The sequence below is a fragment of the Salvelinus alpinus genome, chromosome 2 (assembly GCF_045679555.1).
Source record: "Salvelinus alpinus chromosome 2, SLU_Salpinus.1, whole genome shotgun sequence".
NCBI lineage: Eukaryota > Metazoa > Chordata > Actinopteri > Salmoniformes > Salmonidae > Salvelinus > Salvelinus alpinus.
This window is the reverse complement of record NC_092087.1, coordinates 58,039,128-58,111,216: the sequence shown is the minus strand read 5'-3', so window position 1 is coordinate 58,111,216 and position 72,089 is coordinate 58,039,128. Positions and strand designations below refer to the sequence as shown.

The window sequence follows — 72,089 nt, the reverse complement described above, 5'->3', positions numbered from 1 at the left end:
TTAACTAGATTAAAGCAGGGTCTTAGGAAAATGGGTGTTTTTGGCGGTCAGTCTGCTAGTAGTGAGGGTGCAAGTTTTCAGTCTAGCCCTTCATTAACTTTTGAGCAGCAGAGAGCTGTTGCAAATGCAGTTAGAGATAGAGCGATTGAGAAATGCTAATAGACCAGAAGGACTACCACAGTTTGATGTTTCACAGAATCTTCGTTTGTTGCCTAAATTTGATGAGTCAGATCCAGACACATACTTCGCTTTATTTGAGCGTATTGCGGAAGCTAGAGCTTGGTCAGATTTGGACATGACTATGTTGTTGCAATGTGTACTTACAGGTAAAGCACGTGAGGCTTTTGCAGCACTGAGTGTAGCTGATAGTAAAGTTTTTGCTAAAGTTAAATCAGCAGTTCTGAAGGTCTACGAGCTTGTGCCAGAGGCATATCGTCAACGTTTTCGTTACAGGAAAAAGTTAGATTCACAAACCTATTCTGAGTTTGTTCGTGATTTGACTTCTGCATTTAATTGTTGGTGTACAGCTTCTGAAGTTAGTACTTTTGAGGGTCTGTCTAATTTGATTGTGTTAGAACAGTTCAAAAATTCTGTGTCTGACCAGGTTGCTACATACATGAATGAACGTAAAGTTAAGTCTCCAAGTGATGCAGCAATCCTTGCAGATGAGTACAGGCTAACACATAAAAGCCATTTTGAGTCAAACAGTGACATGTACCATAAAAATTACTTTACTCCTAGGAATAGTAGGTCACCTTTTTTTGGAGCTTCTTTCCAAAGGCCTCAGCAGAAGTTTGGGTCTGGAGGACTTAAAGCACCAGTTAATGCTAATACCTGTCGCTACTGTTTAGTTGAAGGACATTGGAAGAAAGATTGTCCTCTGCTTAAATCAAAACAGTCAGGTCAAGTTAATAACCTGTTTGGGACAACCCCCCCCCCTTTTCTCAATTTCCGCCTGAAAACATACCCTAATCTAACTGCTTGTAGCTCAGGCCTAGAAGGAAGGATATGCATATTCTTGGTATCATTTGAAAGGAAACATTCTGAAGTTTGTGTAAATGTGAATTGAATGTAGGAGAATATAACACAATAGATCTGGTAGAAGAAAATACAAGGAAATCAACAGATGTTTTTTGTTCTTTTACTGTTGCATCTTTAAAAATCAACAAGAAAGGCCAAACATTCAGTTATGATACTGGGGATCATTTCAAATCAGAACATAAGTAGGCAACAGTATTTAACCAAAGTTTCAGATGGATACCTTCAGGAATGAGTGAGGTACATGCCATTGAGCATGAAGTCAACGAGGTGTCCCTCACAAGTTTCCCAAATGTACCCAAGTGGCCGAATTGGTACAATGATACAAATAACTATATACAAAACAATTATTCTAACATACCCCAAAAAATATGTATTTGAAAAATTCAATAAAAAATAAAAAAATAAAGACACACAGACACATATTATATACACAATTAGTGCCTATGGTGAGGTTGTCCATTCCATTTTAGATATAAAATACATGTAAACAATTAGGTAATAATTATAAAGACACACAGACACAGACACATATTATAGACACACAGACATACACCCACAATGTAGAGCAATATGTACTTTCTACATTTCAATATACTTGAGTACTTTATATTTCATGTCCTAGTCCTATTTTTATATAAGGCAAATAAAATACAAATATCTCAAACAACTCAAATGAATAATATTTGATATTATTAATTTCAAACAACGTTACTTACCGATCCAAAACTGCGTCTTCCCCGTAGAGGAACAGCTCCTCAAATTCAGAATCAAAAGATTGATTAGACTCACTAGATTCATTTTGGTGTTCACTTCCACTATCTCTATCTATTTCGTCAATTATATCGTGTAGGTCCGTGTACTTGGTCTTCGTCTTCGATTTGACTGATTTATTTGCCATTATTATGTCTTGAAAATGCTCTAAAATAAACTGTTGCGGTGCGTAAACGGCATGGCTGCTGCTTGTAGAATTTTCAATGGCGAATGGCTGTGTGTACGCATGAGTTTAGGACAAAGGATATTCTTCCCGGGTCGAACCATTACATGTTCCCATTTACCTCAGTTCATTGGCTATCTATCCAGCTAGATTTCAAGAAGATCAGTGGTCATTGGTCCGAAATACAGTCAATCAACGAAGGACAGGTCATTTGATTGGCGCGTAATGAGGGCGTTGTTTGGTGTGTTCAAATCAGTTCCTTTCGGTCAATATGTCCCGGGAAAAGAACCATGATGTTTGGTTGTTTTACTCACAGAGGATTGTAATGAAACCGAACATGACTGGATAAACGTCCGTTTAGAGTGAGTAATTACAATGAATGTTACGTCCAAAGTTGAAGGACGCTGAATTTTCCACACAAGCCGTTAAGAAAATGTTTCGTGTTAGGCTATAAAAATGGATTATATCGAACAAAACGCCACTTGATTGTTTCGTCATGACCTTTAGGATTGCCAAAAGAAGAGAATTTCCTAAGGTAATTGATGAATATTATTGCAGTTTCTGACTTTCGTGACTAATCTACTTTGCTGTAACTGTACCTAATGTGTTTACTGATCGATAATCGCTTTTGCAGTGAAGCTTTTCGAAATCGGACATGGTGGCTAGATTAACAAGAGGTATAGCTTTGATTTGGTGTATAACACTTCTGATTTAATTGAAGTTAAATATTTATAATGTCATTTCGCCAATTTTTATGAAACGTTCCGCTAGCGGAACCCCGGAGCCAGACAGGTTAAACCTGCTGTAATGGCAGCTCCTGTTACAGCCTCTGACCACCAGGGTGAGCTGTGTCAGCCACTAGTTGAGTTTGATTCTCAGTCTTCCCACTGATTTTTCAGCCTTTATTTCAGATGGTGTAGTGTCCCTGGTAGATGGCAACAAATGTTTCAATCAAAATCTTAAGAGACACTGGAGCTTTAGATTCTTTTATTCTGGAATCTGTTTTGCCGTTCTCTAAAGAGTCTGATACTGGCCGTTGTGTAATGGTATGTGGTATGGGTTTAGTTCCATTCTCTTGTCCTTTACATGAAGTTACCCTAAAATGTGGTCTAGTGGAGGGTGATGTAGATGTTGGGGTTAGACCCCAGTTGCCAGTAGAGGGAGTCCACATGATTTTGGGGAATGACTTGGCAGGTAGTAAGGTGTGGGCAGATGGCAAACTAAACATCTGTAAGAAGCAACCTTCAGTGTCCCCTGCAAGGGAATCTCCGGATCAAAACTGGGTGTCTCCTGAGGTATTTCCAGTTTGTGCGGTTACCCGCGCAGCCTCTCGTAAGGAGATTGAGAGTAAGCCAGAAAGTCTTGAGTTGCCAGTCAAACTCCAGACAGAACAGTTGACTAGTTCTAGAGATTCATTGATGGCTGAGCAAAAGGCCGATACTACTTTGGCTGATCTGTTTGATAAAGTTGTTCCTGATCCAGTGGTGAGGAATAGTGCTCAGTGTTATTTTCTTCTTGATGGGCTGTTGGTCAGGAAATGGATTCCACACTATGATCAGGGTCTAGGAGAACCAGTCTTTCAAATAGTTGTACCTACTACCTTGCGAAATAAAGTGTTGCAAACTTCACATGGTGATGTGGCAGGTCATATGGGTGTTCGTAAAACGTATGATCGCATACTTCGTTATTTTTTCTGGCCACATTTAAAGTGGGATGTATCTCAGTTTATTAACTTGTCATACGTGTCAGCGCACAAGCCAAACCAGGTCTTACAAGGTCGGTTGAAAAACTCCCAGACTTGGCAAAACTTTGGGGTTTTGGTAGATCATTTAGACTCTGAGAAACGTGATGAATTGGTAGTTCTTATTAGAAACTACCCTGTTTGGTTTTCTGACACTCCATCGCAAACCCACTTAATTGAGCATGATATAGACATCGGAGATGCTAAGCCTATCAAACAGAGATTTTATCCTGTATCTGAGGAGAAGAGACAGACTGCATCTCTGTTTGAAGTTTCAATGTTGGACAATAGTATTGCGGAGCCATGTTCAAATTGGGCTTCACCCTGTCTTTTGGTCAAAAAGTCTGATTCCACTTTCAGACGTTGCATTGATTATAGAAAAGTTAACAATGAAAACTCAATGTGAGTTTGCCAAGGCTACAGTCACATACCTAGGCAAGGTTGTTGGTCAGGGATTTGTCTGTCCCGTGGAAGCCAAGGTTGAGGCTGTGAAGCAGTTCCCACAGCCCTCCACAAAGAAAGAACTGATGCGCTTCCTGGGAATGGCGGGGTACTACCGTGCTTTCTGTAAACTTTTCGGTAGTAGTGTCCCCCCTGACCAATCTGTTGAAGGCTGAATTTATCGGGTCCACCCAGTGTCGAGAGGCATTTGATGCTCTTTTGTGTTTGGCACCTGTGTTGGCATCACCAAATCTTGGGAAACTTTTCAAATTGCAGGTAGACGCCAGTCAAATCGGTGCTGGGGCTGTACTTCTCCAGGAGAATGATGACAATGTTGAGTGTCCAGTCAGTTTCTTCTCCCGGAAATGTAATGAGTATCAGAAACTGTTCTGTAATTGAAAAGGAGGCTTTAGGTCTCATTTGGGCTTTACAGCACTTCGAGGTCTATGTTGTTTCTGGTTTGACCCCTTTAACTGTGTTCACTGACCACAACCCACTTGTTTTTCTGAGGTCCCTGCAAAATCCCAACCAGCGCCTGATGGTTTGTGCTTTGTACTTGCAACCATTCAACCTTGATATTAGACACATTAGTGGTAAGGATAATATCATTGCTGATGCTCTGTCCCGTGCTCCTTTAACCTAGCTTGTATCTTTTCTCTGCTGACCCCTACGGGCTGTCTGCGCCTCTTTCCTCTTAAATTGCTCCCCAGGTACCAGGGCTGCTGAGTTTGAGGGGCGGACAGTCAGCTGGGGGACACGGGGCTACTGCTAGGAGCCGGGATTGGTATCCTTTTTTTTTTTTTTTTGGGGGGTGGAAATTTGGATTGTTTTGAATATGTTGGAGGAAGTTGGGTTGAGGGTGGGACCCTCATTTTAAGGAGGGGGGTGTCACGGCTCCTCCTCTGCAGTGCAGGGGGCGGTTCCTCCTGCAGGCAGAGGAGGAAGTTTTAGTTTAAAGTTAATAGTTTGGTTTATAATAAAGAACATTTTTAATTGGCCTATACCTGTTGTTCGTCCCCTCATTTTTGTCACAGGCTATGAGCCGGACTGTGACAATGATAATCGAGAATTTCAATAAGCATTTTTCTACAGCCAGCCATGCTTTCCACCTGGCTAACGTGAACCCGGCCAACAGCGCTGCACCCCCCGCAGCAACTTGCCCAAGCCCACCCCCCGCTTCTCTTTCACCGAAATCCAGATAGCTGATGTTCTGAAAGAGCTGCAAAACCTGGATGCCTACAAATCAGCTGGGCTAGACAATCTGGACCCCCTCTTTCTAAAATGATCCGTCGAAATTGTTGCAACCCCTATTACTAGCCTGTTCAACCTCTCTTTTGTATCGTCCTGCCTTTCTAAAGTCTTCGAAAGCCAAGTTAACAAACAGATCACCGACCATTTCGAATCCCACCGTACCTTCTCCACTATGCAATCTGGTTTCTGACCTGGTCATAACCGCCATCGATAAAAGATAGTACTGTGCAGCCGTCTTCATCAACCTGGCCAAGGCTTTCGACTCTGTCAATCACCACATTCTTATCGGCAGACTCAATAGCCTTGGTTTCTCAAATGACTGCCTCGCCTGGTTCACCAACTACTTGTCAGAGAGTTCACTGTGTCAAATCGGGGGGTCTGTTGTCCGGACCTCTGACAGTCTCTATGGGGGTGCCATAGGGTTCAATTCTCGGGTCAACTCTTTTCTCTGTATATATCAAATGATGTTGCTCTTGCTGCTGGTGATTTTCTGATCCACCTCTACGCAGATGACACCATTCTGTATACATCTGGCCCTTCTTTTGACACTGTGTTAACAAACCTCCAAACGAGCTTCAATGCCATACAACACTCGTTCCGTGGCCTCCAACTGCTCTTAGGTGCTAGTAAAACTAAAGGAATGCTCTTCAACCAATTGCTACCCGCCCGACGGATTAGCATCACTACTCTGGACGTTCTGACTTCGAATAAGTGGACAACTACAAATACCTAGGTGTCTGGTTAGACTGTAAACTCCTTCCAGACTCACATTAAGCATCTCCAATCCAAAATTAAATCTAGAATCGGCTTCCTACTTCGCAACAAAGTCTCCTTCACTCATGCTGCCAAACATACCCTCGTAAAACTGACTATCCTACCGATCCTTGACTTCGGCGATGTCATTTACAAAATAGCCTCCAACACTCTACTCAGAATACTTCCAATTTGCTATCACAGTGCCATCCGTTTTGTCACAAGCCCAATATACTACCCACCACTGCGACCTGTATGCTCTCATTGGCTGGCCCTCGCTACATATTCGTCGCCAATCCCACTGGCTCCAGGTTATCTATAAGTCTTTGCTAGGTAAAGCCCCGTCTTATCTCAGCTCACTGGTCACCATAGCAACGCCCACCCGTAGCACGCGATCCAGCAGGTATATTTCACTGGTCATCCCCAAAGCCAACACCTCTTTGGCCTTCTTTCCTTCCAGTTCCCTGCTGCCAATGACTGGAACGAATTGCAAAAATCACTGAAGATGGAGACATATCTCCCCCTCTAACTTTTAGCATCAGCTGTCAGAGCAGCTTATCGATCACTGTACCCGTACATAGCCCATCTGTAAATAGCACACCCAACTACCTCATCCCCATATTGTTATTATTATTATTTTCTTCTCTTTTGCACCCCAGTATCTCTACTTGCACATCATCATCTGCACATCTATCACTCCAGTGTTAATGCCAAATTGTAATTATTTCGCCACTATGGCCTATTTATTGCCTTACCTCCCTAATCTTACTACATTTGCACACACTGTACATAGATTTTTCTATTGTGTTATTGACTATGTTTGTTTATTTGTAACTCTGTTTGTCGCACTGCTTTTCTTTATCTTGACCAGGTCGCAGTTGTAAATGAGAACTTGTTCTCAACTGGCCTACCTGGTTAAATAAAGGTAAAATCTATTATTTTAAATGTCAGGGAAAGGCAACCCTGTTCCTGGAGTGCCGCAGGTATGGGGGGCATAGCGGGGAATATAAATATGATTCAAATTTATTTAGCCTGTTGTGCATGTTTTTTGGGCTTTCATACGTATCACATATCACATACGTATCACATATCAGTTTGTGATACATAGTGCTTTGTGTGCTGGTGGGGCAGCCAGCGGAAAATACAGAGCATAGAGGTTGGTAATGTTCTCTAATTGCGCCATGATTGGCTCAGTGTTCTGTCACTCATGGGGACATTACATCACTGCAAAATCTACAGGGAGAGCTCGAAAATTCAAGCTCCTTGGGTGCTGCCATAGACTTACATTAGAAGTGCCCATCCAAGAAGGTTCAAGGTCATTGAGCACAGATAAAATAACATCAAATCATGTTACCTACCGTAGTTTTGATTGGACTGATCATGTCAACATCATACTTTCAAAATCTTAGCTAACAAGCTAGCAGTCATCATGAATCAAGTCGATAATCTACAGGCAAATCCTTCTCAATTCTTGTCATATGAAGAGAAATTATGAAGAGAAATTATAGATAAAATGTGTCGGTGCTCATCGGCAATTGGACATAAACAAGTTAAACAATGAGTTGTTTGGAAGGAATCAATGGCTAACTGCAAGCATTGCAAAGCAATTACTAGCCTGCTATTTAGTGGAGTGGTGTGTGTGGTCCAAGTCTGGGTTTAAGGGTCTCTTTTCCAAGTGTCGTGTCTTGACTATCATTAATGTTAAGATGCCTCCTAGGAATCAGGAGCAGGAGAGCAAGGAAATCCCAGTGGCAAAAGTTTAACTTCTCTGCGCTAAGGATCCCTTTAGCGGAGTCATTTTCCTAAACAACCGCTGAATTGCAGGGCGCAAAATATTACTTAAAATATTTATAATCATGCAATCACAAGTGAAATATACCAAAACACAGCTTAGCTTGTTGTTAATCCACCTATCGTGTCAGATTTTGAAAATATGCTTTACAGCGAAAGAAATCCAAGCTTTTGTGAGTGTATCAATCAATGCTAAAATAGTTAGCCCAAAATTAGCATGGTCACAAAAGTCAGAAAAGCAATAATGAATCGCTTACCTTTGATAATCTTCGGATGTTTGCACTCACGAGACTCCCAGTTACACAAATGTTATTTTTGTTCGATAAATATTACTTTTATAACAAAAAAAAGCCATTTGGGTTGCGCGTTAGTTCAGAAAACCAAAGCCTCGTTCCGTTCGACGAAAATTCTAAAGTATCCGTAATGTTCGTAGAAACATGTCAAATGTTTTTTATAATCAATCCTCAGGTTGTTTTTAACAAACATAATTGATAATATTTCGACCGTAACCTATTCAATTAAAGAGAAAGAAAATGGAGAGCTACCCCTCTCGGGCGCAGGAACTAATCAAAGGAGATCTCACTAGTTTTGAAAAATCTCGCTAATTTTTCAAAATAAAAGCCTGAAACTGTCTAAAGCCTGGTCACAGCCTGAGGAAGCCATTGGAAAAGGAATCTGGTTGATACCCCTTTAAATGGAAGAAAGACGGGCAAGGAAACACAGATTAAAAAATATATATATCACTTCCGGGTTAGATTTCCTCAGGTTTTCGCCTGCAGAATCAGTTTTTATACTCACAGACAATATTTTGACAGTTTTGGAAACTTTGGAGTGTTTTCTATCATATCATCTGTAAAATTCTATGCATATTCTACGATCTGGACCTGAGAAATGGTCCGTTTACCTTGAACGTTATTTAAAAAAAATAAAAATAATAATCTGACCCCTAGCGTCAATGAGCAGTCCCAACACAACTACAACATGGGACTAAAACACGCCCAAAACGAGATTGCCACACACACACAGGGAATAAAGTGTAACACACACGGAGGAGAAACCTCTACTACTAAACTCAATACCAAAACGGCAAAACTGCCGAGAGAAAGAAACCCTGTGGTGCAGACACGCACCCCTAAATAACATCGTCTTATCAATACCCGGATGACCAGAGGAGGGTAACGTGTGCGCCCACCGAATCAACCTATCACGGACACCAAGTGCGACGTACTTCCGTCCAGCTGGGCACTGAGGTGGGGTAGGCTCTGACCGAGATGCCCGCTCAATGTCCGCGTCCACCTCCCACACCACCGGCGCCACCAGACAAGAGGCCGGAAGTATGGCGGTAGGATTGATGGACCGCTCCTCTGTATACAGACGGGACAGTGCGTCTGCCTTAGCGTTCTGGGAACCCGGTCTATACGATATCGTGAATCTGGTGAAAAACATGGCCCACTTTGCCTGGCGAGGGTTCAGTCTCCTTGTCGCCCGGATGTACTCCAGATTACGGTGGTCAGTCCAGATGAGGAGAGGGTGTTGAGCCCCCTCAAGCCAATGTCTCCACACCTTCAGGGCTTTTACGACAGCCAGCAACTCCGGATAAACCTCCGGTAGTAATTGGCAAACCCTAAAAACCGCTGCACCTCCTTTACCGTGGTGGGAGTCAGCCAATTACGCACGGCTGCAATGCGGTCACACTCCATCACCAACCCTGATGTGGAAATGCGATAACCCAGGAAGGAGACGGCCTGTTGGGAGAACACGCATTTGTCAGCCTTGACGTATAGGTCATGCTCCAACAGTCACCCAAGTACTCTGCACACCAGAGACACATGCGTGGCGCGTGTGGTGGAATATATCAAGATGTCATTGATATACGCCACACACCTTGCCCGTGCAGGTCCCTGAGAATCTAGTCTACAAAGGATTGGAAGACTGCTGGGGAATTCTTTAACCCATACGGCATTACGAGGTACTCATAATGGCCAGATGTGGTACTAAATGCTGTCTTCCACTCATCACACTCCCGGATACGTACCAAGTTATACGCGCTCCAGTTTTGTGAAGAAGCGTGCTCCGTGAAATGACTCAGTCGCCGTAGCGATGAGAAGTAGCGAGTAACTGTACCCCACCGTATTAGAATTTAGACCTCTATAGTCAATGCACGGACACAGACCTCCCTCCTTCACAAAAAAGAAACTCGAGGAGGCGGGTAACGTGGAGGACCGAATGTACCCCTGCCTCAGATTCAGAGATATGTTTCCATAGCCACCGTCTCCTCCTGTGACAGGGGATACACGTGACTCCTGGGAAGTGCGGCGTTTATCGCACAATCCCCTCGTCAATGGGGTGGTAATTGGGTCGCCCTCTTTTTACAGAAAGCGATAGCCAAATCTGCATATTCGGGGGGAATGCGCACGGTGGAGCTTTGGTCTGGACTCTCCATCGTCGTTGCACCGATGGAAACTCCCACACACCTACCTGAGCACTCTGACCACCCCTTTAGAGCCCTCTGTTGCCACGAAATAGTGGGGTTGTGAAGGGCCAACCAGGGAATCCCCAGCACCACCGGAAATGCAGGTGAATCAATGAGGAAGAGACTAATTCTCTCCTCGTGACCCTCCTGCGTAATCATGTCCAGTGGAGCCGTGGACTCCCTGACTACCCCTGACCCTAATGGTCGACTATCTAGAGCACAGGTGTCAAACTCATTCCACGGGGGGCCGAGTGTCTGCGGGTTTTCGCTCCTCCCTTGTACTTGATTGATGAATTAACATCACTAATTAGTTAGGAACTCCCCACACCTGGTTGTCTAGTGCTTTATTGAAAGGAAAAACCAAAAACCTGCAGACACTAGGCCCTCCGTGGAATGAGTTTGACACCCCTGCTCTAGAGAGTGCACATGGAATGGCTTGTCCATCTGAACCAGGGGAATCCCTAACCTATGCGTGAAACCGCAGTCCATGAAATTCCCCGCTGCGCCTGAATCTACTAGCACCTTATGCTGGGAATGGGGAAAAAAACTCAGGGAAAGAGATTAACACATACATGTGACCAACAGGGAGCTCTGGGTGAGCCTGGTGCTGACTCACCTGGGGTGCCCAAATAGTACTCGGCCTGTCGTCTCAACTCCCAGACGAGCTCCTGCAGCATCGGTCGGCAGTGTGCCCTCTCCGACCACACCCAGTGCAGGAAGAGGCTCCTCCTCCGATCGCCCTCGCTGCAGCACCCCCTAACTCCATGGGGGTTGGAGCGGAGGCGCTGGGGGGTGGAACCAACAGGACCTGATCCGGACGCCCGTGTGTAGCCAGCAAGTTGTCCAACCTGATGGACATGTCCACTAGCTGGTCCAGGGTGAGGGTAGCGTCTCTACATGCTAACTCCCTGCGGACGTCCTCACGTAGGCTGCACCTATAGTGGTCAACCAGGGCCCTGTCGTTCCACCCTGCGCCTGCGGCCACGAACACGGCCCGGAAACTGCAGGTGAACTCTGGGTAGTGGTCCCTCGCTGAGTCTGGTCCATCCCAGACCGCGTTGGCCCACTCCAGAGCTTTGCCGGACAGGCAGGAGACGAGGGTGTTCACACTCTCACCTCCCGAAGGAGTCGGGTGCACGGTTGCCAGGTAAAGCTCCAGCTGGAGCAAAAAACCCTTGCATCCGGCAGCCGTCCCATCGTACTCTCTTGGGAGCGCGAGCCGAATACCGCTGGGTCCGGATGGCGCCGGAGAAGGTGGTGGTGCTGATTGGAGTGTGGCAGGTGGAGGCAGAACCGCCTATCTCCCATCTCTCCATCGTCGCCATCACTTGATCCATAGTGGTCCCGAGACGATGGAGAACGGTGGTGTGGTGTTGAATGCGCTCCTCCATAGAAGTGGAGAGCGTCAGCTCCTGCTGATTCCATAGCTGTTGGTGCGGGATTCTGTTAAGGTGCCTCCTAACGGAGGGAGGTGCAGGAATCAGGAGCAGGAGAGCAAGGAAATCCCAGTGGCAAAAGTTTAATGAGCAGTCCCAACACAACTATAACATGGGACTAAAACGCGCACAAAACGAGTGCCACACACACAGGGAATAAAGCGTAACACACACAGAGGAGAAACCTCTACTACTAAACTCAATACCAAAACTGCAAAACTGCCGAGAGAAAAGAAACCCCCTGGTGCACACGCACCCCTAAATAACGTCACCACAGAAAACAATCCCGCACAAAGACTCGCAGGCAGCGGAGGTAAATATACCCACCGAAATCAACTAACAAGACACAGGTGTAAACAATACAGACAGACACAAACGAAAAGGAAAAATGGATCGGTGGCAGCTAGTAGGCCGGCGACGACGACCGCCTAGCACCGCCCGAACAGGGAGAGGAGCCACCTTTGGTGGAAGTCGTGACAATTAAAAGTGAAGACTGTTATATTATCAAATCAATTCTCTAGGTTTAATTATTACGTGATTAAACTAATCATGTAAACATTAACTAGGAATTCGGGGCACCACAGGAAAATGTCGTTACAGAGTTATTATTTCCCGAAAATAACTCTTCTGATATTTTTGAATCTTGTCAAAACAGTCGCTTGTTAATGAGATTTTCCTCGATCAGTTTTGTTCTTGAACGTCGTAATTCCTTCGTCTGCACGAATCCAGACTTTACTTGATGAATCATCCATATACAAATTGGCTCAATTATTTATTTACTAGCTAATTAAACAATTACAGAATATATAAAACATTCTAACATTATACAGTAAATACTGTCCCTAGAGGACTTAACAAAACATGACAGTTTGGTTATAACACAATAGATACAGAGAGAAAAGGGGGTGGAAGGAAAGGAGACAAATAATTCGGTCTTTAGGACAATGGGGAAGCTACTCTCACGGAAATGCAAATACATATGCCACTAATAAATCGCTAGTTCGAAAAGTAATGCAATGTTTTTACGTGAAGCTGGCTTCGATAGTTGGTCGATGAGGTAAGATTCTGGTTTGTCCAGTAGAGATTGCCATTGTCCTTTGTAGAATCTTCGAGGTCGTAGTGGTGTGAGGTTCATCTCACTTTATAGATGCTTCTGCGTTGTCGTCAGTGTTCTCGGACTAGACTTAAGCAAATTTTCAGATGCAGACTGATATAGGCTGTAGTCTAGAATTCTCTTTTGTGATCAATAGTTCAGAGTTCATTTCCAGCCGTGTAGCTCACGCTCCACGCCGTCTGGTCTTTTGGTTGAGTTGTAGTTTCAAACCATTTGTAACACCTGGCTTACACTGTGGTTTGCATGGTCTGGTGTGAATTGCGTCACAGGGGCTTTTATGCTTGGGTAGAAAAGGGGCCGTCTCAACCATGCCCATGTGGGCACGAACATGATATTGACTGTGCATAAGTTACCATTAAACTAACTAGCTAGCTTGCCTACTCCAACTAACTCCACAGATAAAAGGGTAAACCAAGTTTGTTTCTATTAATCCCTCCTTCAGGCTTCTAATTCTTCTTTGAACTTTATATGGCGGTTGGCAACCAACTAAGGTGCATTACCACCACCAACTGGAGTGTGGACCTCAGTTCATCTTTCAATCACCCACGTGGGTATATGCTTCTAAAAACCAATGAGGAGATGGGAGAGGCGGGATTTTCAGCGCATCAAGCGTTACAAATAGAACCAACTTCTATTTTAGCGCCTGGCTATGCAGACCCTCGTTGACGCGCGCAAGTTGTGTGGGTGCAATGATTGAATAACATGTATGTGTATATTTATTTTGCAAAGCTCGCGCACGTGATGCATGTGGTGTGGTCAGCATGTAAGTATGTTATCCTACGGTTTTGACTTGGTGTACAGGGAGAATACTGTAAAAATGGCCCATGTTCTGAATTCTGTCACTACATTTCAAAAGTTTGTGGGCACCTTTTGTCACCATAATTATGCAATTAATGTATTGTTTAGTGTTGTGTTGTGTAGTAGCTTTGCTGGCATGCATCAAAACCATTTTGGGGGAGTTTGCTCCACCAAGATTTACAATGCCTTTGGAAAGTATTCAGACCCCTTACCTTTTCCCACATTTTGTTACATAACAGCATTATCGTGCTGAGGGTTTTTTTCAGCGGCAGGGACTGGGAGACTAGTCAGGATCAAGGGAAAGATTAACAGAGCAAAGTACAGAGATCCTTGCTGAAAACCTGCTCCAGAATGTTCAGGACCACAATTTCTGGGGAAGGTTCAACTTCCAACAAGACAAAAACTCTAAGCATACAGCCAAGACAATGCAGTAGCGGCTTCCTTAAGTGGCCCAGTCAGAGCCCAAACTTGCCGATCGAACATCTCTGGAGAGGCCTGAAAATAGCTGTGCAGCGACGCTCCCCATCCAACCTGACAGATGTTGAGAGAATCTGCAGAGAAGAATGGGAGAAACTCCCCAAATACAGGTGTGCCACGCTTGTAGCGTCATACCCAAGAAGACTCGAGGCTGTAATTGGTACCAAAGGTGCTTCAACAAAGTACGGAGTAAAGGGTCTGAATACTTATGTAAATGTGATATTTCATTTTTTTATTTTTAATACATTTGCAACTCTGTATAAAAACCTGTTTTTGCTTTGTCATTATGGGATATTGTGTGTAGATTGATGAGAATTAAAACAATTTAATCAAGTTTAGAATAAGGCTGTAAAGTAAGAAAGGGGTCTGAATACTTTCCAAATGCACTGCAGATAGGACCCATTTATTTATGGACTGAATACATTTTCACCCAAATATAATTGCTTTTTAAACATAGCAATTCGGGGTTGTGTTCATTAGGCACGAAACAGAAGAAAAACTGAAACAGAGTACCTGGACTTGTCCTATAAGAAACGGTCATTTTTGTTTCTGTTGCAAAACATTTTAAAGCATTTTCCGTGAATACGGACAGATTTCAGACTCACTTTTTTTTCTAGTGAAAAATAAGTGCATTCTCTGGACTCCCGGGTGGCGCAGCGGTCTAAGGCACTGCATCGCAGTGCTGAGGAGCCACTACAGCCTCGTGTTCGATCCCAGACTGTCACAGCCAGCCGTGACTGGAAGCCCTATGGGACGGCGCACAATTGGCCCAGTGCTGTCCGGGTTTGGTTAGAGATTTCCTTGGCTAATCGTGATCTAGCGACTCTTTGTTGGCGGTCCGGGCGCCTGCAGGCTGACTTTGGTCGTCAGTTGGATGTGGTTTCCTCCGACACATTAGTGCGGCTGGCTTTCAGGTTAAGCAAGCAGTGTGTCAAGAAGCAGTGTGGCTTGGCAGGTCATGTTTCAGAGGACGCATGCCTCTCCCGAGTCCGTTGGGGGGTTGCAGCGATGTGACAAGATTGTAACTACCAATTGGATATCATTAAATATTTTGTTATTTCCGCACCGTAAAAGTGTCCATAATTTGCAGGATGCTGGATGAGTACTTTGAGGAGCAGATGAAGGAGATCATCAGGATGTGTGCCTACCAGACAGACCATGCTCTTCTCTGCCACCATGAGCGAGGAATACAGACACAACCTGTATTCCTTTATTATCACATTGGTCACCAAACCCGGTCTTGGTGAGCTACAGGGTGTGCAGGCTTTTGTTCCAGCTCAGCATTAACTCACCTGATTCGACTTGTCGCCGTCATCTTGATGATTGGCTGATGAGTTTGGTCATGTGTGGTAGTGTCTGGTGATGGTATGCCAATATGGTTTGTGCTGACAAATATGGCATATTGTTCAATTAGATTCTGATCGTTGTTGCTTTGTTTTTCCATTACTTTACCCTCCAGTGGCTGCATTGTTTATTGAAATGGTGTTATCTTTCTCTCTCTTTGTCCTCCAGGTGAAAGACTTGGCGTCGGGTCTCTCTGAAGCAGCCAGTGCGTAATCTTTGTGAAAAGCAACACAGACGTGGCGCCCTACAGGAGTTTGTCAGGATCCGACCAGCCAAGAAAGGAGACAAGGAGGCCGTTGTGGGCGGTGAGTTGTCTGGACAACTATCACAATACAGTGCTGAGTTATTGTGAAGTAAAGTACAACATGTAGCAGAAAGTTCACTGCTCACCCTTTTCACCTTCGTCATTTTCCATTGAACAGAAATGGAAAACCATGCGGTTGAAAAAGGTGAACATTGAACTTTCTGATACATGTAGCAATCTCGACTAACTGTGGGTGTGTCACCAGTCTGTGCATGTGTGTCTCTTGTGTCTCCTGCCTGTGTGTGTTTTGTGTTTATCTCCTGTGTCTATGTCTGTGTGTCTCAGCCCTGCTGACGCAGACGTTCCAGGACCACGTGATGGTGTTCACCCAGACTAAGAAGCAGGCCCAACGGATGCACATCCTCCTGGGCCTGATGGGGCTAAAGGTGGGGAAGCTGCACGGGAACCTGTCCCAGACCCAGAGACTGGAGAGCCTCAGGTACCTAGACACTTTCCAACTAACTGGCCTTACACCGCTCCGCAAAGAATTACACTGTTTTTATTTTCAACAATTGAACGTGCGGCTCACGCCCAAGAACACTTGATAAATTGCTATGCAAAAGCTATGCATCCAGTGTAGCAGCTTAAAACCTACTCTTTTTGCGATGCTACAGGGTAGCTCCCCTGTAACACTTACAGTATTATACACTATTACCTACTTACACACTATTCCCTGATTTACACTATTGGACCAAGCGAAGTCGAGCTGTACTGAGCTGGCCTGGTTACGCATCAACCATAGTTGCGGCAACCGTGCTGAAAAGGACAATGTGAAATGAAACTACGTTTTGTGTCGTTTGTTTTGTGTCAATCAGGCATTTGACATTGCTAAAATAATAAGTATGCATAATACATACCCAGGCATCTTTTCTCAGAAATTAATCGAGTAGCTGGTGCAAGATTTTTGTTCTGTTGTGCTGAGATAAGTGAGTGAGGTCAGGGTGGGAAATACATTTTTGGGTCAGCCAGCAAAAAATCTACCAGCCACTCAATATTTACCAGCCCAAATATATATTTTTACATACATTTTTTTAAATCAATGGATGAGCATGCTTTGTAATGTTTCTAAAGCAAAAATGTATTACTAGTATGTATTACATTCTCAATCAAGCACGAACATTTCAGCTGTCCCTTTAAAGGACGGGACGTTACCGTGTTAACTGGGCACACTCTTGTCTTCCTAGCAGCAAACTCAAACTAACATTGAAAAACAACCTAGTGTGTGAACAAAACTATGTAACTGGCCAAGAAACACGACGACAAAGTCACACTTTAGTAGCTTTTCTTGTCAATTGTGACCAACTTCTACGTGGGCTTTTGATTGAAAAAACGGTTCCCAAATGCTCTGTGACTACCCACCAACGTGGCAAATGAAATAGTCATTCTTACCCACCAATGACAAAATTTGCCCGCGTTTGGCCGGTGTTCATTTTCCATCCTACTTGTGGCTATAGTTTATATAAAAGCTGCCCTTCACTGTAGAAATTAACCATTTCTCCTCAGATGATCAACTTGACCATGCCGATGAAGCCATTTTCAGATTGAGATGCACCCGCTAACATCGTCGTTCTCCTCCACAGGTGATCAACTTCACCATGCCCAACACAATGAAGCACTACATTCACAGGGTGGGCCGCACAGCCAGATCCGGCAAGGTGGGTTGCTCTGTGTCCATGGTGGGCGAGACAGAGAGGTAGATGCTCAAGGACATTGTCTGGAAGGCCAATACTCCTGTGAAGGCCCGTGTCCTGGCACAAGGTAAAAGCTCAACGCCAGGACCCTTTTAAAATAGTGCAGAAATGCATCTTTCCTTCCTTGTGTACTTGAGATAATATCTATAAGTGTTTGGATAGGTATAGGCAGGGATATCACCCTGTTAATTTTAAGAATTCAAACAATTCAGATCACTGATTACTGAAAGGAAGGTAAGGATTCATTTCTAAAGTTTTAAAAATGTTGAAGTCGATTCTATTGCAACGGGACTCATCTGACTAAATAAAATAAAAGGAACCTCTGCATACCTACTCCTCATTCAAGAGGGACTCTAGTCCTCCAAATTTGTAGAATTTTATGTTATTCTTAAAGGATTATTCAATTTGATGGCCACAAGGTCAATTGATCTTTTTTCTCTGGTTGTGCTTTTGTGATGACTGAGCTGTTCTCTCTCTTCTTCAGAGGTGATTTAAAAATTCCGAGACCTGATTGAGAAGCTGGAGAAGGACGTGTACGCCGTGATGCGCCTGGAGAGAGAGGAGAGGGCCATGGCCTACTCGGAGGCTCAGGTAAAAAGCAGCATATTGTGTGTATTCAAATACATGGTAGTGTGTTCCTGTGGTCATATGTGTGTATGTGTATTTTGTGTGTGTGTGTGTGTGTGTGCGCGCACGTGTCATTCAGATCAGTGTGTCACAGAAGCAGCGAGCACAAAACGCAGACGAGGCAGACCTCCAGAGGACGTGGTTCCAAATGCACGACGAGCGCAAGACCGCAGTGAGTACCGCAGACCAATACTTACTATAGGCCTACCAACCCCCCTACCATGTTCCTCGCTGCTACAAGATGGCATCTTCATATCACAACATCCTGCCCTTTCGATGTTATATACACCGTACACGCAGTGCATTACCATGGACAGCATAGCTCATCTCACTGCAACCAATGCCCACGACCTCGACTACAGCTCAACTAAAACCGGCCCTTGACCAGACCCATAATTCATGATTTAACCTTTGTTTCTGCCAGTGACCAAAGCTCTGGCGGACTTTGACTTGACCCTAAGGGGAAAGAAGAGAGAGAAGTTCATCAAAGAGGGGAAAAAGAAAGAGTTATCGGTACGAGTGCTCATATTAGTTCCCTGTTTGACTGGTACCATGTTTTCATTTTGTATGTTTTTTTCCTAGATTTTTCGGTATTTTTTTCTGTATAATTAAAATGAATGTTAACAGAATTCCCCATCAACGGTGTTTCCACTCAGGAATCTTTTACTTAATCATTTACATACTTTATAGCATCGAAACCATTACATTTGACTAATAATTTGCTATTTATGTCCTCTGTACACTAGATATGGTTTTGAACTAGTTAAAAACTGGTAAGGGATGCAACAGTTGAAAGTTCAACTCAGGCTAGCCAGCTCAAATCTCCAAGCGGTCAGTTCTGTCATATAGCTAAATTACATTTATGTTTACTTAGCAATCTTAGAGTATCCTGTAGTTATCCGGGTATACATCAGTTCATATAGTAAGGAGCCTTGTCCGAGCCAGAACGGCCCATATGGCAGGAGCCTATCCTCTGTCTGTAGCGCGAGGCAGCTTGATGTACAAGTACACTTCCTGGATAGGACGCTACTCTATCTCAGCGTTATTACTTTGACTATGCAGTTGGAGCTAGATACCCTTTTCTTCCCTAGTCGTCTCCACTGAAATTCAATTTGCTAGAGTGACATTTATTGTATTGTGCACGTCTCTCTATAATTTCCGTATAACATACAACTACATAAAGATTGTAAAGCAAAGCAGACGTGTGTGTATATACATCATCTTTGGGTCAAGTACTTTTTCAGTTAGCTGTGTATCTTGTCCAATCACCGTTTTCTCTTTCTGCCTCTCAGTCTGAGGACAAAGCCCAGTTTGAGATCCTCAAGTCCTCAACCCAAAATGGCGTTTTTTTGTTATAAAAGTAATATTTATCGAACAAAAAGAACATTTATTGTGTAACTGGGAGTCTCGTGAGTGCAAACATCCGAAGATTATCAAAGGTAAGCGATTAATTTTATTGCTTTCCTGACTTTCGTGACCATGCTAATTTGGGGCTAGCTGTTGTAGCATTGATTGATACACTCACAAAAGCTTGGATTGCTTTCGCTGCAAAGCATATTTTCAAAATCTGACACGATAGGTGGATTAACAACAAGCTAAGCTGTGTTTTGGTATAGTTCACTTGTGATTGCATGATTATAAATATTTTTAGTAATATTTTTGAATCTGATACGTTTGGGAATTTTCTTCTGCCTTTCAGGACCGGAACGAGGCTGTAGTTTTCTGAACATAACGCGCAACCCAAATGGCGTTTTTTTGTTATAAAAGTAATATTTATTGAACAAAAAGAACATTTATTGTGTAACTGGGAGTCTCGTGAGTGCAAACATCTGAAGATTATCAAAGGTAAGTGATTAACTTTATTGCTTTTCTGACTTTCGTGACCAAGCTAATTTAGGGCTAGCTGTTGTAGCATTGATTGATACACTCACAAAAGCTTGGATTGCTTTCGCTGCAAAGCATATTTTCAAAATCTGACACGATGGGTGATTAACAACAAGCTAAGCTGTGTTTTGGTATATTTCACTTGTGATTGCATGATTATAAATATTTTTAGTAATATTTTGCGCACTGCAATTCAGCGGTTGTTTAGGAAAATGATCCCGCTAATGGGATCCGTAGCGCAGAGAAGTTAAGAACATACAGCTGGCGGGTTGTACACTCTATAGGCAGGATAGAACAGCAGCCTCTGGTAAGACACGGGGCAGGGGCCTATGCATATATGTAAACAACAGCTGGTGCACGACATCTAAGGAAGTCTCAAGGTTTTACTCGCCTGAGGTAGAGTATCTCATGATAAACTGTAGATTACACTATCTACCGAGAGAGTTTTCATCTGTATTTTTCGTAGCTGTCTACATACCACCACAGACTGAGGCTGGCGCTAAAACCCCAATCAATGAGCTGTATTCTGCCATAAAGCAAACAGGAAAACGTTCATCCAGAGGCAGCGCTCCTAGTGGCCGGGGAATTTAATGGAGGGAAACTTATTAAAACAGTTTTACTTCATTTCTATCAGCATATTAAATGTGCAACTAGAGGGAAATAAATTCTAGACCACCTTTACTCCACACACAGCGACGCGTACAAAGCTCTCCCTTGCCCTCCATTTGGCAAATCTGACCATAACGCTATCCTCCTGATTCCTGCTTACAAGCTACATTAAGCAGGAAGCACCAGCAGTTAAGCAGGAAGCACCAGTGACTTGATCTATAAAAAAGTGGTCAGATGAAGCAGATGTTAAACTACAGGACTGTTTTGCTAGCACAGACTGGAAAATGTTCTGGGATTCTTCCGGTTGCATTAAGGAGTACACCACATCAGTCACTGGCTTCATCAATAAGTGCATCGAGGATGTTGTCCCCACAGTGACTGTACGTACATACCCCAAACAGTACCCCAAACACATTTGCACTGAGCTAAAGGGTAGAGCTGCCGCTTTTAAGGAGTGGGACTCTAACCCGGAAGCTTCTAAGAAGTCCCGCTATGCCCTCTGACGACCCAAACAAACAGGCAAGTCAATACAGAACAAAGATCTAATGCACTACACCGGCTCCGATGCTCGTCGGATGCGGCATGGCTTGCAAACTGTTACAGACTACAAAGGGAAGCACAGCTGCCTAGTGACACAAGCCTACCAGACGAGCTAAATAACTTCTATACTCGCTTCGGGGCAAGCAACACTGAAACATGCATGAGAGCATCTGCTGTTCCGGACGACTGTTTGATCACGCTTGCCGCAGCCAATGTGAGTAAGACCTTTAAACAGGTCAACATTCACAAGGCCGCAGGACCAGACAGATTACCAGGACGTGTACTTGTACCTGACCGTGTGGTGCAAGGACAACAACCTCTCCCTCAATGTGATCAAGACAAAGGACATGATTGTGGACTACAGGAAAAGGAGGACCGATCGCACCCCCATTCTCATCAATGGAGCTGTTGTGGAGCAGGTTGAGAGCTTCAAGTTCCTTGGCGTCCACATCACCAACAAACTAACATGATCCAAGCACACCAAGACAGTCGTGAAGAGGGCACGACAATCCCATCCCCCTCAGGAGACTCGCATGGGTCCTCAGATCCTCAAAAAGGTTTTACAGCTGCACCATCGAGAGCATCCTGACGGGTTGCATCACTGCCTGGTATGGCAACTGCTCGGCCTCCGACCGCAAGGCACTACAGAGGGTAGTGTGTACGGCCCAGTACATTAACAGGGCCAAGCTTCCTGCAATCCAGGACCTCTATACCAGGCGGTGTCAGAGGAAGGCCCTAAAAATTGTCAAAGACTCCAGGCACCCCTCTATTATGGAGGAAATCAGGGAGTTAGCTTATAGGCAGCCTGCCACCTCTGAGAACCTCCAACCAGCCAGTAACCTTTTTTCTATTCGTGGTGAGTTTCTACAGCCTACCCCAGCTCCCCAAGAACCCCACTTACCTCCTCCGGAGTGATATTCTGGGGATCCTGGAACCTGCCTGGGTTTTCTTTCTCAGTGCTCCCTTATTTTTGAGCTACAGCCATCTTTGTTCCCTTCGGACCAATCAGAGATAGCGTATATTATTACGCTAGTGTCGGGAAGGGCGCTCTCCTGGGCTACGGCAGTTTGGGAGCAACAATCCACCATTTGTCATCATCTAGAGGATTTCTTGGCAGAGGTGAGGAAGGTGTTCGATTCTCCGGTATCCGGGAGAGAGGTGGCCCGTAAACTTCTTGAATTACGTCAAGACTCCCATAGTGTGGTAGACTACGCTGTAGACTTTTGCACGTTGGCAGCCGAGAGTGCCTGGAATCCAGAGTCCCTTTTCGGTACCTTCCTGAATGGATTATCAGAGGTAATAAAAGATGAGCTAGCTGCTCGGGAATTACCGGTTGACCTCGATTCCCTCATCGCTCACACCATTAGGATTGATGGACGTGTACGGGAACACAGGAGTGAGAGGAGGTCTGGCCTAGGTCACACTCGTTCATCTGCTGTGGCTCGCACACCTCCAAGGGAATCCGGAAGTCTGGATTTCTGAAGAGAGGATCTGAAGCCACCCGAGCTGCCTCGAGAATCATCGACGATGGGTGAGTCGGATACACCGGAACCTATGCAACTAGGAAGAGCTAGATTATCGCCTAGGGAACATTCACATAGGCTAAGCTCCAACAGTTGTCTGTATTGTGGTGCTGTGGGGCATTTCATAGCTACCTGCCCAGTGAAGAGACCTAAATCATTAGTAGGTACAAGTACACTGGAGAGCCAGACTGGGAATACTCTACTTCCTATTACCCGTACCCCTTTTGCTCTTATCCTGCTGTGGGGAGACCAGTCAAAGTCTCTTCGGGTGCTCATTGACTCGGGGGCTGATGAGAGTTTCATGGACGCTACCCTTGTATCGGAATTTGGTATTCCCACTTAACTCCTCTCCATTCCCATGGATGCCAGAGCACTGGACGGCCGTTCCATTGGTAGAGTCACGCACAGCACAGTTCCCATTAATCTGCGGATATCTGGTAATCACAGTGAGTCAATACAGCTTCTCCTCGTTGAGTCTCCTCACATCCATGATATTTTGGGATTTTCTCCAGTAGCACAATTCCGATATTGACTGGACCACGGGTTCAATCCTGGGTTGGAGACCGTTCTGCCATTCACACTGCCTAAAGGTGGCGCAGGACGTCTGCCTCCAGGGTTAAGTACATTCATTCGACGCCATCACCTCATCTTTCAGCATGATGATGCACGGCCCCATGTCGCAAGGAACTGTACACAATTCCTGGAAGCTGAAAATGTCCCAGTTCTTCCATGGCCTGCTTACTCACCTAACATGTCACCCATTTAGCATGTTTGGGTAGCTCTGGATCAACGTGTACGACAATGTGCTCCAGTTCCCGCCAATATCCGGCATTGCACAGCCATCGAGGAGTGGGACAACATTCCACAGGCCACAATCAACAGCCTGATCAACTCTATGCGAAGGAGATGTTTTGCACTGCATGAGGCAAAAGGTGGTCACACCAGATACTGACTGGTTTTCTGATCCACACCCCTACTTTTTTAAAGGTATCTGTGACCAACAGATGCCTATCTGTATTCCCAGTCATTAGGTTCTACTGAATTTGTTTGAATTTACTGATTTCCTTATATGAACGATAACTCTGTGAAATCTTTGAAATTGTTGCCTTTATATTTTTCTTCAATGTATTTTTTAAGATAATGTGGGCTATTTACTTCATTTTTCTGTTTTAATCAAATACAAAATTTGAAGAACAAACAAGTTTGTGGCAATTCATATCTTAACTGTAAATAAGACTTTAGACTCAAGAGAAGAACGGTTAAATGTTAACTTACTTAGAAAATAGTCCTGATCATATAGGCCTGGACCTAGACAATATTCGAAACAACTAATGATCCACTGAATTCATACATTTTCAATCATTTAAATGGTAAAGCCATGTCTTTCTACACAAGACCACAACACATTTTTCCAATCTGGGAAGAAAACTCATTAAAGTATTCATTAATCTTGCTGTGTATTTCGGATGGGGTCAAGTCATTAGAATGTACCAGAGGCACCAAAATAGAGCTCCTTCTGAGAAAGAAAATGTAAACCCTGCATGGCTGGCTACTGTATCTCTTTGTGGAAAACACTGAGAAGCTGCATTTTGGTATTCAGGCACATTCATATCTGATTGCAGTACTATGCTTTTCCAGTTTTACTCAGCGGCGAACACATTGCCAGTTTTCATATTGTTATTTGTTTGCTTTCTTGAGACAATTACACAAGTTTACAGGGCACCCCTCCTGACAACTCTATTAGTCCAATTCACCTCTGATCTCCAACCCCATACTACCTTGTTGGCTGCATAAATACTGGGTCCTACAACAACTCAGGAATGAAACAGAAAACCGGTAGACCAGCCAAGAAGTCTATTTGACAAGGAACTTACAAACACCAGTAAGAAAGCACTCAAGCAATACAGAGTTGGATAAGTGTCTCTTTCATAAACTTAGTTAATACCTTAACACCACTGAGACATTGACAACAAAACAGGGAACCTGGCTGTATGTACAGTTGAAATCAGAAGTTTACATACACCTTGGCCAAATACATTTAAACTCACTTTTTCACAATTCCTGACATTTATTCCTAGTAAAAATTCCCTGTTTTAGGTCAGTTAGGATCACCTAACTGACACATTTTAAGAATGTGAAATGTCAGAATAATAGTAGAGAGAATTATTTATTTCAGCTTTTATTTCTTTCATCACATTCCTAGTGGGTCAGAAGTTTACATACACTTGTCGTAGCTGAATCAGAATTAGTTAGGTAACATAGATAAATAAGATGTTTTATTTACTTTCATAATATGCTTATGTGAGATACTTGTCATTAGAATGTCTCTTTTTGGAGTATACTGTCAGCAGTTGCATTTTCCTTTCTTCTCTAGGGAAAAGTCACTTGGGGCCCAGAGAGGGGAGAGGTCAGGCTTGTCTTTTACATGTCTGGTAATATGCAGAATATCAGAATGGAACATTGTCTTCATATGTGAACAGGTTTGAACATTGTCTTCATATGTGAATGTATCTGTTAAACCATGTGAAGGGCTCCACAATGTCTTTACTCCAGTCACTCCCTCCTTTTCCCATTGGGGGAGGAGTATGGCAGTGTCTGGATGCATTGTATTACCCATCTGATGTTGAACTTATCTTGACCTAGTATATGACCTAGAGGCTCACTCCCCTCAGTGAGCTTGTACAGGAGGGCGTGTATTTGAGATGGGAGTATCTAAAGTTGACAATTGATATATGCCATTGGATGAGGTAATGTTTTGGTACTATGAAGTACCAAGAACGAGATTAGAACCTCGTCTTAGAGAGCAAACTGAACGATAATTTACAGCTAATGCTTTTTGGCTATGGGATACTCCTCTCTCAAGTAAAAGGCCCTTTGTGAAGTTCCTAAGATCTGTGGTTCGTCATGTAAGTTGAGAGGGGTGTATCTTGGCTATAAAAGATACTAGAAATCTTTTGTAAGGACTCTCAGAGAATTCATTTATAGACACTGAATTGATCTGAGAGTTTAAGGGCTATGGTGAAGCTCATTTGATTAAAGATGAAGTGTAAAATATAACTCTGACTTGTGTGTGGTTTGTAAACTCTCCTCATTTAGTAATACAGGAAATTACCACGACACACTCAATTAGTATTTGGTAGCATTGCCTTTAAATTGTTTAACTTGGGCCAAACATTTCGGGTAGCCTTCCACAAGCTTCCCACAAAAATGTGGGTGAATTTTGGCCCATTCCTCCTGACAGAGCTGGTGTAACCGAGTTAGGTTTGTAGTCATCCTTACTCGCACATGCTTTTTCAGTTCTGCCCACACATTTTCTATAGGATTGAGGTCAGGGCTTTGAAGGCCACTCCAATATTTGACTTTGTTGTCCTTAAGCCATTTTGCCACAACTTTGCAAGTATGCTTGGGGTCATTGTCCATTTGGAAGACCCATTTGCGATCAAGCTTTAACTTCCTGACTGATGTCTTGAGATGTTGCTTAAATATATCCACATAAATTTCCTACCTCATGAAGCCATCTATTTTGTGAAGTGCACCAGTCCCTCCTGCAACAAAGCACCCCCACAACATGATGCTGCCACCCTCGTGCTTCGTGATTGGGATGGTGTTCTTCGGCTTGCAAGCCTCCCCCTTTTTCCTCCAAACATAACGATGGTCATTATGGCCAAACAGTTCTATTTTTGTTTCGTCAGACCAGAGGACATTTCTCCAAAAAGTATGATCTTGTCCCCATGTGCAGTTGCAAACCGTAGTCTTGCTTTTTAATGGCGGTTTTGTAGCAATGTCTTCTTCCTTGCTGAGCGTCCTTTCAGGTTATGTCGATATAGGACTCGCTTTACTGTGGATATAGATACTTTTGTACCCGTTTCCTCCAGCATCTTCACAAGGTCCTTTGCTGTTGTTCTGTGATTGATTTGCACTTTTCGCACCAAAGTACGTTCATCTCTAGGAGACAGAATGCGTCTCTTTCCTGAGCGGTATGATGGCTGCGTGGGTCCATGGTGTTTATACTTGCGTACTATTGTTTGTACAGATTAACGTGGTACCTTCAGGGGTTTGGAAATTGCTCACAAGGATGAACCAGACTTGTGGAGGTCTACAATTTTTTTCGGAGGTCTTGGCTGATTTCTTTTGATTTACTCATGATGTCAAGCAAAGAGGCACTGAGTTTGAAGGAAGGCCTTTAAATACATCCACAGGTACACCTCCAATTGACTCAAATGATGTCAACTAGCCTATCAGAAGCTTCTAAAGCCATGACATCATTTTCTGGATTTTGTCCAAGCTGTTTAAAGGCACAGTCAATTTAGTGTATGTAAACTTCTGACCCACTGCAATTGTGATATAGTGAATTATAAGTGAAATAATCTGTCTGTGAAGAATTGTTGGAAAAATGTATTGTGTCATGCACAAAGTACATATCCTAACCGACTTGCCAAAACTATAGTTTGTTAACAAGAAATTTGTGGAGTGGTTGAAAAACTAGTTTTAATGACTCCAACCTAAGTCTATGTAAACTTCCGACTTCAACTGTAGGTGACATGTACAGGGTTGTTTTAATCCTCAGACCCTCCTTTGAGGATAAGAAGAGGCTGAGAATTGCAAGAAACAAGAAAGGAGGCCGCTTCAAGTCGAAGGCCAAGTAAGTGAATGGGTCATCTGTAGTGGATTCATCTTGACCATAGTACAATATCCATTGAAGACGGATCATGCAATGGCTCATGTTATACACATGCTTTTCTGTAGTTTTTGCAGTGACTTAATTTATACCGGTATTGAAATATAATGCCAATGGCATGCTAAGTAAAACCTTGACGTGACTAGTGATTATGAACAATGAATATTCCCAGCTTTTGGGCTGTCGAAGTGGGGGCTTGGCAGGTGCTTTGAGTCACTGTTCAAATGACCCTAACAGCTGCTCTAGTGCTATATCAATGTGTACTGTGTACATGTGCACTGTAGTAATCTTTTGATATGTTTGTTCTGTTTCAGGTTTAGGAGAAAGTAAGGGTCACATCGATGGGAAAATGACAAGAAATGCAGTTTGGATGGATCGATTCACCTTCAGTGTATTTTTTATTGACGTTAAAAGTATCTTTCTTTATAAAGCAGTGCTTTCCCACTTGTCAGCGAGGGCATGATAAAAAAGACACACACACAGGTTGTGTGGTTGCGGTGTGTAACCATACCAGGGTTTCATGTAACCTGTTGAAGCCTCACAAAATAAAGATATAAAAGTTTTCCTTTTTAGATAAAACCATACTAAATATATTCATTTCACCAAAAAATTGATTAAAACACTGTTTTGCAATGAAGGTCGACAGTAGCCTCAGCAGCACTCCGTAGGCTAGCACCATGGTCTAGCCGGAGGACAGCTCGCTTCTGTCCTCTGGGTACATTGACTTCAATAAAAATCTAGGAGGCTCAAGGTTCTCACCCCCTTCCATAGACGTGTACAGTAATTATGACAACTTCCTAAGGAAGTCCTCCAACCTATCAGAGCTCAGGCAGCATGAACTGACATGTTGTCCACCCAATCAAAGGATCAGAGAATGAATCTAGTACTGAAAGCATACAGTGCATTCGACAAGTATTCAGACCCATTGGCTTTTTCCACATTTTGTTACTTTATAGCCCTATTCTAAAATGTATTAAATAGTTGTTTTCCCCCTCATCAATCTACACAAAATACTCCATAATGACAGAGCAAAAACAGCTTTTTAGAATTTTTTACAGATGTATTAAAAATAAATAACAGATATCACATTTGCATTCAGAAAGTATTCAGACTCATTGAATTTTTCCAGATTTTGTTATGTTACAGCCTTATTCTAAAATGGATTAAATAAATAAAAACTCTTCATCAATCTACACACATTACCCGATAATGACAAAGTGAAAACAGGTTTTTATAAATTGTTGCTAATTTATTAAAAATAAAAAACATACCTTGATTACATACAATACCAGTCAAAAGTTTGGACACCTACTCATTCAAGAGTTTTCTACTTTTATACATTGTAGAATAATCGTGAAGATATCAAAACTAGGAAATAACACATATGGAATCATGTAGCAACCAAAAAAGTGTTAAACAAATCAAAATATGTTTTATATTTTAGATTCTTCAAAGTAGCCTCCCTTTGCCTTGATGACAGCTTTGCACACTCTTGGCATTCTCTCAACCAGTTTCACGAGGAATGCTTTTCCAACAGTCTTGAAGGAGTTCCCACATATGCTGAGCACTTGTTAGCTGCTTTTCCTTTACTCTGCGGTCTAACTCATCCCAAACCATCTCAATTGGGTTGAGGTCGGGTGATTGTGGAGGCCAGGTCATCTGATGCAGCACTCCATCACTCTCATTCTTGGTCAAATAGCCCTTATACAGCCTGGAGGTATGTTTTGGGTCATTGTCCTGTTGAAAAACAAATGATAGTCCCACCATGCGCAAACCAGATCGCTGCAGAATGCTGTGGTAGCCATGTTGGTTAAATGTACCTTGAATTCTAAATAAATTACAGACAGTGTCACAGCAAAGCACCATCACACCTCCTCCTCCATGTTTCACTGTGGTAACCACACATTCGGAGAAAATCCGTTCACCTACTCTGCGTCTCACTAAGACATAGCGGTTGGAACAAAAAATCTAAAATTTGGACTCCTCAGACCAAAGGACAGATTTCCACCGGTCTATTGTCCATTGCTCGTGTTTCTTGGCCCAAGCAAGTCTCTTCTTATTATTGGTGTCCTTTAATAGTAGTTTCTTTACAGCAATTTGACCATGAAGGCCTGATTCATGCAGTCTCCTCTGAACAGTTGATATTGAGATGTGTCTGTTACTTGAACTCTATTAAGTATTTATTTGGACTGCAATTTGAGGTGCAGTTAACACTAATGAACGTATCCTCTGCAGCAGAGGTAACTCTGGGTCTTCCTTTCCTGTGGCGGGTCCTCATGAGAACCAGTTTCATCATAGTATTTGATGTTTTTTTTGCAACTGCACTTGAAGAAACTTTCAAAGTTCTTGAAATGTTCCGCATTGACTGACCTTCATGTCTTAAAGTAATGATGGACTGTCATTTCTCTTTGCTTATTTGAGCTGTTCTTACCATAATATGGACTTGGTCTTTTACCAAATAGGGCTATGTTCTGTATACCACCCCTACCTTGTAACAACACAACTGATTGGCTCAATCACATTTCGAAGGAAAGAAATTCCACAAATGTACTTTTAACAAGGCACACCTGTTAATGATGCATTCCAGGTGAGTGCATCATGAAGCTGGTTGAGAGAATGCAAAGCTGCCATCAAGGCAAAGGGTGGCTACTTTGAAGAATCTCAAATATAAAATATATCTTGATTTGTTGAACACTTTTTTGTTTACTACATGATTCCATATATGTTATGTCATAGTTTGGATGATTTCACTATTCTACAATGTAGAAAATAGTAAAAATAAAAAACCCTTGAATGAGTAGGTGTCCACACTTTTGACTGGTACTATATATGCTTGTCAACAACAGCCAGTGTTAATTAATATTATATATATTTTTTTACCTGAACCCTAATTTGACTGACTGTTACCATCAATCAAATGCTTTTTAACAACTGATCACAGTGTGGTGGAGGGACTAAATAGCCTATCTAGAACTGCTAAAAAGTTGTCATGACGTGCGGGCCTCTCTCACTCACGTGATTCATCCAATAGTGGACTAAGCTGCCTGCTGCAGCCCTCTGAACACACACACACCCCTCCCCACAGCCTGATAGTCAGCAGAAGCAGGTCACAGTGAAATATATATAAGCCTATTTATTTTTAAAATTTAACTAGGCAAGTCAGTTAAGAACAAATTCTTATTTACAATGACGGCATACCAGGGAACAGTGGGTTAACTGCCTTGTTCAGGGTCTGAAGGACAGAATGACCTCGTCAGCTCAGGGATTCGATCCAGAAACCTTTCAGTTACTGGCCCAACGTCCTAACCACTAGGCTACCTGCCATGGCGGCAGCAATGCAACTTAGAAGTAGCCCAAAAACCTGCAACCAATACATTTTCATCCACAACATCGTTTTCAAAGTAGACCAATTTCGGGAAAACCTCGAACATGGCAACCCTGTGCGTACTTGAAGTATAGCAAATGTTTATAACTAAGCCAAGACAGACCACAGCCTGCCATTCCCATGGGAACAAATGAGTCATAGGGCAGAACAAGCAAGGAGGGGGGCAGAGCCAAGAACGAGCTAGCAGGACCCTGCTTGCTCCTTGTAGCATGTATTTGCATATTTCTGTTCGGGAACACCTACGCTGTGAAGTGCGGGTGTGCAAAAACTCAATTCGTCCTAAGCAACAGCATTTTATAAACATTTACAAAGGATACAGTCTACAAAACTTAATTCACTCTGTTCGTAGCAGATTCTGGGTTTGGGAATAGAAAACTGTATTGACATCAAATATTTCATCAATGAGAACATTTGCAGAATGTCCTCTAAAATCCATCTCATTCCCTCTACTGGCCTGATATTCCTCTCACCATCATATCTACTATTATTATATATATATTTTTTAATTTAACCTTTATTTAAAAAGGCAAGTCAGTTTAAGAACAAATTCTTATTTACAATGACAGCCGACACCAGCCAAACCTTGCTGACGCTGGGCCAATTGTGCGCAACCCTATAGGACTCCCAACCACAGCCTGGACTTGAACCAGCAGTGCCTTAGACCACTGCACCACCCGGGAGCCCTTTTGGTAATGAGCGGAACCGCTGAGCAGATGCTTCACATTTATACATCCAGTGAAATATCTGTCTCATTGTTCTAATTGTGGTATAGGCTTTATTGGCATTTAAAGCGCTTCCGGGTTTTTCTATCACTAGTAAATCTTATTACGAGTTTAAAGTGTGATAAAACGGATACAACGAGTTCGGCACACGCCTACTGTATATTGCTGCATTCAAAACAACTGGGAACTCCGAAAAATACGAGGTCAATTCATGACTTCAGTGATTCTCAGGTCGGAAATTCAGAACTCTAGAAAGAGGCCAGAATCCCGAGTTGGCATTCCAAGTGTGTGACCGTTCAAATCGATTTTTCCCAGCCAGGAGCAATTTTTCCCCGAGTTCCCAGTTTTTTCGAACACTCGGAAGTCGAACATTTCCAACTTCCCACTGGAACGCAGCATATAATTTGGAAAACGAAACTAACAGGAAACAGCCAGGGCCCATTTGAAAAGCGCCTCGTGGAATCAGTGTTGCCAACAATTTTGAGAATCGCTATTGGCTCCTTGATTTGAAGCTAGATTACGTTTCGTTGCCGCGACGACATCACAGCACCAATTTGGCTTGCTGCGGCACGTCCGCTGGACGAAAAAGGTATTCAAATGTATGCAATCATTACTGTAACTCGCTCTGGATAAGAGCGTCTGCTAAGTAGTACATTTTTGTCCGACGTTACGTTATCGCCCCCTCTGCCACCGCACCTATGTGAACTGGCCACAATAAGAATTATTTTTGCCACAATAGCGGAATTTGTGTGTTACCTTCAAAATAAAAGTCCCCAATTGAAAGTAATTCCAACAGATACAAATAGTGGAATCATGTCATATTTGAACTAGACAATGATAGTCAAGGTCAGAATATTGTTAAATAAATTCAACAAGAGTCAATAACTAGATAATTTGACAAAAAAAAAGATATTGAAATTGCACTGTTGATGTACTATATGAGACTTTAGAATTGCATTGGGGGCATACTTATATACACTATACAGCCGCCCTAACCTATGGATGTTGGACCCATGAAATGGGGTATCAGCCTACTTAGTGATACTCACAGAACACAACTATGTAGAGTTTACACAAATATTAGCATCTTAGTGTAACAGTCTTGCTTCCGTCCTCCCTTTGCCCCAATCTGGGCTCGAACCAGGGACCCTCGAACAAATCGACAACATTCACCCCCGAAGCATCGTTACCTGTCGCTCCACAAAAGCTGTGGTCCTTGCTGAGCAAGGGAAACAACTACTTCAAGGTCTCAGATCGAGTGACGTCGCCGACTGAAACACCACTAGCATGCACCGCTAACTAGCTAGCCATTTCACACTGGTTAGCCTCACAAATTTATGTAAACTCTAGACAGTTGTGTTCTGTGAGTGTCACTGAGTAGGGTGATCTCCCATTTAATGGGTGCAACATCCACAGGCTGTACAGGGCTATAATACAGTTCAAACGGCCCAAAACAAACTAATGACAATTTATTCTCAAGCTCAGCTCTAGGACGGCATTGGTCCTAATCATTTCAGGGAACTGAACTGGCTTCCAGTTGATCTCCGCATAGTGCAGATCAAACTGTTGATGGTCATGACCTTGCCCCCAGTTACCTGTCTGGTTATTTTAATTTCATGAGAGGTTCAAGCCATGGATTACAGGCAACATTTGCACTGAGCTAAAGGGTAGAGCTGCCGCTTTCAAGGAGCGGGACTCTAACCCGAAAGCTTATAAGAAATCCTGCTATGCCCTCCGACGAACCACCAAACAGGCAAGCGTCAATACAGGGCGAAGATTGAATAGTACTACACTGGCTCCGACACTCGTTGGATGTGGCAGGGCTTGCAAACTATTACAGACTACAAAGGGATGCCCAGCCGCAAGCTGAGTCTGTAATCCCAACATGTTTCAAGCAGACCACCATTGTCTCTGTGCCCAAGAACACTAAGGGAACCTGCCTAAATGACTACCGACCCGTAGCACTCACGTCTGTAGCCATGAAGTGCTTTGAAAGGCTAGTCATGGCTCACATCAACACCATTATCCCAGAAACCCTAGACCCACTCCAATTTGCATACTGCCCCACAGATCCACAGATGATGCAACTCCACACTGCCCTTTCCCAGCTGGACAAATGGAACACCTACGTGAGAATGCTGTTCATTGACTACAGCTCAGCATTCAGCACCATAGTGCCCTCAAAGCTCATCACTAAGCTAAGGACCCTGGGACTAAACACCTCCCTCTGCAACTGGATCCTGGACTTCCTGACGGGCCGCCCCCAGGTGGTAAGGGTAGGTAACAACACATCCGCCACACTGATCCTGAACACGGGGGCCCCTCAGGGAGGCCCTAAAAATTGCCAAAGACTCCAGTCACCCTAGTCATAGACTGTTCTCTCTGCTACCGCATGGCAAGCGGCATGCCAAGTCTAGGTCCAAGAGGCTTCTAAACAGCTTCTACCCCCAAGCCATACGACTGCTGAGCAGCTAATCAAATGACTACCCAGACTATTTGCATTGCCACCCCCCCCCCCCCCTTCCTTTTAGGCTGCTGCTATTCTCTGTTTATTATTTCTGCATAGTCACTTTAACTGTACCTACATGTACATATTACCTCAATTACCTCGATTAACCGGTGCCCCCGCACATTGACTCTGTACCGGTACCCCCTGTATATGGTTTGATACTTTTATTTTACATCTATTTTTTACTTAACACTTATTTTTATTAAAACTGCATTGTTGTTTAATGTCTTGTAAGCATTTCACTGTAAGGTCAACACCTGTTGTATTCGGCGCGTGTGACAAATAACATTTCATTTGATAGTCATCACACCAGAGCTAGTGTTGCCAGTATCAGACCGCTGCGCTATAGGAGCATGGCAGTAAAACACTTTTTCCTTAACACTGGTGCAGAGGAATGGGATGGTGTACCAAACCATATAAAATCTATCCCTACGCTAGAGAGTTTGAAGATACAGTGAACCTTAAGTAATGGTTTATGGGCAAAATGCGTAGGCTTAAAGAAAGTATAATTATTTCAATGAATGTTACTTGGTAATCTATTTTATTTCTTGTACGGTTTCCTCCCTATTGATGAAATGTATTTTGTTTTCATGTTATAATCTTGTTTAGGTTTTATTTTCATGTATTTTCATGAGGACCATAATGGAAATACGTCTTAACTTTTTTGTGTCATCCTTGATGATTTTAATGGCATTGTACTGTATCCACATGTGTGGTTTCATTGTGCCTAAAATTGTTAAAAAATATATATATAATAATAATATAAATGTCCAATACATACAATAGACTGACTGGAAATGTGATTTCCCACAGTCAAAGTCCTGCAATGAGAGCTAAGATGCTGGTATTTGTGTAAACTCTACACAGTTGTGTTGTGTGAGTGTCACTGAGTAGTCTGATACCCCATTTCATGGTTTCAACATCCATAGATTAGGCTGTACAGACAGTGCTTATAAGTATGGCCCCATAGCCATTCTAAAGTCTAATACATCGACAGTGTGATTTCAACTGCATTTTTTTTGTTGTTGTGTCAAATTAATTAAATATTGTCTCTTGTTGGATTTATTTAACATCATTATGACCTTGTTTAGCATTATTTACTTCAAATATGGCATGATTCCACTATTTGTATCCATTTGATTCACTTTCAAATGGGGGACTTTTATTTTGAAGGCGACCTGCAAATTCCACTATTGTGGTTTATCCTTATCGTGGCTAGCTTCACATAGGTGAATTCACCAACACTGCCCAGCAGAGAAGGACTAAACTGATCATTACTGTCAACCAGACAAGGACAACTGAAATCCACATATTAAAACGTTTGATGTAGTCTGAAAATTGGGACAGGAATCACAAAAACAATCACAAGTTCATAACAAGGTATGTTTTTCCTTTTACATCGCTTTGTTTTATCGAACGCTCTAGAATAGAAAATGTATCAGGCGACCACACTTTCGGCTCTAGTAAATAACGAGTAAATATATTGAATAAAAATATAAACGCAACATTCAACAATGTCCGGTTTTACTGAGTTACAGTTCATATAAGGCAATCAGTCAATTGAAATAAATGCACGAGGCCCTAATCTATGGATTTCACATGACTGGGCAGGGGCGCAGCCATGGTTGGGCCTGGTAGGGCATAGGCCCACCCACATGGGAGCCAGACCCACCCAATCAGAAGGAGTTTTCCCCCACAAAAGTACTTTATTACAGACAGAAATACTCCTCAGTTTCATCAGCTGTCCGGTAGTCTGGTCTCAGACGATCCCGCAGGTGAAGAAGCCTCATGTGGAGGTCCTGGGCTGGAGTGGTTACACGTGGTCTGCGGTTGTGAAGCCGGTTGGAAATACTGCCAAATTCTCTAAAACGACGTTGGAGACGGCGTATGGTAGAGAAATTAACATTAAATTCTCTGACGAGAGCGCCGGTGGAAATTCCTGCAGTCAAGCATGCCTATTGCACGCGCCCTCAACTCGAGACATCTGTGGCATTGTGTTTTGTAACAAAACTGCACATTTTAGAATGGCCTTTTATTGTCCACCACAAGGTGCACCTGTGTAATGATCATGCTGTTAAATCAGCTTATTTATATGCCACACCTGTCAGGTGGATGGATTATCTTGGCAAAGGATAAATGCTCACTAACAGGGATGTAAACAAATTTGTGCACAACATTTTAGGGAAATAAGCTTTTTGTAGGTATGGAACATTTCTGGCATCATTTATTTCCGCTCATGAAACATGGGGACCAACACTTTACATGTTGCGTTTATATTTTTCTTCAGTGCACAAAATTGTATGTAATATCACATACACATTTTTTTTTTCAAAATTAGCAAAGGATTCACAATTTGCATCATTGCATAACTGTCATAAAAAGACAGTCCATGCTAAAACTGACATTTTGAGGGTGAAATCGTCACCTTCGGTTTCGAAGGTATACAGATTTAGTTTGATAACAGACTGTTACATTGTATCATGTATCCAAGTGATGTAATTTCTGTAGAAATGAAACCAATGCCATTTCAATGTAATCTCTTGTTGTATCCATTAGATGGCACACGTCATCCACCACAATATAAAATAACCATGCATAAATATCAAGTTTGCCTCTGTTTTGGAATCCATTTGAAGAAATTGTAAATTCCATTGTTATAAACATTCAAATTGCTTTGGGTTTCATTACTTGTCTTAGAGGACCAATAGTAAGTCATCCTGAATGGATCCCCCAAACAGAGGGGGGCAACGGAGAGATAGAGGAGGAGCCAACCATGTCGATCACAGAAGAGGTAAGGAGATTTCTTTTTTCTTTTGGACAAGCAAAACATGATTGGCATTTCCTTCTTTAGATTGATATAGATTTCCCTGTTGTTTGCCTCAGGTGCTGAGGCTGGTCAGAGAGAAGAGGAAGGGATAGCCAACCAAGGGAGAGGGGGAAGAGGTAGGGGGGCCAGGGAAGAGAGGAGAGGGGTTAATGGGGGGAACCCGAGGGAGGATAGGAGAGAGCGAGATGACAGAGCAGGGAAGGGAAGAGGAAGAGCAGGGGAGGATGCCAGGGGTAGGGGTGGTCGAGCGGGAGGAGGAGGAGGAAGGGAGATAGTGGGAGGCAGAGAAAATAGAGGGGGAGGGAGAGGCAGAGGAGGAGTGAGGGGGCGAGGTAGAGGAAGGGGTGGTAGAGGAAGAGGGGGAGGGAGAGGAATATCTATAGACGGTGGCACCCCTCAGGTTCATCCAATGGATTACCCAACCTTGGAGGAGCTGTCAGGGAAAGACCCTTCAGATGTAGCCATCGCTCTGGCCTCTATGAACCATGAACTGCAAGCTCTCCTCGACGAGAGAGAGATGCGACAGGACCTTGTTCAGCTTCTCTGCCAAGTATTATGCAAGGCCTTCTTGTCCAAAACCATCCGCCAAACCGTACAGTACTTGACTGGCTTAATCAAGGATTCCGGATTCCTCCGAACCATCCTGCCCCATTACGTGATGGGAATGGGATCCGAGTTTGACCACACTCGCCGGGAACAATACCCCCGGCACTTGGACAACATCATGACCCTTCTCTCCAAGGTGCTCAGCGTCTTCCCAGCTAGCTCTATAAAGGGCGTGTCCATGATAGTTGCCCTCTTCAGACCAGTCATCAAGAGCCTGCAAGGCGTGGGGGTGGACGTCCTGGAGCAGACGGAGGAGAACCTGGATAGGATCCAGGGCCTGGTCGAGCACCTCCAGGAGAGAGCCAGGGAGGGCACCCTGAGGTCTGACAACTACTCCTTCATCACCCCCCAGGAAGATGCCCCACCCGGGGAGGCCGACTTCAGGACCCTGCCAATCTACCCCATCCCCAAAGAGTTCCACCAGGACCAGAGATCCTACCTCAGGCCCAACCTCATCTCCCAACGCTACGCCAGCGGACTGCTCTACCTGGACACGCACTTCCGGCTCATGCGAGAGGACTTTGTGAGGCCTCTTCGAGAGGGCATCCAGCAGCTGATTCAGAGCCAGCAGGACCTGGGCAATAAAGACATCCCTTTGAGAAAGTGCCGCTTTGATGACATCAGAGTGTACTTTGACACTCGACTGGTGGTTCCATTGTGCACCCCGTCTGGTTTGGCCTATAAGGTCCAGTTTGACTCCCATCCTCTTAAGGTCAGTGAGTTTAATTCAGAGTATTTGAATAGAAAAATGATAACTTACCAACATTGTGTAGTTATATAACTTAAAATATAGTGAGATTATACAATACTCTTTGAAATTACATTAATACATACAATGTCTATCCATATCTGAAGAGTGTATTCAAATATATGTTCATGTTCTTCTCTGTCCCGCACAGTTTGTCCGCTGGCAAAACTCCAAGCGGCTGATATACGGCTCCCTGCTCTGCATGTCCTGTGACAACTTTGACACCTTCCTGTTTGCTACTGTGTCGGACCGGGACCCCAAGGAGCTAGAGAAGGGCTTTGTCCAGCTCAGTTTCTTAGGGGAGAGCAGGCGAGCCCTGGCCGGAGTGGAGGCCCACCAATCGTTCCTCATGGTGGAGACCACAGCCTACTTTGAGGCCTACCGCTACGTCCTCGAAGGGCTGCAGGAGCTGGAGGTGGAGGATCTGCCCTTTCAGAGGTCGGTGAACTGTCTGTCTGTCGTTCTTAATTTCAGCAATTAGCTTGTGAATGCACCAGTGTTGTTGATGCTATGACATAGAGAGTCGGCTAATCAGCTTTGGGACAAGCTTAAGACAAAATGTTGGGTTTTCATCATGCTTTTCTGACAATGAGAATTGCAGATTGTATTGATACAGTTCCATGCTTCTGATCTTAAAGTGCTTAACATGGTTTGTGAGTGACTTAATTCTTCCACCAGCTGCTAGATGAATTTGGCTGAAATTATGTTCACCACATGTCAATTCTTGTAATGAAGAATGACATTCGTGATTTATGACGACATGTAAATTACAGGTATATAGTGGAATGCAGCTCAGACGTCGAACCTCCTGCCTACCTGCCCAGGGCAGATACGTATGACCTGTCTGCTATTGCAGTGCCTGAGTTTAAGAGCAGTATCAAGAGCTTCCACACCCTGGATCCTGAAGCCTGGCCCCCCATGGAGCAGCTGGGATTGGACGAGTCTCAGATGAGAGCCCTTCAGCTCGCACTCACCAAGGAGCTGGCTATCATCCAGGGACCCCCAGGCACAGGTGGAATACATTTTGAATAAGTCATACATATTGAATAGATCATGTTTACGTACATGTACAGTACCGGTCAAAAGTTTGGACACACCTACTCATTCAAGGGTTTTTATTTATTATTTTTTAAACTATTTTCTACATTGTAGAATAATAGGGAAGACATCAAAACTATGAAATAACACATATGGAAACATGTAGTAACCAACAAAGTGTTAAATCAAAATATGTTTTATATTTTAGATTCTTCAAAGTAACTACCCTTTGCCTTGACAGTTTTGCACACTCTTGGCATTCTCTCAACCAGCTTCATGTGGAATGCTTATCCAACAGTCTTCAAGGAGTTCCCACATATACTGAGCACTTATTGGCTGCTTTTCCTTCACTCTGCGGTCTAACTCATCCCAAACCATCTCAATTAGGTTGAGGTTAGGTGATTGTGGAGGCCAGGTCATCTGATGCAGCACTCCATCACTCTCCTTCTTGGTCAAATAGCCCTTACACAGCCTGGAGGTGTGTTGGGTCATTGTCACGTTGAAAAACAAGTCCCACTAAGCGCAAACCAGATGGGATGGCGTATCGCTGCAGAATGCTGTGGTAGCCATGTTGGTTAAGTGTGCCGTGAATTCTAAATAAATCACAGTGTCACCAGCAAAGCACCCCCACACCATTATGCCTTTTCCTCCATGCATCACGGTGGAAACCACATATGCAGAGATCAACCATCCACCAACTCTGCGTCGTACAAAGACATGGCGGTTGGAACCAAAAATCTCACATTTGGACTCATCAGACCAAAGCACAGATTTCCACCGGTCTAATGTCCATTGCTCATGTATCTTGGCCAAAGCAAGTCTCTTTTTATTGTTGTCCTTTAGTAGTGGTTTCTTTGCAGCAATTCGACCATGAATGCCTGACTCACGCAGTCTCCTCTGAACAGTTGATGTTGAGATGTGTCTGTTATTTGAACTCTGAAGCATTTATTTGGGCTGCAGATTCTGAGGCTGGTAACTAATGAACTTATCCTCTGCAACAGAGGTAACTCTGGGTCTTCCTTTCCTGTGGCGGTCCTCATGAGAGCCAGTTTCATCATAGTGCTTGATGGTTTTTACGACTGCACTTGAGGAAACGTTCAAAGTTCTTGAAATGTTCCGTATTGACTGACCTTCATGTCTTAAAGTAATGATGGACTCTCGCTTCTCTTTGCTTATTTGAGCTGTTTCTGTCATAATATGGACTTGGTCTTTTACCACTGTTATTATTCCACAATGTAGAAAAGATTCAAAATAAATAAAAACCCTTGAATGAGTACGTGTGGCCAAACTGTTGACTGGTACTGTATACACATAAAAATGTCCAGGCCAAAAGCTGAGAAATTGTGCCACGTTGCTTCATGTAACGTAGTCTTTAGTGCAACAGCTCTGCAGGAGTGTAACACTTTTAGACATTTGTTTTCTTTCCTTACTCATAATCCCAGGGAAGACCTACACAGGACTAAAGATCGCCCAGGCTCTGCTTACCAATCAGGAGATGGGGAGAGGTTTCACCTCGCCCATGCTGGTGGTTTGTTACACCAACCACGCTCTGGACCAGTTCCTAGAAGGTAGTCCTCCTTTTTTCTGGATGCAATGCACACACCTCACGCTACTTTTGCTTCTCAAATTAAGTTATTTTCCACCTCAAGCCATTCTTGAAGAATTTCAGATGCTACATACCATAATTTGGTGTTTGACCAAAGATAATTCTGAAGGGCACTTTTGTTGTTGTATGTATGACCACCTTTTTAATTTGTTAAACAATGCGCACCATAGGCATCCACAAGTTTTTACCAGACGGTATTGTGAGAGTGGGTGGGCAAAGCAACAGTGAGGTCCTGAAGCGTTTCACGCTGAGGGAGCTGAAAAGCTCCCATTACTTCCGCCGCAACCTACCGCAACATCTTCGCCGTGCCAACAGTGAGGTGAGGCCCAACTTGAAACCTGAAAGTTACACTGACCAATATGTGAACATTTCAGAAATAGTCTTTAAATGTAAATTGTAAATGTAGCTATTGAAGTGAATGTAGCTCAGCTTTCATTTTTTGTCAGGAATGTAACAGTCAGGTTGGCTATCTTTTGGGAAAAGTCAACCAGCGAAATAATATCACATAGTGATGTTCAGAATATTGTTTCCCCTCAGATCTATGATGCATTGCGGACAGAAGAGACTAAGATCCAAACTCAGTCTGTGCAGCTGGAGTGCAGTCTTCGGGGCGTCCTAAGGGAGCAGTACCTCCAAAAGTTCATCTCAGAGAAACACTGGGATAGCCTGACGCTACAGCCAGTGAGTCTTTGATAGCCTCTCTGTCCGACCTTTATAATTACAACTATCAGGCTGGTGACTACTTCTACGACTATAACTAATAGTTCCATCCCCACAGCTACTACTAGAACTATGTACCCGCAATCGCGCGCATGTTGATTTTGTCCACCCACACCAGACGCGATCAGGACACGCAGGTTGAAATATCAGAACGAACTTTGAACCAGCTATATTAATTTGGGGACAGGTCGAAAAGCCTTAAACATTTATGGCAATTTAGCTAGCTAGCTTGCTGTTGCTAGCTAATTTGTCCTGTGATATAAACATTGGGTTGTTATTTTACCTGAAATGCACAAGGTCCTCTACTCCAACAATTAATCCACAGATAAAATGGTAAAACGAGTTTGTTTCTAGTAATCCCTCCTTCAGGCTTCTTCTTTCGACTTCATATGGCGGTTGGCAACCAACGTTAAGGTGCATTACTACCACCAACTGGACTGGAGTGTGGGCCTCAGTTCATCTTTCAATCACCCACGTGGGTATATGCTCCTAAAAACCAATGAGGAGATGGGAGAAGCGGGACTTGCAGCGCATCAAGTGTCACAAATATAACCAACTTCGATTTTAGCACCTGGCTATGCAGACGCGTGTGAACAGTATGGGTGCAACGATTGAAAAACATGTATGTGTACTTTTATTTTGCAATGCAAAATGTGGTCAGCATGTAAATGACTACTGACCCGTAGCACTCACGTCTGTAGCCATGAAGTGCTTTGAAAGGCTGGTTATGGCTCACATTAACACCATCATCTCAGAGACCCTAGACCCACTCCAATTTGCATACCGCCCCAACAGATCCACAGATGACACAATCTCTATTGCACTCAACACTGCCCTTTCTCACCTGGACAAAAAGAACACCTAAGGGAGAATGCTGTTCATTGACTACAGCTCAGCGTTCAACACCATAGTGCCCTCAAAGCTCATCATTAAGCTAAGGACCCTGGGACTAAACACCTCCCTCTGCAACTGGATCCTGGTCTTCCTGACGGGCCGTCCTCAGGTGGTAAGGGTAGGCAACAACACATCCGCCACGCTGATCCTCAACACGGGCTTAGTCCCCTCCTGTACTTCCTGTTCACACATGACTGTGTGGCCAAGCACAACTCCAACACCATCATTAAGTTTGCCGACGACACAACAGTGGCAGGCCTGATCACCAACAACAGTAAGACAGCCTATAGGGAGGAGGTCAGAGATCTGGAAGTGTGATGCCAGGGCAACAACCTCTCCCTCAATGTGATCAAGACAAAGGAGATGATCGTGGACTACAGGAAAAGGATGGCCGAGCACTCCCCCATTCTCATCGAACGGGGCTGTAGTGGAGCAGGTTTAGAGCTTCAAGTTCCTTTGTGTACACATCACCAACAAACTATCATGGTCCAAACACACCAGTCGTGAAGAGGGCACGACAATGCTTATTCCCCCTGAGGAGAATGAAAAGATTTGTCCTGGGTCCTCAGATCCTCAAATAGTTCTACAGCTGCACCATCAAGAGCATCCTGACTGTTTGCATCACTGCCTGGTATGACGACTGCTTGGCCTCTGACCGCAAGGCGCTACAGAGGGTAGTGTGTACGGCCCTGTACATCACTGGGGCCAAGCTTCCTGCTATCCAGGACCTCTATACCAGGCAGTGTCAGAGGAAGGCCCTAAAAATTGCCAGACTCAAGCCACCGTAGTCATAGACTGTTCTCTCTGCTACTGCACGGCAAGCAGTACCGGAGTGCCAAATCTAGGTCCAAAAGGCTTCTAAACAGCTTCTAACCCCAAGCCATACGACTGCTGAACAGCTAATCAAAGGGCTACTCGGACTATTTGAATTGACCCCCCCCTTTTTTACGCTGCTGCTACTAGCTGTTTATTATCTATACATAGTCACTTTACCCCTACCTACATGTACATATTACTTCAATTACCTCAACTAACCTGTACCCCCACATTGACTCGGTACCGGTACCCCCTGTATATAGCCTCCTTATTGTTATTTTAGTGTTGCTCTTTTATTTTTTACATTTTACATTTACATTTACATTTAAGTCATTTAGCAGACGCTCTTATCCAGAGCGACTTACAAATTGGTGCATTCACCTTATGAAATCCAGTGGAACAACCACTTTACAATAGTGCATCCATTCTGGATGTGTGGACTCTCAGTCTGCCAGACAGATGGAGACTGTACCGGTAATACTCCTGCATCTTTTACTTTAGCTTATTTAGTAAATATTTGTTCTTAACTATTATTTTTTCTTAACTGCATTGTTGTTTAAGGGCTTGTAAGTAAGCATTTCACGGTAAGGTCTACACTTGTTGTGTTCTGCGCATGTGACAAATACAATTTGATTTGATGTTATCGTCGGATAGGACAACTAATATGAGTACGCTAACCCCAACTCCCTCTACAAGGCTTGAGATTCAAAAAGTAGGTCTGGCATTCCCAGAAAAGCTTTATGAAACGATGTTGAACTGTGATAATCTGTCATTGGCCAGAGAGGAGACAATACTTACTATTAATATGTAATCCTCAGGCACTGGATGGCTTTGAGGGCTGTGGTGGGAAGAAGCCGTCTCTTGTTATGGAGTGGCTGGGATTAGGTTTCACTGTCTTCCAGCAGAGGACGCCACATCCTCAAAATTGCAATGCAGGTGAGAAGCCACTGCAGTACCACAGAGAGTGGACAAGACAACATGATCAGACAGATAATAAACGGAACAGGTGCAGAGAAATGCTTCTCTTTGTGGGATTGTATGTAGCTATTAACACAAGCATTTCGCTGCTTCTGCGATAACATCTACAAAACTGTGTAGGCGACCAATAAACTTTATTGATTTTATTTGATATTATTTAGTCTCTTTGAACTCTTTTTTGTTTCATTTAAAACTCCCTTTGATCCTAACTGAAACTATATGGGGGAAAAAAGAGTTCAGTGCTCATTTTCATGTTGAGACAACTCCTAGGAAGTTAGAAACTCTGGTCCTCACTCCTCACCCATTTTCACCTCTCTATTTGATAATAGATGGGGAAATGGACGAAGCTGAAGAGGAAGAGGACGACCTGATCGAGATAGCGGAGGAGGCAGACCTGATCCAGGCGGAACGCTTTGTAGAAGCCTCAAACATGCATCATGGTCGGGATGAAGATCTTAGAAAGACGGAGGAGACAGTCAGAGATATGGCGGAACTGATGCTGGCCATGAACCTGGAGAACACTGAGATACAGGCAGAGCAGAGTGAAGAAGGCTGGGAGGTGAGAACCAATAATTAACCTTGATCCAACAATATAACCAAAAGACATTGCATCATAAATCAGGTGAATCATAAACCAACTGAGCTGCTTATTGATTTAAAATGACAACCTCCTGCTCTAAAGTATTTAGCTTAGGAGTATTGTAGAAAGACAGGTGCTGAGTTAAAGTGTTGTTAAAGTTATTTGAAAAGCCTGCGTGTCTCTCTGTATGTGCGCAGATGCAGCGGGTACAGAAGAGGAAGATGAAACATCGTATTAGGAGGGAGCTGGGCAGGAGCTCAGCCGTGAGTGAGGATGAGGAGGACACCATTCTGGATGTGTGGACTCTCAGTCTGCCAGACAGATGGAGACTGTACCGGTAATACTCCACCTCATCCCCTAGGCAACAGCATTCTGCGAGAGCGTTTATTCCCATTGAGCATAATTATGTCAACTAATTACAGAGAAAATGTATGCACTGATCCCCTCACCTCAAAGGCAAGATTTTGCTCTATAAAACGTTCTGTCACCGTGGCAATGTAACTGTGCTTAGCTTGTGAATGCATAGTCATCATGGCCACACAGGTGTGCACTTGGCTTGATCTAACTGGGGAAAAGACTAGTGCAAGGCTCAGTTGTGTGCCGGCCAAAAAGCTATCTTGGATTAAACCCAAAAATGTAATGTTAAGTCACAGCTTCAGCCTGTTTGATTGACTCTGCTCAATGCATTATTACGAATCTCAGATATTCTGATTTTGATTGTGCTGTATGAGGATGTCTGGTAAACACACGTGTTCTATGGGTTTTATATCATTCTTATGACATACTTATTTGGACTCGATAAGTGGTCTTGCAGTGAAATTCTACTCAATGACGTAATCTACTGCTGCTCTGTGTCTGCAGGTTATGGGTGAGGCGTTACCGGACTGAGCTGCGTATGCGAGCCCAGCAGGCGGAGCAGGACTATCAGGACGCAGCCGAGCGTCTGGCTGAGATTCGTTTCCTTGAGGACTTATATGTCCTGAAGGATGCCAAGGTCATCGGCATGACGACTACGGGGGCTGCTAGATGCCGCAAAGCTTTGCAGGAAGTGAGTCCCCGCCTGGTGATCGTGGAAGAGGCGGCGGAGGTACTGGAGGCCCACACCATCACCACTCTGAGCAAGGCTTGCCAGCATCTCATCCTCATTGGAGACCACCAACAGGTACAGGACACTCATTGGTCAGGCATGGTCAACTTCCTCTTAAAGATTTCACTGTTATTCCAGTAAATCCAGGAATTCAACTGGACATCGTGCTTGAACATTTTTCAAGTTCCTAATGTAAACTGGGCTTTTTTTAAAAATTGAAAGTCCATGGTCATTTTCATTTCTTAATTGGCTGGGATTGAAATGCAATCAACTTCCAACTCTGCGTGGAGTTCACCCAGCTATAAGGTCTTACATAACTTGACTTAATTCCCTTTAGCTCTGAGTGAATACAGTGTTGTCAGTAAGTATTCACACCCCTTGACTTTTTCCATATTTTGTTGTGTTACAGCCTGGATTTAAAATTGATTAAATATACATTTTGTGTCACTGGCCTACACAATATACCCCATAATGTCAAAGTGGAATTACGTATTCAACCACTTTGTTATGGCAAGCCTAACTAAGTTCAGGAGTAATAATTTGCTTAACAAGTCACATAAGTTGCATGGACTCTGTGTGCAATCATAGTGTGTAACATGATTTTTGAATGAGTACCTCATCTCTGTAACCCACACATACAATGATCTGTAAGATCCCTCAGTCGAGCAGTGAATTCCACTGCCTCGTAAAGAAAAAGTACCTATTGGTAGATGGGTAGTGCTGAACAATTTTCTTTTTTTAAACAACTAATTGATCAACATCAGTTCATTCCATTTAGTTAATATTTTTTCTGTGAGCTCAATGTGCACGTTGCACAGAGATAAATCAGATCCAGTAGGAAGTTGTAGTTTCCAACAGGCCAATATTCTACATAGTATTCACATAAAACGTGGAAATGAACTACAGTGACCATAATTCATTGTGCATCTACTTATCGGTATATAGACGGTATATAGAGAGCAGCTGTTGCTTTGCGAGGTACACTACGTGGCCAAAAGTATGTGGACATCCGCTCGTCGAACATCTCATTCCAAAATCATGGACATTAATATGGAGTTGGTCCCCTCTTTGCTACTACTGTATAACAGCCTCCATTCTTCTGGGAAGGCTTTCCACTAGATGTTGGAACATTGCTGCGGGGACTTGCTTCCATTCAGCCACAAGCGCATTAGTGAGGTCGGCACTGCAGTTGGGCAATTAGGCCTGGCTCTCAGTCGGCGTTCCAATTAATCCCAAAGGTTTTTGATGGGGTTGAGGTCAGGGCTCTGTGCAGGCCAGTCAAGTTCTTCCACACCACTCTCTACAAGCCATTTCTGTATTGACCACGCTTTGTGCACGGGGGCATTGTCATGCTGAAACAGGAAAGGGCCTACCCCAAACTGTTGCCACAAAGTTGGAAGCACAGAATTGTCTAGAATATCATTGTATGCTGTAGCGTTAAGATTTCCCTTCACTGGAACTAAGGGGCCTAGCCTGAAGCATGAAAAACAGCCCCAGACCATTATTCCTCCTCCACCAAACTTTACAGTTGGCACTATGCATTCGGGCAGGTAGCGTTCTCCTGGCATCCGCCAAACCCACATTCGTCCATCGGACTGCCAGATTCATTCCAGAGAACGCGTTTCCACTGCTCCAGAGTCCAATGGCGGCGAGCTTTACACCAATCCAGCTGATGCTTTGCATTGCGCATGGTGATTTTAGGCTTGTGTGTGGCTGCTTGGCCATGGAAACAAATTTTATGAAGTTTCCGACGAAATGTTGTCCCGGTCCTGTTCTATGTGCTTGTGTGGCCTACCATTTCTCGGCTGAGCCGTTATTGCTCCTAGACGTTTCCACTTACATTTACATTTACATTTAAGTCATTTAGCAGACGCTCTTATCCAGAGCGACTTACAAATTGGTGCATTCACCTTATGATATCCAGTGGAACAACCACTTTACAATAGTGCATCTAACTCTTTTAAGGGGGAGGGGGGGGTTAGGAGGATTACTTTATCCTATCCTAGGTATTCCTTAAAGAGGTGGGGTTTCAGGTGTCTCCGGAAGGTGGTGATTGACTCCGCTGACCTGGCGTCGTGAGGGAGTTTGTTCCACCATTGGGGTGCCAGAGCAGCGAACAGTTTTGACTGGGCTGAGCGGGAACTGTACTTCCTCAGAGGTAGGGAGGCGAGCAGGCCAGAGGTGGATGAACGCAGTGCCCTTGTTTGGGTGTAGGGCCTGATCAGAGCCTGAAGGTACGGAGGTGCCGTTCCCCTCACAGCTCCGTAGGCAAGCACCATGGTCTTGTAGCGGATGCGAGCTTCAACTGGAAGCCAGTGGAGAGAGCGGAGGAGCGGGGTGACGTGAGAGAACTTGGGAAGGTTGAACACCAGACGGGCTGCGGCGTTCTGGATGAGTTGTAGGGGTTTAATGGCACAGGCAGGGAGCCCAGCCAGCAGCGAGTTGCAGTAATCCAGACGGGAGATGACAAGTGCCTGGATTAGGACCTGCGCCGCTTCCTGTGTGAGGCAGGGTCGTACTCTGCGAATGTTGTAGAGCATGAACCTACAGGAACGGGTCACCGCCTTGATGTGAGTTGAGAACGACAGGGTGTTGTCCAGGATCACGCCAAGGTTCTTAGCGCTCTGGGAGGAGGACACAATGGAGTTGTCAACCGTGATGGCGAGATCATGGAACGGGCAGTCCTTCCCCGGGAGGAAGAGCAGCTCCGTCTTGCCGAGGTTCAGCTTGAGGTGGTGATCCGTCATCCACACTGATATGTCTGCCAGACATGCAGAGATGCGATTCGCCACCTGGTTATCAGAGGGGGGAAAGGAGAAGATTAATTGTGTGTCGTCTGCATAGCAATGATAGGAGAGGCCATGTGAGGATATGACAGAGCCAAGTGACTTGGTGTATAGCGAGAATAGGAGAGGGCCTAGAACAGAGCCCTGGGGGACACCAGTGGTGAGAGCACGTGGTGCGGAGACAGATTCTCGCCACGCCACCTGGTAGGAGCGACCTGTCAGGTAGGACGCAATCCAAGCGTGGGCCGCGCCGGAGATGCCCAGCTCGGAGAGGGTGGAGAGGAGAATCTGATGGTTCACAGTATCAAAGGCAGCCGATAGGTCTAGAAGGATGAGAGCAGAGGAGAGAGAGTTAGCTTTAGCAGTGCGGAGCGCCTCCGTGACACAGAGCAGAGCAGTCTCAGTTGAATGACTAGTCTTGAAACCTGACTGATTTGGATCAAGAAGGTCATTCTGAGAGAGATAGCAGGAGAGCTGGCCAAGGACGGCACGTTCAAGAGTTTTGGAGAGAAAAGAAAGAAGGGATACTGGTCTGTAGTTGTTGACATCGGAGGGATCGAGTGTAGGTTTTTTCAGAAGGGGTGCAACTCTCGCTCTCTTGAAGACGGAAGGGACGTAGCCAGCGGTCAAGGATGAGTTGATGAGCGAGGTGAGGTAAGGGAGAAGGTCTCCGGAAATGGTCTGGAGAAGAGAGGAGGGGATAGGGTCAAGCGGGCAGGTTGTTGGGCGGCCGGCCGTCACAAGACGCAAGATTTCATCTGGAGAGAGAGGGGAGAAAGAGGTCAAAGCACAGGGTAGGGCAGTGTGAGCAGAACCAGCGGTGTCGTTTGACTTAGCAAACGAGGATCGGATGTCGTCGACCTTCTTTTCAAAATGGTTGACGAAGTCATCTGCAGAGAGGGAGGAGGGGGGAGGAGGGGGAGGAGGATTCAGGAGGGAGGAGAAGGTGGCAAAGAGCTTCCTAGGGTTAGAGGCAGATGCTTGGAATTTAGAGTGGTAGAAAGTGGCTTTAGCAGCAGAGACAGAAGAGGAGAATGTAGAGAGGAGGGAGTGAAAGGATGCCAGGTCCGCAGGGAGGCGAGTTTTCCTCAATTTCCGCTCGGCTGCCCGGAGCCCTGTTCTGTGAGCTCGCAGTGAGTCGTCGAGCCACGGAGCAGGAGGGGAGGACCGAGCCGGCCTGGAGGATAGGGGACATAGAGAGTCAAAGGATGCAGAAAGGGAGGAGAGGAGGGTTGAGGAGGCAGAATCAGGAGATAGGTTGGAGAAGGTTTGAGCAGAGGGAAGAGATGATAGGATGGAAGAGGAGAGAGTAGCGGGGGAGAGAGAGCGAAGGTTGGGACGGCGCGATACCATCCGAGTAGGGGCAGTGTGGGAAGTGTTAGATGAGAGCGAGAGGGAAAAGGATACAAGGTAGTGGTCGGAGACTTGGAGGGGAGTTGCAGTGAGATTAGTGGAAGAACAGCATCTAGTAAAGATGAGGTCAAGCGTATTGCCTGCCTGCCCGTACACTTCACAATAACAGCACGTACAGTTCACCGGGGCAGCTCTAGCAGGGCAGAAATTTGACCAACTGACTTGTTGGAAAGGTGGCATCCTATGACTGTGCCATGTTGAAAGTCACTGAGGTCTCCAATAAGGCCATTCTCCTGTCAATGTTTGTCTATGGAGATTGCATGGCTGCGTGCTTGATTTTATACACCTGTCAGCAATGGGTGTGGATGATATAGCTGAATCCACTAATTTGAAGGGGTGTCCTTTTGGAGATGCTTTTGGAGATGTAGCGTATCTCTACCTGAAAGTACATAAAAGTATGCCTTATTTACTTTGAAGAACTCCAGAATAGTGATTTTGTCAGACAGCATAGGCAGCAGCTCAATAGAGATGTGATGATGACTTGGAATAAAATAATAAAGTCATCAAATAAAACAAATGAAATATAAGCAACTGAAATATTTTAGTAAAGTAATGTTAATAAGTGATAAGCAGTAATAGGCAATCACTACCATCAACACAAGGCCAAATCGACACTGGAGTTGCTTACCACGAAGACAGTGAATGTTCCTGAGTGGCCAAATTACAGTTGACTTAAATCTGCTTGAAAATCTATGGCAAAAAAAATTATTGTCGTCGAGCAATGATCAACAACTAATTGGACAGAGCTTAAAGAATTTTTTGAATAATAATTGGGCAAATGTTGCATTATCCAGGTGTGGAAAGCTCATAGAGATTTACCCAGAAAGACACAGCTGTAATCGCTGTCAACGGTGCTTCTACAAAGTATTGACTCAGGGGTGGGAGACCCATGAGGCGGGGTCATGTTTTGGAGGACGCATGGCTCTCGACCTTCGCCTCTCCCGAGTCCGTACTGGAGTTGCTGCGATGGGACAAGACTGTAACTACCAATTGGATATTACAAAATTGGTGAGAAAAAGGGGTAAAACGTACCCCTAAAAATAAAAAATATACCAAAATTTTACTCAGAGTTTATTTGCCAATACACTGAGTATACAAAACATGACATAGACTGACCTGGTGAATCCAGGTTGAAGCTATGATTCCTTATTGTCACTTGTTAAATCCACTTCAATCAGTGTAAATGAAGGGTAGGAGACAGGTTAAAGAAGGATTTTTAAGCCTTGAGACAATTGAGACATGGTTTGTGTATGTGTGCCATTCAGAAGGTGAATGGGCAAGACAAAAGATTTAAGTGCCTTTGAACGGGGAATGGTAGTATTTATATATATTTATATTTATATATTTATATTTATATATATTTATATTTATATATATTTTTATATATTTTAGTCATTTAGTAGTAGGTGCTAGGCGGACCAGTTTGTGTCAAGAACTGCAACGCTGCTGTTTTTTTAATGCTCAACAGCTTCCCGTGTGTATCAAGAATGGTCCACCACCCAAAGGACATCCAGCCAAACTGACACAACTGTGGGAAGCATTGGAGCCAACATGGGCCAGCATCCTTGTGGAACGCTTTCGAAACCTTTTAGAGTCCATGCCCTGACGAATTGAGGCTGTTCTGAGGGAAAAAGGGGATGGGGGGTGCAACTCAATAATAGGAAGGTGTTCCTAAAGCTTGGTATACTCAGTGTATATTTCCCATACTCTTTACTTTATTACATTTATTCGACAAGGACAATGCACATTAAAAACAAAATTTCTGCAAATGTTTCAGGTTTAGTCGAAAGCCTAATATTCATCTGTAGTGAGCAGCATATTAAAAACAGTGATCTCCTCGACTCTATTGTCTGTTTATATTGTCTAAAACTGTTGAAATGAGGTGGTCCATGCCATCCTCTCTTGAGGTTCAGGGGTACTTATGTAGCTTGCAACCTCCATTGTCCCCCTAGCTCCGGCCCAGTGCAACAGTGTTTGACCTGGCCAAGAACTTCAGTCTTGAAGTGTCCATGTTTGAGAGGCTGATCAAGATGGACATTCCGTATGTCAGACTTAACTATCAGGTATGTGTGGGAATCTTAAGGGAAGTTTATATGGACAAACCAGATAAACCAATTACCCTTGTTCTTCATTCCTTGTTCTTCACTTCATTCCATATCCATTGACCAATCTTCTCACTGGGTCTATCCTACACAGCATCGTATGAGGCCAGACATTGCCCGTCTCCTGGTCCCTCACATCTACTCTGAGCTGGAGAACCACCCCTCAGTGATGGACTTTGAGAATGTTAAGGTAAATTAATGCATACATAAATGAATGCATACATAGATTTTTGACATGGTATTTTCCCCCCTAGCAGGAGTACATTTGAAGCTGTTTATCAATGAATTTCCCCATGTGGTCAATTCAATGTACCATTAATAAAGCATGATAAACCGTCCATATGTGTAGGCTTTAGAAGTTAGTTGCGGCCCAATATACATTGTATTCAACCCCCTGTTGTATTGCAGGGGCTTCACTCAAACATGTTCTTTGTGGAGCATAATTATCATGAAGAGGAGATCAAGGATGGAAAAAGTCACCAGAACCGCCACGAGGCCCTCTTCGTGGTGGCGCTGTGTCGCTACCTCCTGTTACAGGACTACCAGCCGTTCCAGATCACCATCCTCACCACTTACACAGGCCAACTCCACTGTCTGCGCAACCTCATGCCAGCCAAAGAGTTCAATGGGGTCAAAGTTCATGTTGTTGACAAATATCAAGGGGAGGAGAATGATATTGTCCTGCTGTCCCTGGTTCGAAGTAACAAACAGGGGAAGATGGGTTTCTTGAACATCCCCAACCGTGTCTGTGTAGCCCTGTCAAGGGCTAAGAAGGGCCTCTACTGCATTGGAAACATGGACATGTTGGGAAAGGTCAAGCTTTGGAGCAACATCCTGCACACTCTGCGAGAGAAAGACCAAGTGGGCCCTGCAATGACTTTGTGCTGCCAGAACCACCCTGAGCGACACATTAAAGTGTCCTGCGGAGACGACTTCAAACAAGCTCCCGAGGGAGGCTGCAACCTGCCCTGCGAGTTCCGCTTGAACTGTGGTCACGTGTGCTCCAGTGCCTGCCACCCGTACGACCAAGAGCACAAAAAGTACACATGCAACAAGAAGTGCCAGAAGGTCCTTTGTGAGCTGGGGCATCGATGCCAACGTCAGTGCTACCAGGAGTGCCCTACTGACTGCCTTAAGCGGGTAGAAAAGATTGTACCACAGTGCCAGCACAAGCAGATGGTGCCCTGTCACCAGGCTCCGGAGAAGTTTGTGTGCCAGGAGCCCTGTCAGCAGAAGCTCATGTGTGGGCATCCATGTGTCTTGGTGTGTGGGGAGTCCTGCACCACCACCTGCATGGTGATGGTCACATTGGAGCTCAAATGTGGACACAAGCAAGAAGATCCCTGTCATTATAAGAGATCTACCATACAGCCAGAATGCAGGACACATTGCAAACAGATGCTGAAGTGTGGCCACCCCTGTCCTGGTTCCTGCCAGAGGTGCCACCAGGGCCGCTTCCACATGGGCTGTCTCCACCAATGTGATCGCCTCCTAGTCTGCTCCCATAAATGTCGGGAGCCCTGTACACGTGGATGCCCACCCTGTCAAATGCGCTGTGAGAATCGCTGCATCCATAGTGTCTGTATGAAGCCATGCGGCCAGCTCTGTGCCCCCTGCATAGAGCCTTGTGCCTGGAAGTGCCCTCATCAGCGCTGCAGCAAGCTTTGCCATGAGCCTTGTGACCGTCCACCATGCACCCAACCCTGTACCAAAACCTTGCACTGTGGGCACCCATGCATCGGCCTGTGTGGAGACCCCTGCCCCAACAAGTGTCGTGTTTGCCACCACGAGGAGGTAACAGAGATCTTCTTTGGTACGGAGGACGATGTTGAGGCCTGTTTCATTCAGCTAGAGGACTGCGGACACTTGTTTGAGTCCACGTCCATGGACACATACATGGGAATGGATGAGAACCAGCAGGCTACCGGTATAAAGTTGAAGGAGTGCCCCAAGTGTCGCACACCCATCCGCAGGAATCTCCGGTACGGGGCTCATGTCAACCGGAGTCTGGTGGAAATTGAAAAAGTGAAGGAGAAGATTAATGGAACACAGTCAGATATTGAGGCACAGAAGGTGGTCCTTAAGCAGCAATGGACTGACAAGGAGAACTTGCTAAGGTACCTACCTATGGAGTACATACAGATCAGAGATACACTGAGAGCCTCCGACCTCACAGCAAAGGAACTATGGATCACTGAGAACAAGATGGCCTTACTTGAGAGACTGAACAAGCTGCTGAAGATTCGTAGAGGGCACATGTCAAGCGTAGAAACCTTTTACTTTGACGAGAAGGTTCCGGAGTTCCTGAGGTGGCTGATGGATCATCACCAAAAGTTCTCAGAGCAGCAGGCATCTGATCTACAGAGCGAGCTACAGAGGCTCTCCTTTTTGGCAGAGCTTAACGCCCGCTGCAAGATGGCTAATGGAACAGGCCGTCGGGTCCACGTTCAGGCTGAGGTCACAGCCATGAGGAAGGTTCTGGAGAGAATGCAGCCATTCACTCAGCAAGACAAGGACTTGGTAAAGCAGGCACTTAAAGAACTGGATAAAAAGCTACCAAGCACTGGCCTGGGGATCACTGATGAAGAAAGGATGATGATTGTTAAAGCTATCAACCTGAGTGTTGGACACTGGTACAAGTGTCCCAACAATCACATCTACGCCATCGGAGAATGTGGACGGGCCATGGAGCATAGCAACTGCCCAGAATGCAAGGCTACGATTGGTGGAGCAAGCCATGTTCTAGTCAGTGGCAACAGAGTGGCATCAGAGATGGATGGGGCGCAAGAGGCTGTGTGATCTGAAGTCAATAATGTGCTGAACTTTGATCTGGTGCACCTTGATGATTAAAAACAGATTGTTTTCAGTTTAATTGTGACTTTTCATAACTGATGTGACAGTTATCACAATTGGCACTCCAGAAAGCATAGCCGTATTAACTGATATATTTAATTCTGAAATTACAGTAAATGATTCATTGAATGTGATGAAATGAATCTGCTTCGCGAAGTATAATACATATTCATTTTTATTTCACAGAGGTGATGTTTAATAATGTCACCCCAGAGTGCAATACTGAAATTATATGTGACTTTTTGCTACTGTATCTGTGAGATCTTGAAAGTTGAAAATGAACGATTGATCAAAAAAAAATCATTACACACTGTACAATAATGAATTATGCAAACGATTAGACTGGATTTTTATGTGTGACGATGGGCCTACATTTTTAGACAACTGAGTGTTTTTTTCCCCCCGTCGCACCAATGGATGGCAGCAGTGTATTGTTCATTTAACAAAGAGTTGGCTTGATACTTGCAATGTTGGCCTTTTACACAAATGTAATACAATTATCTGAGATGATCCAATATGTTTGCAAAACGATTTTCTAACACACACATTCACACATGAATCATTCAGCTGACTCAGTTCATATAATATGATAAAGGGGCTGAAAAACAACTCTGGCATGAAAAGAGAACACTGTAAAAGTAGGTAATATTCACACACTTGTGCACAAACCAAGTGTTCAGGATACAAAGTGCTGGATACTGTATGTATTTTGGGGGATCCCATATGATTTTTTCTACTGTCTGCAACTTGATATGGGAAATTGCTGTTATTTGAATAGCACTGGGAAAAGAGCAGAGATGAGATGTGGGCAGGGTGAGCATCCACAACATCCTTGCATGGAGTAGATTAGGGTTGGTGTCTCCCATTTTGACCTGGTTAATTATGGAGGTAAACTGCAACTCCACTTTGTGTCTTGGACGTTGGCCATTTATTTAAATTAGGATAGGCCTACTTTATGTATTAGTTGAATACATTTTGAACATTTTGTTAACTGAGTTATAGCGTATATGACCCTAACCTGTAAGTGATGGTCAGGTGATTAGGTGGCAGGGCGGAGGGGTATGACTTGGTGTGGAACCATCCAGAGACAACCCTTACTCCCTAGGCACTTAAGGCACTGGCAGATCAGATCAGTGTAAGCAATATATAATGAACAATGGTCCAATGTTTCATGAGCTGAAATAAAAGATCCCAGAAATGTTCCATATACACAAAAAGCTTATTTCTCTCAAATTGTGGGCACAAATTTGTTTACATCCCTGTTAATGAGCATTTCTCCTTTGCCAAGATAATCCATCCACCTGACATGTGTAGAATATCAAAAAGCTGATTAAACAGCATGGTAATTACACAGGTGCACCTTGTGCTGGATACAATAAAAGGCCACTCTAAAATGTGCAGTTTTGTCATACAACACAATGCCAAACGCCTCAAGTTTTGAGGGAGAGTGCAATTGGCATGCTGACTGCAGGAATGTCCATCAGAGCTGTTGCCAGAGAATGTAGTGTTCATTTCTCTACCATAAGTTGTGTCTCTGTCGTTTTAGAGAATTTTTCAGTACATCAAACCGGCCTCACAACCGCAGACCACGTGTAACCACGCCAGCCTAGGACCTCCACATCCGGCTTCTTCACCTGCAGGGTCGTCTGAGACCAGCCACCCGGACAGCTGATGAACTTGTGGGTTTGCAAAACTGAAGAATTTCTGCACACACTGTCAGAAACCATCTCAGGGAAGCCCATCTGCATTCTTGCCGTCCTCACCAGGGTCTTGACCTGACTGCAGTTTGGCATCGTAACTGACTTCAGTGGACAAATGATCACCTTCAATGGCCAATTTCGCAAGAATCTGTACACAATTCCTGGAAGCTGAAAATGTCCCAGTTCTTCCACGGCCTGCATACTCACCAGACATGTTACCCTTTGAGCATGTTTGGGATGCTCTGGATCATTTCAGCTTGATCAACATTTCAACATTTCAGCCTGATCAACTCTATGTGAAGGAGATGTGTCGCACTGCATTAGGCAAATGTTGGTCACACCAGATACTGACTGGTTTTCTGATCCATGCCCCTACCTTTTTTGTTCAGGTATCTGTGACCACAGATGCATATCTGTATTCCCAGTCATGCCAAATCCTTAGATTAGGCCATCATTTATTTATTTAAATTGACTGATTTCCTTATATGAACTGTAATTATATGTAACTATTTATATTTTAGATCAGTGTAGTAGTAGCTTTACCTTGCTCTCTGATAGGTTGGGAAGATTTTGTACCATATTTCTTATACCTATCCAATCTTCTCAGATCTACACAAGTCCATAGGTTTAGGTGCTAAGGGTTGATTCTGGACGGGGCCAGGGTTCGTTGTATGTAGCCTTATTTTTTTTCATCAGCTGCAGATGTGGTGAGCAGTTCCCTTTCCAGCCTGATGGCCGAGCACCAGGACCGTGAGTCAGATATGAGACACATACACACACAACTACACCTGAAAGTCTGAAGTTATAGAGATGACCGAAACACCCTTTATGCATCATTTAGAAAGGTACTCAAGGATGCGTGGCAGGATCAGCAGATTTCTCGCACTCTCAGTCAAAACATGACACACGGCTAGCTGGCCAATAATAAAACATTACCGGAATTTCAAACATAACATTCTTGGCAGAGAAGCAGCAAGACCTAAACTGACATTTGTTTTCTCCAATTCATAGGATTCAGGGCTGACATCCATTTTGGGTGTTTTGCAGCAGCTTGCATCACTTTATTACATGATGAATGTAGCCCTGTCACAAACCCAAATCTAATGCAAACATTTCTAAAAACCTGTTTTTGCTTCATCATTATGGGTTATTGTGTATAGATTGATGAGGAAAAATAATAATTCAATTCATTTTAGAATAAGGCTGTAATGTAACAAAAAGTGTAAAAAGTCAAGGGGTCTGAATACTTTCCGAATGCACTGTAGAACAGATCTATTGATTCTTCAACTTACTTTCAATGATAATGACAGATCTATAACTCACATTTCTATTTGAATTTGGTAGGGTCAGGGCCTACCCGGTGGCACAGTGGTCTAAGGCACTGCATCGTTGTGCTAGCTGTGTCACTAGAGATCCTGGTTCGAGTCCAGGCTCTGTCGCAACCAGCCGCGACCGGGAGACCAATGGGGCGGTGCACAATTGGCACAGCGTTGTCCGGTTTAGGGGTGGGTTTGGCTGGCAGGGATGTTCTTGTAAAAAAACTTGGGTGTGAGCGTTCAGCTTTGTACAACAGCTAACCAACCAGTTTGTAAATCATGCAGAGACACGAATCCAACAGACAATGGCTTCCTTCAAAAGGAAAAGCCAAAGAACAACTTGGAGACGCAAACAAGAGTAATTAATAGTTAAAACGCTATCTAGGAAAACATAGCTAAAATACTCTCAATGCACACCAAAACAAACAAACTGCTCAAATCTGTTTGCTTGAAAAGACAGTAGAAGCAATCGTGTCAGACACGAACAAACAAGGCAGAACAAGATAACAAAATGTGCTTTTTGGAAACAAAGTTTCAAACTTTAGAAGAGGAATAGGACCAGTAAGAAAACAGAATGAGACGTGAGAATATTGTCCTTACCAGAAGACGCAGAAAAAGGAGACCTTTCCAGCTACATAGTCAAACTGATATCCGAGGAACTTGACGTAGGTATATCACCAGAGGATCTGGAATGATGCCAAAGAACGCCAATGACAATATTATTTTCCCCTCCCCAATACAATCTATACTCTACCTTCCCCAAGTAACTGTTCTTCTCTATGAAGTAACGATAGAAGTAGCCGATGCCAGCGGCCTACATGGACACTGATAAGACATTTGAAAGGGGGAAATATAGAAAATTATGTCATTAACTGTTCGAAATGTAACAAGTACTTTTGGTTTTCAGGGAAAATGTATGGCGAAAAAATACATCATTTTCTTTAGGAATGTAGTGGAGTAAAAGTTGTCAAAAATATAAATAGTAAAGTACAGTAGTACTTTAAAGTATTTTCACACTACGGTGTGTGTGTGTGTGGGTGTGTATATGAATGAGTGTGTGAGGGAAGTGTGGGAGAGAATGGGTGTGTGGACGCATAGGGTATAAACTGAGTCAACAAAACATTAAGAACACCTTCCTAATATTGAGTTGCAACCCCCCTTTTGCCCTCAGAACAGCCTCAAATCATTGGGGCATGGACTCTACAAGATGTCGAAAGCGTTACACAGGGATGCTGGCCCATGTTGACTCCAATGCCTCCCACAGTTGTGCCAAGTTGGCTGGATATCCTTTGGGTTGTGGCTGGAAGTCTGGATACTATAGACATCACCAGATGCTGGGTTTCTTCCCTGGTGATGCTCTGCCAGGCCTTTACTGCAGCTGTCTTCAGTTCCTGCTTGTTCTTGGGGCGTTTTGCCTTCAGCAAGTGAAATGCATGCTCAATTGGATTCAGGTCAGGTGATTAACTTGGCCAATGCAGAACATTCCACTTCTTTGCCTTAACAAATGATTTACAGTATCATTTTGCGTCATCTGCACTGTGAAGCGCTGGCCAATGAGTTTCGAAGCATTTGACTGAATCTGAGCAGATAATACAGCCCAAAACACTTCAGAACTCATCCTGCTGCTTTTGTCAGCAGTCACATCATCAATAAATACAAGGGAACCAGTTCCATTGGCAGCCATACATGCCCATGCCATAACACTACCTCCACCCTGCTTCCCTTCTCCATACTATTCTCTTCCCATCATTCTGGTACAAGTTGATCTATGTCTCATCTGTCCATAGGATATTGTTCCAGAACTGTACAGGCTTTTTTAGATGTTTTTTGGCTAACTCTAATCTGGTCTGTTTTTGAGGCTTACCAATGATTTACATCTTGTGGTAAACCCTCTGTATTTACTCTGGTGAAGTCTTCTCTTGATTGTTGACTTTGACACAGATACGCCTACCTCCTGGAGGGTGTTCTTGATCTGGCCAACTGTTGTGAAAGGGTTTTTCTTCACCAGGGAAAGAATTCTTCTGTCATCCTCCACAGTTGTTTTCAGTGGTCTTCTGGGTCTTTTGGTGTTGCTGAGCTCACCAGTGCGTCCTTTCTTTTTAAGAATGTACCAAATAGTTGATTTGGCCACACCTAATGTTTTTGATATCTCTCTGATGGGTTTGTTTAGATTTTTCAGCCTAATGATGACTTGCTTCACTGGCAGTGACAGCTCTTTGGGCTTCATATTGAGGGTTAACAGCAACAGATTCAAAATGCACACTTGAAATCAACTCTAGACCTCATATCTGCTTACTTGTAAATTAACTAATGAGGAAATAACACACACCTGGCCATGGAACAGCTGAGCAGCCAATAGTCCAAATACTTTTTGGTTCCTTAAAAAGGGGAGGGGCACATATAAAAAGTGGTGTAATTCCTACACCGTTCACCCGATTTGGATGTAAATACCCTCAAATTAATTATTCATTATTTAATATCAACTCCAGTATGCTGTGGTAGACAGCACATAATAACTTGGTCAATGTCCAAATATTTATGGACCTGACTGTGCACATTGATTTAATTGTATAACCCCCCGGGGCAAATCTGGTGTTTTTAGAGCTATATTAGATCAAACCCAGACAGGAACTATTATTTTAGCAGGCAACCTAAATCACACATTCGGGAAGTTAGACAGACATAGCAATAAAAAAGCCAAATTCAAAAGCTATTTGAGAATTGGGTTAAAAAAATCCATGACATAGTGGTATTGGATCATTCTCCTGTATCATGCTTCATTACACCAACAGAAAATACACTTAGTGACAGAATATGGAGAATGAACAGAGTGTATCTTCAAAACCCGAAATGCATTAAATGCGTGAACTAAAAAATAAAAGACTTTAACCATTACAAATGAGGACAGAGAAAAGCCGACCCCGACATAATTCGGGATGCTTTTAAGGTGTGCATAAGGGAAATGACAATCTCGTACCCTGCAAAAGCTAAATCTGAGTTAGAAAAAAAAATGAATCACTATCTTAGAAAAAAAATGAAAAAGGAATCACTGTCTTAGAAAAAGCCCATAAAAATCTTTACAAGGTAAAACATCTAATTAAATGTAGGAACTTAAGCAGGAATATGATGTTTTTCTTTTGAAGAGATCCAGGTTTCGGCAGGTTAAACTCAAATAAAGCATACTATTTAAATGGAAAACAAACAAGGTAAACACCTCGCAGCCCTCACAAAACAAATACACGCCAAACCAGTTAAAGAATACAAATGCTTTAATTAGAAACAACAACGCTATTAATTAATAGCAATTTTAAAAGTTTCTATGAAAATCTACATAAATCAGAATTAAACAACAATTGGACTGCTCCTACAGCCTTCTTAGACCCAATAACCCCGAAGCAACTATCAGCAGACAAAAAATAATCACTAAAAATAGAAATGACCCAAAAATAAATATTACACACTGTTAAAACATTTCAGAGGAGAAAAGCACCAGGTATGAACGGCTTTACAATATACTGTACATGTATTTGACATTCTGGGACAAAGTAGCACCCCTATTCATTCAAATCACAACACGTCACTCAATTCAGTGCTTCCGAGTTCCATGTATCAGTTATTTCAGTTATATTAAAACCAGGAAAATCTAGTCCCCTGAAGATTACAGACCCATACGTTTAATAATCTGTGACAATAAAATAATAAAACTCACAAGCAACAGAATGGCAAAAGTCAGACCATATTAATCAAGGGTTTATAAAAAATAGACACTTACAAACAAATACAAGAACATGTTTCAGTATAATAAACTCAGCAAAAAAAGAAACGTCCCTTTTTCAGGACCCTGTCTTTCAAAGATAAGTCGTAAAAATCCAAATAACTTCATAGATCTTCATTGTAAAGGGTTTAAACACTGTTTCCCATGCTTGTTCAATGAACCATAAACAATTAATGACCATGCACCTGTGGAACGGTCGTTAAGACACAAACAGCTTACAGACGGTAGGCAATTAAGGTCACAGTTATGAAAACTTAGGACACTAAAAAGGCCTTTCTACTGACTCTGAAAAACACCAAAAGAAAGATGCCCAGGGTCCCTGCTCATCTGCGTGAACGTGCCTTAGCCATGCTGCAAGGAGGCATGAGGACTGCAGATGTGGATATAGCAATATATTGCAATGTCCGTACTGTGAGACGCCTAAGACAGCGCTACAGCGAGACAGGACGGACCGCTAATCGTCCTCGCAGTGGCAGACCACTTGCAACAACACCTGCACAGGATCGGTACATCCGAACATCACACCTGTGGGACAGGTACAGGATGGCAACAACAACTACCAGAGTTGCACCAGGAACGCACAATCCCTCCATCAGTGCTGAGACTGTCTGCAATAGGCTGAGAGAGGCTGAACTGAGGGCTAGTAGACCTGTTGTAAGGCAGGTCCTCACCAGACATCACCGGCAACAACGTCGCCTATGGGCACAAACCCACCGTCGCTGGACCAGACAGGACTGGCAAAAAGTGCTCTTCACTAACGAGTCGCGGTTTTGTCTCACCAGGGGTGATGGTCGGATTTGCATTTATCGTTGAAGGAATGAGCGTTACACCGAGGCCTGTACTCTGGAGCGGGATCGATTTGGAGGTGGAGGGTCCGTCATGGTCTGGGGCAGTGTGTCACAGCAACATCAGACTGAGGTTGTTGTCATTGCAGTCAATCTCAACACTGTGCGTTACAGGGAAGACATCCTCCTTCCTCATGTGGTACCCTTCCTGCAGGCTCATCCTGACATGACCCTCCAGCATGACAATGCCACCAGCCATACTGCTCGTTCTGTGCGTGATTTGGTACAGTCCATGAGGAGGAGATGCACTGCAGTACTTAATGCAGCTGGTGGCCACACCAGATACTGACTGTTACTTTTGATTTTGACCCCCCTTTGTTCAGGGAGACATTATTCCATTTCTGTTAGTCACATGTCTGTGGAACTTGTTCAGTTTATGTCTCAGTTGTTGAATCTTGTTATGTTCATACAAATATTTACACATGTTTGCTGAAAATAAATGCAGTTGACAGTGAGAGGATGTTTCTTTTTTTGCTGAGTTTACAATACACTAAAAAATAAGATGTAGATGTATCAGTAATGGCTGTTGATGCTGAAAAGGCTTTCAAACGTCTTGAATGGCCTTTTCTATTCCAAACTTAAGACTTCAACCTTAAATATTACATACACTGAACAAAAATATAAACACAACATGTGAAGTGTTGGTCCCATGTTTCACGAGCTGAAATAAAAGATACCAAAAATGTTGTTTACATCCCTGTTAGTGAGCATTTCTCCTTTGCCAAGACAATCCATCCACCTGACAGGTGTGGCATATCAAGACGCTGATTAAACAGCATAATCATTACACAGGTGCATGCTCATCGTCATCACCAGGGTCTTGACCTGACTGCAGTTCGGCATCGTAACCAACTTAAGTGGGAAAATATGAAATCATGTGCTCTTCACGGATGAATCCCGGTTTCAACTGTACAGGGCAGATGGCAGATATTGTGTATTGCGGTGTGTGGGCAAGCGGTTTGCTTATGTCAATCTTGTGAGAGAGTGCCCCATGTTGGCGGTGGGTTTCTGTTATGGACAGGCATAACTACGGACAACGAACACAATTGCATTTTATCAATGGCAATTTGAATGCACAGAGATACTGTGACGAGATCCTAAGGCCCATTGTCATGCCATTCATTCACCGCCATCACCTCATGTTTCAGCATGATAATGAACGGCCCCATGTCGCAAGGATCTTTACACAATTCCTGTTAGCAGAAAATGTTCCAGTTTTCCCACTCACCAAACATGTCATCCACTGAGCATGTTTGGGATGCTCTGGATCGATATGTACGACAGCGTGTTCCAGTTCCCGCCAATATCCAGCAACTTCGCACAACCATTGACGAGGAGTGGGACAACATTCCACAGGCCACATGTCGTACCGCATGAGGCAAATGGTGGTCACACCAGATACTGACTGGTTTGCTGATCCACACCCCTACTATATTTGTATTCTCAGTCATGTGACATCCATAGATTAGGGCCAAACGTAACAGGTATCAGTATTGGTTAACATGAATATGAACTGAACTTATTTCCCGAAGATCTTCTGATATACCAGACTAATATTGAACATTTCTGAATACTCTAAAATGTCAGGATATGAAATGTAAGTGGAAAAAACTGAAAATGGCAAAAGGAAAAATAATAACTCATGAACTACAGCAATCCTTTAAGTTAAATAATTAGTATGCTTAATAAGTGACAAACACCAAATATATAAAGATAACTTATCTTATATCATTCCTCAACAACATGAAAGCAGATTAATTAATTAATTAAATGGAACAATATTCCCATAAATATTACAGGAAGAATAAACCTTGCTAGAATGGCATGGCTCCCAAAGGCTTTATATATTTTTTTCAGTAATACCAATTACCTCACTGAAGATATTCTTTAAAAAATATTACTTGGCCATTACAGACTTTATATGGGAAAATAAAACTCACAGAATAAATAGGAAAGTTTTACATCTCCCTAAGTCTGAGGGTGGATTTAACCGTCCAGACTTAGAATTGTATCAACTCACCACCCAAGGCTTTTATTTGGGACATTGTTAAAGGCACTAAAGAGGAACAATGGGTACATATTGAAGATGTGCATGCTCATCCCCAGTATCTTTTCATGTGTCTGTTTTCAAAGGATGGAGCTAAGAACATCATAGTTAAGAACACTATAACAATATGGAAGAACATTAAACAGATTCTACAAGAACCAATATCACTTCCAAAAAACACACCCCTATTGAACAATTCATGCATAGTTTTCAGAATTCACAGATAAATTGGCCCCCGTCAAAAACTAAAGGCATAGAAACCGTAAATGACTTGGTAATAGGAAATAAAATGATTTCCATGACAGAATTAAAAAGCCATTTTGGACAGACCAATATAGAAATCATGAAATTTCGATCTGAAATCTTTTGGACATCAGAGCAATGTTGGGGCAATTCTATTTGAATCAGAAAAGGATACTCATATTATAGGTAGGGCTGTTGCCTGACCGTACTGCGACACCGGCAGTCACTAGTCATGACCGCAGTCAAATTCCCTGTGACCTTTGGTCATGGTAATCTCAATCTAAGTCCGCGCAAATGTATGACGCTGATGGGTAGCCTACCAAACTTGCTAATGACCCTTGCTAATGATCTGGTACTTAGCGCTCTATTGTCCCTCTAACCACTCTCTAAAGACATCATGATTGAATTTGAATAATCTGAATGAGGAGGACAAACCTTGTATGATGGGAGTTAGATTTCCCATTCCGGAATGGACAAAGGAAAGCCCCGGACCCAACATGCATACTTTTTAAAAACCTGTTCTGAAAGGACCTAAAAGGACAACTGGTCCGATTTGAGTGAAGGAAGCAGCAGAAAAGCCAATTGTTTTGATACTTTATTAAACCGGAGCCATGGAGAAAGGGAGCGAGAGAGAGGCAAAGAGCGAGCAGCTGTAAACTATTAGGAAGCGGAAGCTGTTCGGTGTGTAAATGTGAGTGAAAGGCAATTTATGCTTGATCCGGATATAGAAAATGTGGTCGGAGGCGCCATATGGATGGTGTGACGCAATTGAGGAGCCTCCGGAGGCATGTAAAGGCCTAATTGAGCTCCATACTGCATCGCCGTGCGCTTCTAAAATGTTATAACAATGCAGAGGGCTCAGTATTGCTCTGCATTGACATGATTGGTTGGCGTTAGGTGAGGACGGGAGGTCCTGTATAAACACAAACTCACTTCCTTGTCAACTTCCTCCACAACATCTCTGCGCTGCTCCGCGAAGCGCAAGAAGTAAAAATGCCCTGACTTCTGCAGAAGCCATTATCACCGTAAATGCTGCATGGCCAATGCAGAGGTCGGATTGACCATGCAGCGCCTTTTAGACATGCGAGGCTCATAGGGAGAGACTGCAACCATTGTTATCTCGCGCTAGACTAACTTCGCGCTAGACTAACTTCGCGCTAGACTAACTTCGCGCTAGACTAACTTCGTGCTAGTTATTTATCATCCCATCCGATTGCATTGTACCTGTCTTGACTGCATCAAACCAAGAGAAGGTAGCTAACTAGGCTAATTGAAGCTAGCCATAATGTTACTACGTTTCTCATCGTCCTACAGTTAAGCCAATTTAGGCTTGATCCGCAAATGTGGTCAGATGATTCCTATGGAGGGTGTGACGCAATTGTAGAGCCTCCAGAGGCATGCAAAGGCCAAATCAAGCTCAGTTCTACATCGGCATGTGCCTCTCAAACTTTGTAACAATGCGGGTGGCTCTGTATAGCTCGGCATTGACATAATTGGTTGATGGTAGGTCAGGGCGGGTGGTCCTGTATAAACACAAACTCACTTCCTTGACAACAGCTCTGCGAAGAGCAAACAAGTATGTTTGCTCTCTCTTCTGAGGCGGCTGAATGCAGTAAATGCTGTATGGCCACTGCAGACCTCGGATTGACCATGCAAAGTCTTTTAGCCTACACATAATTCCACTCAGATTTATAGCCGAAGTAGCAGCCTTCCTGTTGGATTTTGGTCGTTGTGTTGTAGCCTTTCTTTCTCTTTTCACTTTTAAATCTGTCATTTTAATTCCATTTGACATTGATTAGATACCCCGTAACCTTCTTGCTACACAAGCATAGCAGCAATGTAATTGTCACTCTCTCTCTCCACTGGAAGTGCAAGGATCAGAGCACATTCCTTTTTTTGCAACTTTTTCCAAATCATCAATATAGAGTTGCATCATGCAGCCCTTATGTTTTGATTTCTAAGACATTCCCAGGTGTATAGGCAACTAATCACAACTAAATACTATATTTTATTAATGGCTATATTAAATTGATTTATACGACTTTTTAAAATGTAAATGTTCCAAAGGAGAGTTTAAATTAATTAACGGGCAATTACCATGAGACTGGCAGTCATTTGCATGACAATTACCATCTGACAAAATGTCATGACGATAGGTAAGATATACAAAACCTTGCAGCAAGCCTATCCAACTTCTAGAAAAAGAGATTAACTAACGAAATTACAGTTTATGAAAATGTACGCTTAATCCAGTATAAACTAATTGTAATAACGGAGCTGTGAGTCGGGAAGCAGGTGCAGGTGAAACGTTTAATAAAACAACAAAACCTGTAACGAGACAATTTCATAAGGCTACACGCCGGTAAACAAGAACAATACAAACTGGTGAGAAAACATAAGGGAGTGACATATAAATGGGAGGAAATTATGAAGGTAATGAAGTCCAGGTGTGAATCATAATGATTAATAGGTGCACGTAATGATGAGTGCCAGGTGTGCGTAATGTTGAATCCCAGGACCGGTGGTTAGTATTCTGGCTACTTCGTACGCCGGAGGGGAGGAGCAGGAGAAGATGTGACACTAATGTACAGAATTTATTATATAAGAGACAAAATTCACACATTTTACAGCACAATGGCAGGGTCATGTTTTAAATGTAAAACTAACAGTGACTCATGATTCATGATATAAAGTCCAAAAGTTATGGGCGTTAGAAAGTTGGCTGTCTGAAATGTTACCATATAGATTTAATTTGAATCCTTCTATCTACATATTTCAAGACATTATATGTTATATGAAGGTGAGGTGAGATACCCAATGGGTTGGACCATACTTTTCTCATCAATCATTTTTTAAATACTTTAGCCTAAAAACTGGAAATCAAATGAGCCTCCATCGTTAAGACAATGGAGGAATCAAGTGCATTATTATCAAAATATTGAAAAAATGTGGGCTACATAGAAAAACAAATAGTCGGTCAATGCCAATAATAATCATACTATACTGCAGGTAAGTACAATAAATATTCAAGGTAATTATTTATATAGTTACCACACTACAACACTTCTCCCCCCTTAATTTCAATCCCCCCTGTAAGGAAAGAACATATGGTTAACCAGAAAACCACATCAGTGTTTTCGCTTCTCTTCTTCACAACACTCTAGTGTTACTGTAAATGTAAACAAACAAACATCTGAACCTCTCTCTCTCTGCACATCTCGTTGCTCCTAAACTTAAACTTCTTTACTTGTGCAGTCATCGATTGTATGCCCCCCGATTACAGTCCTACTGATAATCTCATAAATAAAGTACATATTAATCTAAAATCATAGCCTACATGTTTAGGTTTGTGCTCTTAAATTGTACCTGAAGGTTCCTGTTCTGAGTCTGACTGAACTGACCACCATCTCCAGTTTTGCAGGAGCACCTGAAGCTCTAGTGCTGCTACTGCTACTTCCTTCTCCACCTTTTCAAAGAAAAGACTCTATTATCATACTCAATATCATTAGTGTATCAGTAGGCTACATTAATACAGCTCTGGAAAAAATGATGGTCTCTTAATTTGGAGTGGTCTCTTAATTTTTCCCAGAGCTGTATATTATTGTAGTAACTTGTAATGCTGGTAGTAATGGTGCTAATGATCTGTGTCATTGCCTGTGCTGTGTCACACGTTCATGGATGTATTATGGTTACGTTACTGTAGCCTGTTTCGCTGTACAGTGTATGTGCACTTTCCCTAGTTTATGTGGCATGAGTCATGACCGAATGCTGGCAAGTCCACAGTCTAGGTTTACTATTTTTTACTAGTTGAAACATATTGCCTTCAATGTTATATTATGATCGCTATGTTGCACTCATTGCTATGATATAAATCCTCCACGAAGACGTAAGACGTACAAACTGTTTAGCCTACCGGCCGTTGTGTCACTATTATTAGCTAGGCTACTTAGCTAGCCATGCTGGGTGTCGTGTGTATGTGTCAGTGTGTGTGTTTTAGCTAGTGTTTTTGACTGACCTGGTCCCTTACTGGCGAACATGTCGCTTATTTTGCAGCATTTAGCTGCGTCTGTGGCAAGGGCCTTCCTCTTTTTTATTCTCTCCCTCTCTGCTCCACCTTTCCTTTTCTGACCGTCCATTTCTCCATGCGACTTGTCTAAAATGTTATCGATAGAGAAGCATGTTGCTATGTGTCACGGAGAGACCTGAAGTCATTTTTGGCGCGCGGGGGGACACTGCAGCGAGAGAGTGAGAGTCGCACCTGATGCTTGGATTCTCTGTCAACTCATTCCTGCTTGCTATATTATCGCTGGTCAAGTTGACTATTCACGGCAGGCCAAAACGACCCTCAGGCCACCGTGAAATGTCACGGTGCTCCCGATAGCCAGTCTGCCACTGCTCACAAACACACAACTCGTCAATAACAAAACCCAACTATCCCATGACCAGACTCTGCGGACCCGGTGACAGGTCCAGTTGAAGACCCTATAGTATACAGACATATTGCAGGGGTCAGATCATAGGATCCTAGGATTAACATATATCACGAGAAAGCTACGGGTGTCTAGTAGGAAGATAGAGTGTAAAATGTGGTTTCTGCTACGATAAACTCATCCCCCCACATATAAGCAGCATGTCATGCTTATTATAGCCGACAAGGTTACCATGTCGACACATTAATATTCTACATAATGACCATTTTAGGCCATAGTTGGAGATGTAGTTGAAACAGTTGCAGTTTCAAACATTTAAATCACAGATGTCTAGGTGCCCGAAAGAATGTGAAAATGTTTGTGAGATTCCCCCAGATGTACCTGCAACAACATTCCTTAGCCCCAGGTTGTGAAAGGGTCTTATGTCATTTGTGTTTTTCCAGTTGAGCGGTCTTGCCAGAGCATGACTTATCAGTGCTGCCATTATCCTTCTTGTTGTCGCTTGGACATTACAACCTCCAATGGTCCACAGATATGTAATCAAAAATTTAAGGGAAATAAATAAAAACTAAAATGTATAATGGAAAGAGAGACACTATTAGTAAGAAAGTATTTACTGTATTGAGTGAGTTTACCAAGTCTTTTCGACTTTGGTTGTACTCAGGTTTTTGTTCCAGGCGATCAAGTTCATTATAGTTTTGTAAGGGTAGGCTGATGTCGTCAGATAAAGTGATCTCTGCTGTACTTGATCGAGAGAGACCATTTTCTCAAGTTTTGTCAGTCTGTTCTTCATATCTTCAAGCGCATTGACCAAGTACCTATCAATATCTGACAAGAAAGCATCTAATCACAAACTTTGGCCACCTGTATTCAGCGAGGCTGAAAGCCCAATTGCGTTATTTTTATAATATCAGCTTAGCGAAGAATTTTGCAAGACATACCTGCAGACAGAGAGTGGCTAGCAGGCAAAGGGTGGCTCAGAGGCAGCGGGTCTCTCGGCGCTAGAGGATGGCTTGGAGTCAGAGAGCATCTTGCAGATTGGGGGTGACTCAAAGGAAGTGAGTGGCTCACAGGGTTCATAGGGTTGCTGGTAGACGGAGAGTTACTGGGAGGTGAAGGTATTGGTGGTGTTGGGACTGGAAGCACAGACAACTGGACACAGGTCACTTGCACTTGGAAAGTTCTGTTGCCTTTTCAGAAGTGCTGGCTCCAAATCAACGTATCGCTTGTTTGGTCTGGTGAAAATAGAGAACTATTTTAGATACATACCCCAAGACCACAAAAATATGAACGTAAAGATTCTTCACATAACTTTGCTGTAAGTATAACCGCTATGTATTTTATAGCACTCGCAAGCCAACATTTCTCACAACTTGTGTAAATGTCATACCACATGCAGGACACACACGGTTGAAGTGTAGAACATCACACAATTTTCATGAGGTGTATATAATTATTCAAGATATACTGTATTGTCCTAATAAATCAGAGGTTAAGGACACAATAAATAGATCTTACTGTCTCGACCATTGACTGCGTTCAAGTTCTTCTGGATCACGTTGTAAAACCATTTTGGTCTCCGCTTCTCTAGCTTTGAATCTTGCTTTTTCATAATCAACCGTAAGAAAGACAAACTAATTTAATTTGGCAGCTGTTCGCACTTTGTGGGACGTACTGTACAAAACAAATATATTCACCCCTTAATATGACATTATGCTGTTCAAGACGTTATTCTTTCAGCACACCATATGGGTCAAAAGTCTAATGCTATTTGCATGTTCCTATTGTATTTTTGCGGGTGACCCTACATGCAGAAAGAATTCCGAAAAAATGCCTACCTTCTGTGCCTAAAATTGTCATCTCATATGAAATCCATGTTTCAGCAGGTACTTCGCGACTCTTTAAAGCTCTCTTGTGTTTGTTCGGATCGGTATAAGGTGGCCATAATGTTATGGATGAGTCCTCCTGATTCTATTTTTGCCGTTTGTAGGACAGTACGAGCTTGCTTTGGTAGATTTGGATGGGATTCCTTCAGCACACCAAGAAGATCTGAGAGGGTGTCCTGTGGTATATCATTTCTCAATGCCCACTCACATAACACCTTGCATAACTTTGCAGAATTATTATCTTCCTCTTCTTCCTCATCAAAGCCGTCACTTGCCTCTTCACTATCATCAGAAGAACTTAAGCAATCCAGATACACATCTTCTTCATGATTAGGCTCCTGGTGGAGATTCAATTCCAGATGAACGTCTTCTAACACTTGAGAATCATTAATATCCTCTAGTGAAGATGATGAATTGGCAAACGATTGGAGTATTCTTCATGTGCGCCTTCGTTTCGTCCAATAACTTCTGCCAGACATAACTGCCGTTGGACAGCCACTACTGCTGCAAGTGAATTATGCTTCAGATAAACCGACTACATTCAGAGGATGACTGGCCTTAACTCTGAGGCTTTTGTTCAGTGGAGGTTTCAGAAAATCTGTGAAAAAAAGAAGACGTGAAACAGTGTGGAATAAGTGAAGAATGTGGGTTAAGTATACGGGATATGGTACAGCTAAATTATGGACACATCATTTGATAGATTGTTACTTGCCTTGCAAAATGTTAG

At 43.4% G+C, this 72,089-nt stretch overlaps 2 protein-coding genes and 1 long non-coding RNA gene across 3 annotated transcripts; all 3 read left to right on the top strand.

Annotated features, from left to right (window-relative positions):
- Positions 1-15,341: 15,341 nt before the first annotated feature.
- On the top strand, positions 15,342-17,644 carry LOC139541064 (probable ATP-dependent RNA helicase DDX27). Its single transcript, XM_071345259.1, has 4 exons — positions 15,342-15,452; positions 15,770-15,899; positions 16,184-16,337; positions 17,479-17,644. The coding sequence occupies exons 1-4, from the start codon at positions 15,342-15,344 to the stop codon at positions 17,480-17,482; spliced, it is 399 nt and encodes a 132-aa protein (XP_071201360.1). The 3' UTR covers positions 17,483-17,644.
- Positions 17,645-35,284: 17,640 nt separating this feature from the next.
- Positions 35,285-37,077, top strand: LOC139565543 (uncharacterized). The gene is made up of 3 exons (XR_011672920.1): positions 35,285-35,446; positions 36,764-36,857; positions 36,950-37,077. It is a non-coding gene; the product is annotated as an uncharacterized lncRNA (long non-coding RNA).
- Positions 37,078-37,239: 162 nt separating this feature from the next.
- Positions 37,240-56,337, top strand: LOC139565536 (NFX1-type zinc finger-containing protein 1-like). Its single transcript, XM_071385983.1, has 13 exons — positions 37,240-38,211; positions 38,399-38,685; positions 39,021-39,259; positions 40,728-40,853; positions 41,062-41,210; positions 41,429-41,572; positions 44,140-44,257; positions 44,629-44,858; positions 45,077-45,216; positions 45,741-46,041; positions 52,118-52,228; positions 52,362-52,457; positions 52,676-56,337. The coding sequence occupies exons 1-13, from the start codon at positions 37,303-37,305 to the stop codon at positions 55,064-55,066; spliced, it is 5,241 nt and encodes a 1,746-aa protein (XP_071242084.1). The 5' UTR covers positions 37,240-37,302; the 3' UTR covers positions 55,067-56,337.
- The last annotated feature ends 15,752 nt before the right edge of the window (positions 56,338-72,089 follow it).

What these genes read in the sequence shown, in the direction of transcription:
- LOC139541064 (XM_071345259.1), top strand. Translation starts at nt 15,342, where the DNA reads ATGCTGGATGAGTACTTTGAGGAGCAGATGAAGGAGATCATCAGGATG. An exon ending in GAGGAATACAGACACAACCT is followed by an intron (nt 15,453 to 15,769) that starts GTATTCCTTTAT and finishes TCCAGGTGAAAG; the next exon opens with ACTTGGCGTCGGGTCTCTCT. An exon ending in CAAGGAGGCCGTTGTGGGCG is followed by an intron (nt 15,900 to 16,183) that starts GTGAGTTGTCTG and finishes TGTGTGTCTCAG; the next exon opens with CCCTGCTGACGCAGACGTTC.
- LOC139565536 (XM_071385983.1), top strand. Translation starts at nt 37,303, where the DNA reads ATGGATTACCCAACCTTGGAGGAGCTGTCAGGGAAAGACCCTTCAGAT. An exon ending in CCAGGGACCCCCAGGCACAG is followed by an intron (nt 39,260 to 40,727) that starts GTGGAATACATT and finishes TCATAATCCCAG; the next exon opens with GGAAGACCTACACAGGACTA. An exon ending in ATGTCAGACTTAACTATCAG is followed by an intron (nt 52,229 to 52,361) that starts GTATGTGTGGGA and finishes TATCCTACACAG; the next exon opens with CATCGTATGAGGCCAGACAT.